Raw genomic sequence first — 71,673 nt, 5'->3', positions numbered from 1 at the left:
TTGTGCAGTGGAATGTCCTTGTGACGTGGCACTGCAGTGGGATGTCCTTATGATGTGGCAGGAGGTGTTTTTGGGATGTCCGCCGGGACATCCGTCCCTATTGTGGATGCTCTTATACTTCTTCCTCTGTCCCATAAAAATATGGATGTTTTTCATTTTGGTATATCTCATTCTATTTTGGAAACTTCTTTCTTTCTAATGAAGCGAGACTCATTATCCACTAACAATACTCTAATTATTCTTTCTGTCTATATTTCTTTTATTTTAACAATTATGCATTAATTCTAGTGTACCTCATCCCAATATTTTTATTTTTATAGAACAGAGGGAGTAAAATGTGAGAATAGAGAAATTCGTATTAAAGACTTTTGATTTAAAAAGAACAAGTGAAATTTGATCAACAAAGCAAGATTTTGGAAATTGAAACTACATGGATTTCAGTCTCATTTATGAGATTGGCTCATTAAAATCAGGAACTTTGGAAGCAATATTCCCTGCAGCTAGTCGGGAATATGCACCACTGCTTTCAAGGCAACTTACAAACGGAGACATGAATTGGAAAGCCTCCCTAGTATTTCAAGTAACTTCCTAGATTGAGCATCAAATAATGTAAATCACAAATTTGTTTGTGGATGGCTTTGTTTTTATTAATTAATTGTCTAATCTGATACGATGTCCATACCCTAGGAAATCTCAATTATTTAGTATCTTTTGATTCACCATATCTTTGTTTTCCTATTCAATAAGTTATGGTAGTAGTATTCTAGTATTATAAATAGGAGATGATGTTATCATTTTAATCATTCAATGAATATATGATTTTGGCCAAGTCCCTTGCATAATACGTTGAATCCTTAATCCCTATACCACCTGCTGCCCGATAGAATCTCACCGCGCACAGCCGGGACGTATATCTGATCTGCAGTCGCTGCCCGATGGGTTGGAACCCGCGCACAGCCACCCAGATTCTTCCTCCACCGACCCTCACGGGTGCTGGATTTATCTCTTCATAGTTGTTCTCCGTTCTACCGAACGTTAGGGATTTAGGTCCTTAACAACTGGTGATTTCATCGTGAGCTCACCCTCCCACCATCTCGAACCGAAGCTACACCGCTGCCCGACGGAAACCATTCCGCGCACAACAACTGCTTTGGTTGCCGAGTCCCGTCTGTCTGCCGGACAACTCTACTTCTACAACGCCCGACGGGAAGGATTCCCGCGTGCCGCATTGAAGTCAGACGATCATCATCCACCACAGCCATGCCTCAATCCATCAACATGTCATACGCATACGCCGACCACCACCATATGTCACGCAGCTACACCGAAGTTGGGCGCCGTGCAAAATACCACCGGGATACGCAACCGCCTCACCAAATGGAGTCGGTCCAGATCCGCCACCCTACCTGTTGGGATCCCCCCGGTAACCGATCACTCCAGGATTTCGATCCCTATGACCCTCCACTGACGCGGCAACTCTCTTGTTGGGAACCACCGCCTCACCGGGCATCGCAGGGGTACTCGGATTATGATCAGCCACCGCCACGTCCACCTAGTTGCTGGGATCCGCCCAGACATCGAACCAATCGCCACTGTCCACTACTGCCCGTGCGTCGTTCTACCTGCGGGGAACAGCCATCCTGTTTGGAACCGGACAAGTCACATCCCTATCAGCCTGATAGAAACCCGTACATGAGCCGCCAGCCCCGGCACCACCATCTGCCATCATACCAACCACCACCCAATCAACCTACCGACCCCCTGGATTGGCAACAGTCGTACCAACCCCACCACAACTACCACCCGCCTGGAGAGCCACAGCAGTTCGACCAATCTCGAGTCACCACACAACGATGCTGCATGCAGCTGCCCAGACCCGATCCGGCTCTGTGCACCTGCCTCAAAAGTCCAGACAATTTAGGGATTCGAGGCAAAAGCGTGGTCTCCCCAATAGTCCCGAACTCATGGTTCGATCACTCGCTCCTGTCCAACAAGCGGCCTTAGACGATTACAACGTGAAATTACGTATTTATAGGTTAGAGCAAGCAGCTTTGCTCGCCCGTTTGAACGTGTGGTTTGCGGAGAACATTCAAGATGAAAATTTAGCCGAAGAGAAAACTGATACTACTCCCACGATAGTTTTCGGTTATGATGTTCCCAATGACATTACCGATGTTCACAATGATGGTGCTTCTCTTGATGTTCCAAACAACGAGTCCCCTAAAGAGTTCGTCAAGAATGAAGAGATTGTCAAGAACGACAACGAGTCACCGCAAGTGCTAGCCGTGGCATATGATTATAAGATTGGTGATCTTGTTGTTCCAACACACAGGGAATTGGAGATAAAGGATGATGTTGGGATTTTGCTTTAGGAGAATATTGTTTGCTATGATGATATCGCTAGTCTAACTAAGAGCCTGGCAAATAGAAAAATTGGAGCAATATATATTAACTCCTAAGTGCTCAAGATCACATATTATGTTCACTGGCATAATTGAATCATGGTGCGGGTCGGGTATACATAATTTGATTCATGATCAGCCGCGACCGTGCACGTTTGATCCAGGAGGGAAACTTCCTATCTTCATTGCTTCGTAGTTTCCACCTTGAGGACAAGGTGGATTTCAACCGTGGGGTAGTTGATACGAACCCCATACCCTAGGAAATCTCAATTATTTAGTATCTTTTGATTCACCATATCTTTTCCATATCTTTGTTTTCTTATTCAATAAGTTATGGTAGTAGTATTCTAGTATTATAAATAGGAGAGGATGTTATCATTTTAATCATTCAATGAATATATGATTTTGGCCAAGTCCCTTGCATAATACGTTGAATCCTTAATCCTACGCCACCTGCTGCCCGACGGAATCTCACCGCGCACAGCCGGGACGTATATCTGATCTGCAGTCGCTGCCCGACGGGTTGGAACCCGCGCACAGCCACCCAGATTCTTCCTCCGCCGACCCTCACGGGCGCCGGATTTATCTCCACTGCCGAGCGAAACTCGCCGCCGGTGCTTGTTAAGGGAAACACCCTTAACAACTGGTGCTTTCATTGAGATCTCAGCGACCAGTTGTTAAGAACCTAAATCCCTAACGTTCGGTAGAACGGAGAACAACTATGAAGAGATAAATCCGGCACCCGTGAGGGTCGGCGGAGGAAGAATCTGGGTGGCTGTGCGCGGGTTCCAACCCGTCGGGCAGCGACTGCAGATCAGATATACGTCCCGGCTGTGCGCAGTGAGATTCCGTCGGGCAGCAGGTGGCGTAGGGATTAAGGATTCAACGTATTATGCAAGGGACTTGGCCAAAATCATATATTCATTGAATGATTAAAATGATAACATCATCTCCTATTTATAATACTAGAATACTACTACCATAACTTATTGAATAAGAAAACAAAGATATGGAAAAGATATGGTGAATCAAAAGATACTAAATAATTGAGATTTCCTAGGATATGGGGATCGTATCATAATCACAGTCGTATATCCAAATACCCTTGACTTCTGAGCCTTTTCCTCTCGATCAACTGTTTGCCTGATCCTTTATTAGTTTGCCTGTTGAAATTTTGAAACCATCTGATGTGGATATCCTATATGTTGAACATGTTACTTCATCCGGTGGGCTTGCATGTGTTGATTATTGTATGATGTACTAGTACTAGTTTTGAGATTATGGTATAAATCTATTTTCTTGATTTATTCATTTACATTACTGAAAACTACTTTCTTCTTACAACATCAACACTTGAAATGGAGAGGAATTTCGATTCCAAGAAATGAACACATTAGTTTGAGACATATATAAGTCATACTCATAATCTTATCACTACAATTTAAACTCAGAACTATTACAACTGGAATTCAATTGTGGAGTGGGATCGAACTCGAGAGAGAGAATTTTTCTAGAACCGCGGATGCCGTTTGAGAGCTGGTTTGCTTTGAGGAATGTGAACCAACCCGACCCGACCCGACCAAAATTCTTCACCTTGATATATTAATATTCTTCTTGTCGAACAAACCACATGCCTCAGCAAATTTCTTCGGAAAGATTCATGCCTTGAAAACACACAAACAGAACTGGAGATTGGAGGGATTCTTACAACTCTATAACAACTGGAGATTCACGGCTTGTTATCAGTTTAAAAATAATACTAGTACTAATAGAGAAAGAAAGAGTTACGAGATGGAAACAGAGCTCCATCAAGAGCGGGCTTGATCTCCATAGCTTCTGCAGAAAACAGTAAATGACTCGTTGAAAATTTCTCAACATTTTATTGTCGTATCAATAGATTATGATTATCTTAGCTAAGATGAGAATTAATAGTTAGTTAAATACACTAACACATAACTTATGTTCACAGAATCCATAATCACTTGTACGTTATCATTGCTTCATATACTTCTTGTTCCACCAAGCAAAATCTAACTATTTCCATGCAAAACCACAAATATACAAAACACTTTTATAAGTAAACAACGATGTAGGACAGCTGACCATTCTCTCCTCGGTGGTACATGCTCAGAAATGTCCATATTCCTAACATGTGATCAAATGCAAATCTAACTTATGACCAACATATCACATAAGACATGCATGGATACAGACTATCTCAATGAGATCATATCCCTACTCTGATACCACCTAAATGTCACACCCCAACCCTTTTGATGTATATACTTATAACAAACAAATAAAAATTAAGTAAAGAAATCACAAATAAATTATATCACCATCCAAATACTATAATTACAAAATCCATCGGCTTATTTACAAATATTCTAAATCTTCACACATAACCATAAACATTAAATATTATCAACAGTTTCATGTTCATATGCATATGCCTTTCTGTTCAATTTATTATTTTGTGACAAATCAAGCTTTGTGTCGGCCCGGGAATTCCATTGTATATGTATATGAACCGAAGGTCCCATTGCCTTTATACATATATATACGACCCGAAGGTCCATTGCCATCAATGGCGGATCCAGGAGTTGAATATCGTGGGGTCGGAAAAAAATTGAGTATAATAGTAAAATAATTAATTTTTAAAAATATTTTTAATTTAAGTATTTATATTTTGGAAATGACATAATGTTATCTATAATATCAAAAATATAGAAATTTATAATTTTTTAAAATAATTCAAATATGTATAATAAGGTTGAAATGTTAAATTATATTATAAAACATTTAGAAAAAAATAAAGAAATATCACTGTATATTAGTATCATTATTCAAGTACGTGTTTAATTTAAATAAATTAATTAGTGGAAATATCAATAAAGTATTTTATATGTAAAATTGATTAAATGGTTAAATTGTTTAAAAGTGAAGTTAGGCCAATATCAATACATTTTTGCTTGATTAATTTGAAATACTATAAATAAAGAAATACAATAAAATTTTAAAGTTTATTTATAAAATTTGAAATACCACTAGATCACTAGAGTAGGAATGTGTCAATTTTTCATGGTGCCGTCTATTTTCTTCTATTTAAATTTATAGGAATAGTAATCCCTCTCTCCTCACCACAACAAGCGCGCATCTCTGAAAACAAATCTGAAAAGGCCTCTCTCCCTCTTTCATTCTCGCCTTCTTGGTCGCCGCCTCCATTGCCGCGATGCCGCTGCCGGATTTCAGACACGGCTGCAACAGCGTAGTTCCTCCTCATCTCTTGCTCACCTCGTCATCAATTCTCTGTGTTAGGTAAAGGGGCGGTGGGACGGACGCCGTAGGGTCGAAGGCAAACTTTCCGGCAGCAGTCCGGGGGCGATGGTGGGGTCGGCCGACCCCACTCGACCCCACCTGGATCCGCCGCTGATTGCCATTGTATAATATGACCCGGAGGTCCCATTGCCATTGTATACCATATATAAGACATGTAAGTCCATTGTCATTGATTTCAGACCCAGGTTAGACTATCACAGATCTTCTTAGTCCAATGATTCAAATAATTCCAATGTATCACATATCAATTATATCAGTCACATATATGTATCATATTCCATCACTAATAATTCTAAATAAGGTAGTAGATAACTATATTAGGTTCACATCATACAATCCAAATATATTCACTTCAATCTAACATATAACAATCAATTACGTTACATATGTAAAATTAAAAGTGTGACACCTTATATACCATACACAATCTAGTTAGGCCATGATCCAGCTTCCTAATTACCACCAGTGATCCTCCAACTAATTCAGCATGTGTCCGTCTCTTCTCTTTCTTCTCTCTCTCTCTATATATATATATATAGAGAGAGAGGTGTGATCAAATACAAACTCTCTAAAATACAAACTATGTCACCGGAGTGTACAAATTCTGTCACCGGAGTGTACAAATTATGTCAACGGACTGTACAAATTCTGTCACCGGGGGTCGATGTCAACGGAATGTACAAATTATGTCACCGGGGGATGTACGGAGTGTACAAATTCTGTCGACGGGGGTGTCCAAATTCTGATTTTTCGATGTCAAAATGTTGACATTAGAAAAATCTCTTATATTAACCGTTGATTAATTGTATTAAGTGAGTATGATTAAAGTTTGTATAGTTTGTATTTTAGAGAGTTTGTATTTTATCACACCCCTATATATATATATATATATTGTATACGTTAAAGAATGAAAGAGGAGTCTAAAACTATTTTCGAATTCTCCTTTTTTATATATATATAAACTCAATAATAATAAAAATATGGGTTTAACAATAATATACTGTATAATAAGTCGAGGATGTTACAATCGGTACCTTATTCTCCAAACCCAAATTTTATAAAATGACATAAAACAGATTAATAATGATCTTCTGTGATTTTGGTCAATATTGTAAACACTGAAATGCAATATACATTTGTGAAGCAGTAGAGGGATTTCACATATTGCATTTTAGTAATAGGAAGATTGCATTTATATTGTTGAGTTTTGCATTATAAACATAAATTGTCTACAATGCAAAATAAACTATATATAAATGCGATTTGTTTATATATATAATGCAAATTCTGTAGTTCATACTTTTCAGGAACGAATGGAGTAGCATGATAATGTGTCAATATATAGATCGATCGAGTAGTTATAAAATGCAAACTCTATATACTGTACAAATTCCAAACTCCTCTAACACATTTTCAACACAATGTCAACACAGTGTAAAATTTCAAGTTTTTTATGTCAACGCAATTTCAATACAATGTCAACAAAATGTCAACACAACATCAACCGTTAACACTTTGTTGATATTTTTATTGTTATTATTTTATCACCTGTTGACATTTTCTAACGGTTCAGATCATAGTTTGGAGTTTGTACAATATTTAGAGTTTGCATTTGATCACATCCCTATATCGATTTTAGAATGCACCATTTGAATTATAACATGATTTTTTTTTATTAATAATCAAGGGGTTTGATTAATAAAAGAAGAATTACCATTTACGTTATAATTTTTGGTTGACTTCTAACCAATCCATAACCTTTTAACTTTAGAGATTTAAATTATAATTCTTTTACCTTTTGTAATTATTCCATACAATTAAAATTTAGTAAAATTTGTTATTTAAATTATAATTTTTGGTTAACCTCTAAACAAATTTGGCATTGTTCTAAATCATAGAGATCGATTTTAGATTATTATTACTATTAGTATTAGAGCATCCACAATAGCGAACGTCCGACGGACGTCCGACCGGCGAGTGGGTCGTCCATCCGGGACGTCCACTATTGGGGCGGACGAGCGCGCGACGGACGAGAGGTCATCCGCGGTCATGCGTGGACGTCCGTCATCTCGTCCGCTATTGTGGTGACTCGACGGACGTCAGCTATTTTCGATTTTTTCCCAAAACTCTATATATACATTTGCACCACTTGTATTAACGAATTTCTCTTCTTTCTCTCTACATTTCTCATTTGATCGCTGGATCCAAAAAATGGCTAGTGGTAGTGGTGGGGATGCTGATGACACAAGGCGGCGAATTAACGAAGAGTTGCGGGCCTATAAATCCGTGGAAATAAATCGCTTGATACAAGAGCACTTGCAGCAACAGCAGCTGGCAGTACCTTGCCCCATCCATCCTCTAGTTGTAGTACCCTGGGACCACGTCGCTGTCCACCAACAGTTGTTTGACGACTACTTCGCTGAGCAGCTGCAGTTTGGGGACAACTTTTTCCAGCGCCGTTTTAGGATGCACCGACCGCTATTTATGAGTATCGTGAACGTTTTAGAGCGTCGATACAAGTGTTTCAGGTTCAGGGAGGATACGAGTGGTAGACCCGGTCACACGCCTATACAGAAGTGCACTGTCGCAATCAGGCAATTGTCCTACGGAAGCGCGACCGACATGTTCGACGAGTACCTCCACATCGACGAGACGACTGCCCGCGGTGTCTGAAGTATTTTTGTCAGGGCGTCATTCACATATTCGGGGATAAGTATCTTCGGAAGCCTACCCTGAAGACTGTTAGGCTCTGATGGATATGCACGGGAATGTTCACGGATTTCCAGGGATGTTGGGCAACATAGATTGTATCCATTGGGAATGAAATAACTGCCCCACCGCCTGGAAAGGGCAGTACACGACCGGCTTCAAAGGCAAGAATCCCACGATGATCCTCGAAGCCATAGCTGATTACTGGCTATAGATTTGGCATGCGTATTTTGGGGCAGCCGGGTTGAACAACGACATCAGCGTCCTCCAGTTGTCGCCCCTTTTCAACGATCAGTGCATGGGCGTTGGTCTGGCCGTCAGTTTCGTCGCCAATGGCAACCAGCACTATATGTGTTACTATTTGGCGGATGGGATATACCCTAGTTGGCCCGTCTTTGTGAAGACGATTAGATGCCCAGCAGATCCAAAGAAGATCTACTTTGCGCAACGTCAGGAGGTGGCGCACAAGGATTGGAGCGGGCATTTGGTGTGCTACAGGCTCGATGGGCGGCAATGAAGGGTCCAACACGGCTGTGGTATCAATACTACATTACTAATGTCATGTACACATGTATTATCATGCACAACATGATTGTCGAAAATAAAGGTCAACTGACTGATTGGGCCAATGAAGATGCTGATGCTGCCGGTCCAAGCCACGACGTGGCCACCGCCAATGTACGAATGGGGATACCTCATGGGGATGCTGATCGGGTCCGTGCATTTGCCGATCTTCGACAACAAGAAGCCCATATTCGACTCTAGAAAGATATAATTGTAGAGTTATGGGCGCGGAAGAGTATACATTGATATTTATAATGTAATTTGTTTAAATCGTTGTATTTTTTTGGATTGTACTATTTTTATTTTTTTATTTAATAAAATTATTATTGCACTTTCTCCGTCCGTATTCGTGTCGAAATTTTAATTCCATAATTGCGTATTTGTAAATTTGTGAATTTTTATTATTGTGTTTGTCCGCCGGGATTTCCTAGTGCTTGTCCACTATTGTGCAGTGGGATGTCCTTATGATGTGGCAGAAGGTGTTTTTGGAATGTCCTTGGGCTTATCCGCCGGATGTCCGCCCCTATTGTGGATGGTCTTATATATACAGAAAAGATATAAGGATCAAAGATATGAAAATCACAACATATCATTAACTTTTAAACTTAATGGGACGATTCTAAAAGTTAAGGTATTTGATACTTTCACAAGTTATGAGATTGGCGTAAAGACAGAAGTCACCAATGAGATTGGAGTAAAGACAGAAGTCACCAAAAATTAATGTGATTCAAATGACCATTTTTCCATAAATTAACCAACCCACTACAATAGAAACCTAAAAGGAAAAGTAAAATTGGCCTGAAAAACGGACTAAGGCTTTGAAACTAGAAAGGTCATAAATGGGCTATCGGGCCAAACACATATTTTTCAGGTGAACTATAAGGAGATTACATTACGTACGACATCCCATAAAATATATATGCTAGTTAATGTTCGGTCTACATGATAAGACCAACTCCAAATATCACACAACAAAGAAACCTTAGATACGAACACAACCCATATAAACTGTAACACACAAATACACGCTAACAGTATAAACTAGAACGAGAACAATGTTTTAAATCCAAAACTCTCGAGTGATAAAGGGCTAGGAGTGAAAATAACGGCAAAGGTACGCTTTATAAATCCATTCTTAATCATATCAACTTTTTGAGTCTTGTTGGAGTAGTAGATGAGATCCTCACTGTTCCACAACATCAATGTCACCATCTTTGAAAATTTTGATAGGAGAAACATAAAGAATTTTAGTCCTATCAAAATCAAAATGAATATTACTCAACTTGTACTCTATGGTCCAAGATTCCTCGACTTGGTATTTCTTCATCATCCAGATGACAATTTCATCGTCCCATGTGTATGAATAACAGAGGCAGTCCCCCAAAGCAGACAACATCCCGATTGGACGGCTACGCCCATCTCATGGTTGGTGAAATGTTGGAGTCGGGTGTTATCCGACTCAGCCAGAGTGCGTTTGCTAGTCCTATTATCCTCGTGAAGAAGAAGGACGCAACCTGGCGCCTCTGTGTTGATTATCGGTCACTAAACGCCATCACCGTGAAGGATAAGTACCCGATACCGGTGATCGAGGAGTTGCTAGATGAGCTGGGCTCGGCGTGTTGGTTTTCGAAACTAGATCTTAGGTCGGGGTACTGGCAGGTTCGGATGGCTCCGGAGGACGTGCATAACATGGCCTTTAAGTCTCACATGGGACACTATGAGTTCCTCGTCATGCCTTTCGGCTTGACAAACGCTCCTGTCACGTTCCAAAATATGATGAACATGGTTTTCTGTGACTATCTTCGTAAGTTTGTGCTGGTGTTTTTCGATGACATCCTTGTTTATAGTAAGAGACGGGATGAGCACGTGACTCATCTGAGGGTGGTGTTGTCCTTAATGAAGGACCATTGCCTTCTGGCTAAGCAATCAAAGTGTTCATTCGGGCGTGCGTCGGTTGATTATCTTGGTCATGTGATATCCGCTGATGGTGTAGCCACCGATGGTGAGAAGGTGAGCGCGGTGAGGAACTGGCCACAGCCAAACTCCATTAAAAACGTCTGAAGCTTCCTGGGGTTAACGGGGTATTATCGGCGTTTCATGCAAGGGTATGGTGTGATATCCCGCCCCTTGGTGGAGGTGACTGGTGGTGCGACCTTTGTGTGGACTGAGTAGGCAGAGCTGGCCTTTGAGAGGCTCAAGGAGGCGATGATCTCAGCTTCGGTGTAGGCTCTACCCGATTTCTCAAAGGATTTTGTGGTGGAAACGGATGCATCGGGGGTGGGAATTGGTGCGGTGCTGATGCAGGAGGGGCACCCAATTGCGTTTATTAGCAAGTCTTATCAGCTAAGCACTGGGGGCTTTCTGTTTATGAGAAGGAGCTACTAGCCATGCTCCTCGCAGTTAAGAAATGGTATCACTATCTACAATGTCGGAAATTCATTATATTAACGGATCATCAAAGTCTACGCTATTTGCTAGAGCAGAAACTGGCCACACCCACGCAACAGGCTTGGATGAGGAAGCTAATGCATTTTGAGTATGAGATCAGGTACAAAAAGGGAACGGACAATACAGTGGCAGATGCCTTGTTTCGAATTCCTGCCGCCACATTGTTAGCATTGACTTCGTTGATCATTCCACTGGAGCTGATCACCAAAATTAAAGCTTCGTGGGCGGTTGATCCTCATATCCAGCTCACTATTCGAAGTAAGGAAGGTAGCTCTGTTTCACACCCCAAGTTTGAGTGGTCTAAAGGAGAATTGCGGCGCAAGGGTCGGTTGGTGGTGGAAAACGACCTTGCTTTAAAGGCTCAGATACTTCTCTCTTTCATGACTCTGCTCTCGGGGCCATTCAGGGGTTTTAGCCATGTACAAATGGGTCTCAGCTTTGCTATATTGACCGAAATTAAGAAAGAATGTCCGGGAGTTTATTTGGTTGTGTGTGGTGTGCCAACGGTATAAGGCCAGTACTTCGGCTCCGGCTGGTCTACTTCAGCCCCTGCCCTTACCAACCGCTATTTTCACTGATCTAACCATGGATTTTGTGGAGGCTTTGCCAACCTCTCAAGGGAAGAATGCAATCCTTGTGGTGGTGGATCGATGGAGCAAATATGCTCATTTCATGGCACTCTGTCATCCGTTCACAGCCAAACAGGTGGTTGACGTGCTCATGAATTCGGTCTTCAAGTTGCACGGGATGCCGGCTCGGATAGTGAGCGACGGGGGCTCTACCTTTATGGACACTTTTTTGGAAGGAATTCTTCGCGCTTCTGGGGGTGGACCTTCTATATTCCACGACGTACCACCCCGAGTTGGATGGGCAGTCCGAGGTGGTCAACCGTTGCTTGTAGAGTTATTTGAGGTGCTCGGTCGGGGAGAGACCTCATTCTTGGTCACAGTGGCTCGGACTTGCTGAGTATTGGTACAACACATCCTTCCACTCTACTATCCGAATGACCCCGTTCGAGGCCTTGTATGGATTTGCCCCACCCTCGCACGTTCCTTATTTACCCGGGGATTCTAACATCGAGGCTGAGGACATCGCGCTCCGAGAGAGTGAGGAGATGATTGCCTTGCTGAAATCCAACCTCTAGAAAGCAGTGGCTCGAATGGAACACCAAGCTAATAAACACAGGGTGGATCGAGAATATGAGATTGGTGACTGGGTGTGGTTAAAGTTACAGAAATATCGTCAGAAATCTATCCATGGGAAGCATCACAAGTTTGAACCGAAGTAGTTTGGTCCATATCAATTGACAGGCAGGGTGGGAAAAGTGGCTTACAAGCTGACCTTACCTCCGACAGCAGCTATCCACAACGTGTTCCATGTGTCCCTTCTCCGACCAGCGACAGCTCCAACTGGACCAGTGCCTGACCTACCCGTTATATCTCACATTAAAGACATTGTACCTCAGGCCATTCTCGATAGGAAGATGGTTAAGAAACACAATCAGGCTGTCACCCAGTGGCTCATCCATTGGAAGGATCATTCGCCGGCGGAGGCTTCTTGAGAGTTTGCTGATGTAGTCAAAGATAGGTTTCCTTGGTTCCTTGAGGACAAGGAACCTTAAAGGGGAGTGTTGTTGCATGCACGGTGCACGTGAGCTAAGATGAGTAGGTGCATGCAACGAGTTAGTTAAGGGAGAATAATCGGATCAGGAGAAGAATAATCAACATGAGTGACATCCGAGCTGGCGTGGGGTGATGTGGTGTGTGGTTGGGTAACGGCATCTGACAACAGAAGGATCGCGTGGCAGAGGCGTTAGAGGATTAGTATTTAAGCATAGGCCACTCTCATTCATTCTCATGTATGCTGTGTGATTGTTCTCAAGCTAGGATCCGAGGATTATCATTCTCTTGTTATTGTGTTCCTTGCGTTTCTCTTATTAATAAATCAGTGTTTCCATTGTGCGAATCGAGTGTGTTGCTTAGTTGTGATCTTAGTTATTCTGCTTGGAGCGCAACATTCTCCATCGCCGCCTTCACTCCATAGCCGTCGTCATGTCTTTCTTGTTTCGTCATTGGCCGTGACGTGGAGAGCTCCGAAGTCTGATCTGTGCTTATTTCTTCCTAACCCCAATTCTTCAATTTGGGAATTTTTTTTTTTGGATTCTGGTTTTGGGTGAGAGACTGAGCCCTAATTCTTCAATTTGGGAATTTTTTGGATTCTGGGTTTGAGTGAGAGACTGAGTAGGCAGAGCTGGCCTTTGAGAGGCTCAAGGAGGCGATGATCTCAGCTTCGGTGTAGGCTCTACCCGATTTCTCAAAGGATTTTGTGGTGGAAACGGATGCATCGGGGGTGGGAATTGGTGCGGTGCTGATGCAGGAGGGGCACCCAATTGCGTTTATTAGCAAGTCTTATCAGCTAAGCACTGGGGGCTTTCTGTTTATGAGAAGGAGCTATTAGCCATGCTCCTCGCAGTTAAGAAATGGTATCACTATCTACAATGTCGGAAATTCATTATATTAACGGATCATCAAAGTCTGCGCTATTTGCTAGAGCAGAAACTGGCCACACCCACGCAACAGGCTTGGATGAGGAAGCTAATGCATTTTGAGTATGAGATCAGGTACAAAAAGGGAACGGACAATACAGTGGCAGATGCCTTGTTTCGAATTCCTGCCGCCACATTGTTAGCATTGACTTCGTTGATCATTCCACTGGAGCTGATCACCAAAATTAAAGCTTCGTGGGCGGTTGATCCTCATATCCAGCTCACTATTCGAAGTAAGGAAGGTAGCTCTGTTTCACACCCCAAGTTTGAGTGGTCTAAAGGAGAATTGCGGCGCAAGGGTCGGTTGGTGGTGGAAAACGACCTTGCTTTAAAGGCTCAGATACTTCTCTCTTTCATGACTCTGCTCTCGGGGCCATTCAGGGGTTTTAGCCATGTACAAATGGGTCTCAACTTTGCTATATTGACCGAAATTAAGAAAGAATGTCCGGGAGTTTATTTGGTTGTGTGTGGTGTGCCAACGGTATAAGGCCAGTACTTCGGCTCCGGCTGGTCTACTTCAGCCCCTGCCCTTACCAACCGTTATTTTCACTGATCTAACCATGGATTTTGTGGAGGCTTTGCCAACCTCTCAAGGGAAGAATGCAATCCTTGTGGTGGTGGATCGATGGAGCAAATATGCTCATTTCATGGCACTCTGTCATCCGTTCACAGCCAAACAGGTGGTTGACGTGCTCATGAATTCGGTCTTCAAGTTGCACGGGATGCCGGCTCGGATAGTGAGCGACGGGGGCTCTACCTTTATGGACACTTTTTTGGAAGGAATTCTTCGCGCTTCTGGGGGTGGACCTTCTATATTCCACGACGTACCACCCCGAGTTGGATGGGCAGTCCGAGGTGGTCAACCGTTGCTTGTAGAGTTATTTGAGGTGCTCGGTCGGGGAGAGACCTCATTCTTGGTCACAGTGGCTCGGACTTGCTGAGTATTGGTACAACACATCCTTCCACTCTACTATCCGAATGACCCCGTTCGAGGCCTTGTATGGATTTGCCCCACCCTCGCACGTTCCTTATTTACCCGGGGATTCTAACATCGAGGCTGAGGACATCGCGCTCCGAGAGAGTGAGGAGATGATTGCCTTGCTGAAATCCAACCTCTAGAAAGCAGTGGCTCGAATGGAACACCAAGCTAATAAACACAGGGTGGATCGAGAATATGAGATTGGTGACTGGGTGTGGTTAAAGTTACAGAAATATCGTCAGAAATCTATCCATGGGAAGCATCACAAGTTTGAACCGAAGTAGTTTGGTCCATATCAATTGACAGGCAGGGTGGGAAAAGTGGCTTACAAGCTGACCTTACCTCCGACAGCAGCTATCCACAACGTGTTCCATGTGTCCCTTCTCCGACCAGCGACAGCTCCAACTGGACCAGTGCCTGACCTACCCGTTATATCTCACATTAAAGACATTGTACCTCAGGCCATTCTCGATAGGAAGATGGTTAAGAAACACAATCAGGCTGTCACCCAGTGGCTCATCCATTGGAAGGATCATTCGCCGGCGGAGGCTTCTTGAGAGTTTGCTGATGTAGTCAAAGATAGGTTTCCTTGGTTCCTTGAGGACAAGGAACCTTAAAGGGGAGTGTTGTTGCATGCACGGTGCACGTGAGCTAAGATGAGTAGGTGCATGCAACGAGTTAGTTAAGGGAGAATAATCGGATCAGGAGAAGAATAATCAACATGAGTGACATCCGAGCTGGCGTGGGGTGATGTGGTGTGTGGTTGGGTAACGGCATCTGACAACAGAAGGATCGCGTGGCAGAGGCGTTAGAGGATTAGTATTTAAGCATAGGCCACTCTCATTCATTCTCATGTATGCTGTGTGATTGTTCTCAAGCTAGGATCCGAGGATTATCATTCTCTTGTTATTGTGTTCCTTGCGTTTCTCTTATTAATAAATCAGTGTTTCCATTGTGCGAATCGAGTGTGTTGCTTAGTTGTGATCTTAGTTATTCTGCTTGGAGCGCAACATTCTCCATCGCCGCCTTCACTCCATAGCCGTCGTCATGTCTTTCTTGTTTCGTCATTGGCCGTGACGTGGAGAGCTCCGAAGTCTGATCTGTGCTTATTTCTTCCTAACCCCAATTCTTCAATTTGGGAATTTTTTTTTTTTGGATTCTGGTTTTGGGTGAGAGACTGAGCCCTAATTCTTCAATTTGGGAATTTTTTGGATTCTGGGTTTGAGTGAGAGACTGAGTAGGCAGAGCTGGCCTTTGAGAGGCTCAAGGAGGCGATGATCTCAGCTTCGGTGTAGGCTCTACCCGATTTCTCAAAGGATTTTGTGGTGGAAACGGATGCATCGGGGGTGGGAATTGGTGCGGTGCTGATGCAGGAGGGGCACCCAATTGCGTTTATTAGCAAGTCTTATCAGCTAAGCACTGGGGGCTTTCTGTTTATGAGAAGGAGCTATTAGCCATGCTCCTCGCAGTTAAGAAATGGTATCACTATCTACAATGTCGGAAATTCATTATATTAACGGATCATCAAAGTCTGCGCTATTTGCTAGAGCAGAAACTGGCCACACCCACGCAACAGGCTTGGATGAGGAAGCTAATGCATTTTGAGTATGAGATCAGGTACAAAAAGGGAACGGACAATACAGTGGCAGATGCCTTGTTTCGAATTCCTGCCGCCACATTGTTAGCATTGACTTCGTTGATCATTCCACTGGAGCTGATCACCAAAATTAAAGCTTCGTGGGCGGTTGATCCTCATATCCAGCTCACTATTCGAAGTAAGGAAGGTAGCTCTGTTTCACACCCCAAGTTTGAGTGGTCTAAAGGAGAATTGCGGCGCAAGGGTCGGTTGGTGGTGGAAAACGACCTTGCTTTAAAGGCTCAGATACTTCTCTCTTTCATGACTCTGCTCTCGGGGCCATTCAGGGGTTTTAGCCATGTACAAATGGGTCTCAACTTTGCTATATTGACCGAAATTAAGAAAGAATGTCCGGGAGTTTATTTGGTTGTGTGTGGTGTGCCAACGGTATAAGGCCAGTACTTCGGCTCCGGCTGGTCTACTTCAGCCCCTGCCCTTACCAACCGTTATTTTCACTGATCTAACCATGGATTTTGTGGAGGCTTTGCCAACCTCTCAAGGGAAGAATGCAATCCTTGTGGTGGTGGATCGATGGAGCAAATATGCTCATTTCATGGCACTCTGTCATCCGTTCACAGCCAAACAGGTGGTTGACGTGCTCATGAATTCGGTCTTCAAGTTGCACGGGATGCCGGCTCGGATAGTGAGCGACGGGGGCTCTACCTTTATGGACACTTTTTTGGAAGGAATTCTTCGCGCTTCTGGGGGTGGACCTTCTATATTCCACGACGTACCACCCCGAGTTGGATGGGCAGTCCGAGGTGGTCAACCGTTGCTTGTAGAGTTATTTGAGGTGCTCGGTCGGGGAGAGACCTCATTCTTGGTCACAGTGGCTCGGACTTGCTGAGTATTGGTACAACACATCCTTCCACTCTACTATCCGAATGACCCCGTTCGAGGCCTTGTATGGATTTGCCCCACCCTCGCACGTTCCTTATTTACCCGGGGATTCTAACATCGAGGCTGAGGACATCGCGCTCCGAGAGAGTGAGGAGATGATTGCCTTGCTGAAATCCAACCTCTAGAAAGCAGTGGCTCGAATGGAACACCAAGCTAATAAACACAGGGTGGATCGAGAATATGAGATTGGTGACTGGGTGTGGTTAAAGTTACAGAAATATCGTCAGAAATCTATCCATGGGAAGCATCACAAGTTTGAACCGAAGTAGTTTGGTCCATATCAATTGACAGGCAGGGTGGGAAAAGTGGCTTACAAGCTGACCTTACCTCCGACAGCAGCTATCCACAACGTGTTCCATGTGTCCCTTCTCCGACCAGCGACAGCTCCAACTGGACCAGTGCCTGACCTACCCGTTATATCTCACATTAAAGACATTGTACCTCAGGCCATTCTCGATAGGAAGATGGTTAAGAAACACAATCAGGCTGTCACCCAGTGGCTCATCCATTGGAAGGATCATTCGCCGGCGGAGGCTTCTTGAGAGTTTGCTGATGTAGTCAAAGATAGGTTTCCTTGGTTCCTTGAGGACAAGGAACCTTAAAGGGGAGTGTTGTTGCATGCACGGTGCACGTGAGCTAAGATGAGTAGGTGCATGCAACGAGTTAGTTAAGGGAGAATAATCGGATCAGGAGAAGAATAATCAACATGAGTGACATCCGAGCTGGCGTGGGGTGATGTGGTGTGTGGTTGGGTAACGGCATCTGACAACAGAAGGATCGCGTGGCAGAGGCGTTAGAGGATTAGTATTTAAGCATAGGCCACTCTCATTCATTCTCATGTATGCTGTGTGATTGTTCTCAAGCTAGGATCCGAGGATTATCATTCTCTTGTTATTGTGTTCCTTGCGTTTCTCTTATTAATAAATCAGTGTTTCCATTGTGCGAATCGAGTGTGTTGCTTAGTTGCGATCTTAGTTATTCTGCTTGGAGCGCAACATTCTCCATCGCCGCCTTCACTCCATAGCCGTCGTCATGTCTTTCTTGTTTCGTCATTGGCCGTGACGTGGAGAGCTCCGAAGTCTGATCTGTGCTTATTTCTTCCTAACCCTAATTCTTCAATTTGGGAATTTTTTTTTTTGGATTCTGGTTTTGGGTGAGAGACTGAGCCCTAATTCTTCAATTTGGGAATTTTTTGGATTCTGGGTTTGAGTGAGAGACTGAGAGCCTATGATGATTTAATTACTAAATTTGAGCCAATTTATTTAACCATAGTTTTCTGGTTTATTATTTGATTGGGCTTTTCTGAATTCTGAATTTTGTTGTTTTGTTCAACATCGTTAGAACTAGAACTATGAATATAATTAATTTTCTGACTTAATTAATGAATCATTTAGACATTTAATTAGCAATTAAATAGAATAATTAGATCATCAGTCACCCTTTTAAATACTACTCCATATTACTACTACGAATTAGACGTCATTGCATAATTAATTATGCTAAAATAATTAACAATTTCAATAATATTAAATATATTCATATTTTGAAAAGGGTATAAATGTCTTTTTACACTATATATGTAATTTTATCTTGACTAAAGTCCCAAAATGGTCCCTAACATTTGACGGTTTTTTTATTTTGGTCCAAAACATTATCTTTTGAATTATTCGGTCTCTCACATTTGAAATCGGACCACATTTAGTCCTAAATTGACGGAATGGTTAAAATGTGACGGAATGTAACAGTCAACACAAATCAATTTTGACCAGATTAAGTTTTATAAAAATTCGATTTTTTTAAAAAAATAAACGCAAATTTGGTTCAAAATAATATAATCCATTTTCCGAGTCTTCTTGCCACTCGAGGGTACAAACTCCGGCCAAGAAGGGTTATGACCGCCATCATTTATCGAATACTTCCATATTGAATCAGTCTCAGATGGCTTTAAAAACTCGACTATCTTATTTTCCATCATATAATCAAGCTCATTCAGACAAACATTCATAGCAGATGGCTCAAAATTCCACAATAACCATAACTAGGCACCTCAGCAGCTTCCTCCGGAGAAAAATCGTAAAACGCCCTCAGCCAATAAGGGTCGGGCTTAGGCTCATCATCATTCAATATCCTCTTCCTCGTCTACCCCTTCTTTCTTTTCTTTCTACTCACATTCCTGCCCTCATCTTCCAATTACTTGTGATTTTTCCCTACCTCTCTCATCCCAGATTTAATCAAGCTCAATACCTTCTTATCTTTCACAGATTGTCCAACACATCCCAATACAACACTAGGATTTACATTACTAAAAATCTCACTTAAATCGCCTCGTATAAACTACAAGTAGCCAGCAAAATTACTCCTGATTGTTATAATAACCGTGTGAGGGTTCCTACCTGGGCGGAAAGCATGGGATTTTGCAGAAAATCGCGGCTCAAAAACAGGTTCCAGAATCATCAACAGCACCTCCTGAACCATAATCTAGGGTTCCAAGTGTCGATTGGAATTTATGTGCAAAAAGAACCCTAATCTATTCGAATGTTGTGAAGAGTTTAGAGAAGGAAGAGTTTGTTCGAAGTGTGGATGAAGGTTGCGTCGCTTCGCATCTCAGTCGAACATTTTTATTTTATTTTTTATTTGCAGGTTTTATATTTTAACTTATTTTGCATTTTTAAGTTTTAGGTTAATTAGGTATTAGCCCTTAATAAAACATAGTTATAAATCTTAATCTGGTCAAAATTGATTTAAATTGCGTTGACCGTCACATTTTAACCATTCCGTCAATTTAGGACTAAATGTGGTCCGATTTCAAATGTGAGGGATCGAATAATTCAAAAGATAATGTTTTTGACCAAAATAAAAAAAATACCAAATGTTAGAGACCATTTTGAGACTTTAGTCTTTTATCTTTAGTCCAAACATATAAAAGAATTACCTCATTTTCTACTCTGTCAGATTGATGATAAATTATCATAAACTAAGTTATCACATCTCAGCTACCAAACACCCCTTACTAATATGATCTGCTAAAAAAATGGCAGCAAAATTTGGCCAGCCAAAACTCTAGCTTTATATATGTATTTAGATATAGATATATAGATCGGGAGCATTAAGGTGACGCCATGTTTAATGTGACAAACACTAATCTTAGCCTTTAGATCTATAAGATGACACCTAGGATTAAATTGATGAAACAGAGTTCGGATTGCAATCTTATGTGTTGGATATTGCAAGCGTGGGTATTTTAGTTAATTCCCAAAAATTTAAATCAAAAACGAATTTGGTAATATGTAAACTGCAAACATTACTTGGTAATACTGCAATATTCGTAGAGTAATACTGCAATCTGGTAAGATAAAAAACTATTACGAATAGTGCAATCGCATAACATTGCAATATTCATAAAGTAACACTGCAATCTGGTAACAGATTGAAAATAAAGAATACCGATTTTGTCCTTCATCGTTTTTTTATGTTTCAGTTTAATTAAAATATGTTGTCACATGACACTTTGAGAATCACATAATCTTTATATCTAACGGCCTAAAATGATGATATGGTGTTACACTAAAAAGGATTATCCTATTAATACATCCCTATATATATCCCAATATAGATATAGACATATAGATTTCTTAGCTAAGTTACATAAAGATATATATGGCACATTATTTCATGCTAGATCTACTTTAATAAAAGGGCTTCATTGTTAAAAGTTCAACGTGTCAGTGGGAGATGAGCTATGTTAAAATTTATGCATGTATAGAAAAATCACGAACTTTTATTTAAATTTGATCAGAACATCCAAAAATTTTTACATAAAAGTAGTCAAATACATAAAGAACAAAGTCACACAACGTATGATACGGTGTATGACTTTGTTCTTCCAAGGATGCAGTAGCTCAGACCTCAAGGAAAAAGAAGCTACCCCTTGAAGATCCCTAGTTCTTCCATTTGAGCACGGAGATCTGAGCTACTGCATCCTTGGGAGGTTCGGACGATATTGGGGCTGTCATTACATATAACGTCAGCAAGCGGGTAGCTCCGATTGGCATGGAGGCTACTAGCGCTGCTGCAGACGCCACTCAATACGACAGACTTGTGGATGCCGCCGAGCAAGCCTTCATAGTCGGTGTCTCCACTTTCCCCAACAAAGACCACCACTTTCGACAAGTCCATACCCCACCGGAGATACAAATACCTGAACAACAAGTTCCCTATAATGATTTACCGCCTCATTTCCCTTACTAGTTGAGAATGAGATTGAGCATGCCTATATTCAAATGTGTGATGCACGAAGGACGTATCATAATGACCGCTTTAGGTTAATATGCTGTCTTTTCATCTCAAAATGAAGATGGGACATTTAGATATTAATCAGTTTTCAACTTTAGGCAAAAGATTACACACCTAGGCTGATATTATTCTGTCTCACAATATTTGGATAAAAAGGCATGACAAGAAAATTTATCGATATTAATGTTTACCTTAGAGCTTGGGAACGAGACGCCAGGACCGGGACTACGTTTATCTTGCTTCCATTTTGACAATAGATAACATTACAGCGTAATGCCTGGATTCTCATCAGCTTTCTCACCTCCCTCACAGGAGGGATCTGCAAAACAAGAAGTTATCAAGTAGCATGATGCTAATCATTGATACATAGGTAAGGCAAGCAGAACAAGCCAATAAAAAAATGCTAAATAAAAACTAATATTTCAAGCTTGAAATGTGATAGGCCTCAATACTCAAAGGATGAAATGTGTGAAGTAATGAGGACTTTACCACTCCAGGTTTCTGAACTTTAAATGAGTAGCAGTAGTCAGCTGAAGTTTCTTCATCTTCAACAACAATGTGTTCTTCCTTCTCTCCTTTTTTATCAGTTATAGAAGCTGCCCAACGTACTAATGTCTTTCTTAAACCCTCACCGCCCCAGCGGTACTCAATATGTGAATGATAATATAAGTCCACAACAAACGGGCTGTCTTCTGAATGAATAGATGAATAGTAAAGATCACCACCACTGTTGCAAATGAACGAGTCAAAGTCAGTAGGTTTCAGTCCTTCGGATTCCAGAAAGGCACGTATTTCTCTAATGTTGAGTGATGTTGCTAATATAAATCCCACTGAGCCTTCGGTCCTTTCTGTCTCTAAGACCTCAAAGATCTTCCTAACTGTTTCAGCAAAACCAGAACTTCCATCAGAGTCCACAGCAATAACAAAAATGTGTTTCCTCCTCCTAAGTGAAGGGAACTTCTGATCTCCTTTTTCAGTAGTAGAACCAGATTTCTGAGCACTCTTTGCCATACCCTTCGACCATGTTTGCATAGCATTTTCTATCTTGCTCCTTTGATCTCCCGAGTCTAAGGAACCATCAATATTTTCTCGGATGTCCTTACTTCCATCAAATGAGAATTTTAAGTTCAACGATATGTCATGTATGTCCCTCAACGAGTCACTTGGTGAATCTGACTCAGAACTTTCATCATCACTGCCGTCATTTTTGTTCTGCAGCCAGCGAGGTTTCCTCGGTTTGCAACTTGCGATTTTGGAGAGATACGTTTTACAATGTTCAGGCCATGAGAAAAGATGAATATTCTTCAATCCATTTGCTCGACATTTAGCCCAGAGATGCTTATCAGCAACCAGCTTCAAAAGAGCATCGGCTATAGCTTGCTGATCATGGGGATCGACAAGGATACTGTTGTCCAGTACCTACAACCAGTAAACGTAACCAATTATATATAATCTCTAAAAGAAAAATTATGTCCCATGAATCCTTATAGAAAGAGTCCTTATAGAAAGAGTACTGTCAGAAGAAAGTAAAATACCCTATCTATGTCAACAGGGCCACCATTTTTTGTTGCAACAATAGGTAAACCATGAGCCGCAGCCTGTTACAGAAATCACATTCGTGACCAACAGAAAATTGTATGTGTCAAGGCTTAAAAAATTGGAATTACAAGGGATACCTCAATCAGTGTAAGCCCAAAAGGTTCGATGAAAGCTGGATTTATGAAAACCCCCTGTCAAATGTAATACGCTTAGGCTTTAACTATAAGTCTATAACAGTGTTTCGTAAAAACCAAATAAAGGACATCAGAAAAGTTGTGTCCGAGGAAACACCAAGGGAATACAAGAAAATAGATAACAATCAAGTTGTAACATAACATTAAGGAGCAGTTTCACAAACATAAGAAAAACAAAACCCCCAAGGTCCTGATTCCTAAACATTATTGAAAGACTGAGATTTCAATTTCCAGTTTTCCATTGTTTTGCATCTTTTGACGACTTTTCATTTTTGTTACCTTTTTTCATATACTGACAAGCATAAATTCCTTCACCCTTTTTGCACGGTTAACCATATAGCTCATGCATGCAAGTCATCGGTGCTCGTCTAATAAAGGGTTTCAAATTCTTACTTCTATCTCTTCCATAAGGTGTAAAGTTTTATTTCATTCTCTTCCCAGTATAACATCATTCCATGGTTTTTAGAGATTGTAGACGAGTCAAGTGCGGAAAGATCCAAAACACATCCGCCCCCTTCTATGAATTCACATTGAAGGGCTGAATTAGTTATTTCAGTATAGAAAAAGTTACACCGACTTTCTCAAATGTGATTGTATAAAATAGCAAGATGTTATGTAGAGAATATTCTGAAATGTAAATTTTTCTTTGGGAAAATATATACTACTCAAGATATCTGCAACATCTCGAACAAAGACATTTCACTCATGAGAGACACTTCCAAGAAACGCAAATCTACTAGGTTGAACTACTTGCTAAGAAGCACAAAAAGGAATTAGAACCTTGTTGCAATTCTAAAAATCAGTTTTAGGACCAGTGGTACTGAAAACACTAAATCTGGAAGCTACTGACTCTAATAAACAATAATGTTTGCTTCGCGTGGGTAATCAGCTCGAAACCAAGAAATGTGAGGGTACCTTGGTCTTTGCTGCTAGACGATAGATGTCAGGAACATCTGACTGCTTGTGGTGTTTAGGATATGCTACTTGCCCATAGAGATCGTACTTATCAATCAGCTTAAGAATTGACAGAAGAACAGAAGCATTTGGGCCTGACATTTCATCAATATTATCACGACTTCCCATTATTAAAGTCTGCAAAGACAGAAAATTAGTAAATGTAAAACAAGAGTGTAGTAATCAGATGAGAAAGCATTCACCAATCCAAGTATTTGTTACTTACAAGATTAGCAAGCTCCCTTAAAGGTCTGCACTCCCCAAATGCTTTCACTAAGGTTGTCAGATTTTTCTTTGGATCTGGCCTGGCGAGTGCAAGAATCATAGGCTTCCTTGGGTTTGAAAAGAAACGCATTATCTGTGTCCCATAGATACAATCCTTCATTAACCGAGTACACTCTTAAACTTTCTCATAGAAACTTAATTATCTACTAGACACTTGACAGAACTTAGAAACAACTATAAGTAAGGAAAGGGGTTAGTTAACATATTTCACATGTAGTTAGCAATAGAATCAGTAGAAAAGGTCTTGCCATATTACTGGTTTAGTCCATGGATTATCTGTCTAACCTCAGTCCAGATTGGTGGATCCGGAGACTTTCCATCTTCGTCTGGTTCAGGTTCAGCATCCATGTCTCCATCATGTGGAATAATGTAATGAAATTCCATTCCAGGTGGGATTACCTGAAATAATATATTCACTAAGTGTAACAGAACCAGTAATAAGATATACCTCCAACTGCGGTGCAGAAAAAGCAGCTTTATATTCATTGACGAAGTTCTGAAAATATAGCAACATATGATGAAGGGGAATAAATCATTAGAAGTTTTCTCAAGCTTAAGGAGAGAGACTGGTTTCTAAAAATTGTCATGACTGAAGCAAAACTAGAGCGTGAAATATTTTCATCAAAATTGAGACATATGATGTAGTTCAGATCAGTAACAGAAAGCAAGATACTTGGTAGCAGCATGTTTAATGATTAAAGCAAGAAAGCAGTTTCTTTTCTTTTTTTTAGAAGTTGGAGGTGGAATCATTTTGAAAGAGGAATGCAAAAACCGCCTCTGGCAGTTTTGTCAGTGAAATCCACATTGAGTTGTGCACAATAAATCTGTGGCAGATCTGAATCAAAGAAAAATCCAGCAAGCAAACACATTTGCAGCTTTATACAACAGCCTATGCAATATGTTCCAAGAAGAAATATGAAAACAAAGCTGCAGAGCTAAGTAATTCTCAGCTTTAATCACTAACATATGAAATTAAAATGATGAAATCTAGTCCACTTCATCTCTGAAATACTAAAATGTACTTACAACCATGCGAGGCATGAACCTTCCATAGCAGTTCACATCACGCTTAATCCTGGCTCGTAACTTGCGCTCTAATATGGGGTCAAAACCATCATATAATCGCCACTGCTCCTCTATCTCCTGTCTGGTGCTAGTAATAACTATTTCAGAGGCATCGAGGGATAACTCTTCAGCCTCTATTCTTCGCATAATTTTATAAGTAGAATTGATCTCATCTCTCGATAGTCGGCCTTGTCTCAGAAGTTGTTCCAGTTTATCACGGCCTAATGAATGTCCCGTAAAAAGCATGGGAACATTCAGGGCACCAGACAAAAGGGCAGCGGAGTCACCTGCATCAGCATAGTGACCATGGATAGCTACAGGCCAAACTGGATGTCCATTTCCAATTTGCTCACCAAGAACTTTTGACATCTGAATAATATGGTTAAGAGCACCATCTACAAATTCAGGGATGTATGGCCATAGTAGCTCTTTTTGTATATATTTATCTTTTGGCCCAAAAGGGACCCGAACTATATAAGCACCACTACTCTCTCCCATCTCATCCATCAAACCCTCAGAATTTCTTGGTGGCAGCATCTCTGTGGGTTCACCGTAACTCCAGTCTACTTCCGGAGATGAAACTTGTCTAGTTAGTAGATCAACGCGATATACACCTGGCATTGAACCTAGAGCTCTTGCCAGTTCAACAACATACTTTACCTGAAAAAAACATTGAAGATGATCATCCTTACCAGACAGAACTTCAACAAATATCAATGAGAACAAGTTCAGCAGGATCAGCCGGTACCTGGCCACCAGTATCAGAATCACGGCCAAGCTCCATGTTTTCACCACGTATCAAACCATGAAGGCTGCAAGAGTCTAGTTGTCAAGAAAGCATGCAACTAAGTACAAAATTGTTTTTTACAATAATTTGAGGAAAGGCATTAGATAATGAAACTTGCATGCCCCAAAATATAGAAAGCTCTCATTCAATAAATTTGCTGACTTGAACTTCACACTGGGTGGTACCAGAATGTACATATGATTGACAATTGAATAGGAGAGCATGGAAGTGGAATAAATTACTCAACGCATAATAACATTTATATTAATTATTCTCATCCCAATAGAAAACATAAACCATACCTAATCAATACAATGTACAACTTTTTCCCCTTCTGTTGACTAGCCCAGGCCTCCATGGTTTCAACTGAACTGATTCTAGGCAGCCGGGCTTTATTGGTTTCACCATGAGATGAAAGGTCACTAACTACATCCCCTTTCTCTCCCTCAGATAGGTCCTCAGACATATCAGCAACTGCTTCTCTCCGACCTCGTTCTCGCTCAAGCCGCCGTTTGTTCCTTCTCTGTGCCTCCTCCCCTTCGAGCTAAAAACAATAATTACTTTTAAGAGGGGTTTTATGCACAACATCAAATTTGGCCTTATAACAGAAGAGTATCTACTAGTGATGAACAGATCCATGCCTATATCTGTTTGGCATGATTATGCCCTATATTTGACTTCAAAGCAAACATGAAAATAACACGCATAACTGCTAAGAACTAATAAACCTAATGGGGAGAAAATTTCCAGAAATCATCAAGTATTGATTATGGAGCATCTAAGAAACTACACTACAATTGAGATAATTCACCACCTCATACTTTAGTCTGATAACTGTTTATAGTAAGTAAAACGCCCGGTTATAAGTTTCAGGATCCAACTACAATAAACAAATATGTAAACACGGATAATTAATGTCCAAGACATATACGTAGTAATCCTGCAAAAGATAGCAGCCATAGCAGTTTGAGTCTATAATATTTCCCTCAGTGATCGCCTATTTCACAGTGAAATTCGGAGACAATAGTGATATGAAGCTACGGTACATGGTCACAAACTCACAATAAGCTTTTGAACAAGAAGCTAAAATAGCAATGTTGAAGCATGCTAACCATGGCACATGAAATAAATAGACAGAATTTTTTCCAATTTATGCCACATGGACACTAGCATTGCAACTAAACTCTGTTCTGATTACCTTCATACTTGCATTATTCTCTTAGTGTACATTATAGCTAATCGTACTTTTATTTCACTATGATATTAAGCAGCAACGAACTAAATAGCTAATAATTTTGAACTAACTAGCTTGCATTACTACAGATTTAGCATCAATTTCATGCTTCCAAACAAAAATTATACAGTGGAAAAAAAACATAATTCATGCTTCCAAACATAAACAGAAAGGGAAAAAAAAGTAAAAAGTGATCACCGTAAATAGCTCCTAATCAACATTAATTCATTATTGAAAAGCAGAAAAAGGAAAGAAAAAAAAGGACCTGCTTTTTCTGGCGAGCCAAATTCCAAATCCGCCAGCACATGTTCTCCAGCCTCGTATTCCTCTCCTGCGGACTCCGCGTCGCCTGCGCCTACAAATCCGCACATTACGCATCAAACGCATATACACATTTGCAGAGTGGGAGAGCAAAATCGCAGTGAGAATTAGTAGTAACATACTCGGAGCCATGTGCGGTGGAAGTCGGTCTCATCGAATCCGGTAATGACCTCCTCGACGAAGTATCTGGTAGGGCTGAACCTCCCCCTCTCCCGCAGCAGAAGGGACGACTTTGCTTCGTCGATGCCGGGGCCAACATCTAGAATCGCTTCCAAGTAGCTGTTTATCCAATCATTTCCCGCCATCGATCTATCACTTCTGCTTTGTTTTCGGAATTGATGAATGATGATGATGATCAGTGTACAGAGAGATGGGGGAGGATGTTTCTGGAGGTGGTGAGTGAGTGAGTGACTGAAATAAATATAAATTGTAGAGAGAGAAAGTGAAAGATTCTGGGAATATTGAAAGAGAGAGAAAGAGAGATGACTCGGCTGTTACGTTTCGTTTTGGGATTATACATTTTCTAAAATAGAGGAAACTAAGTTAGTTTAATTTTATTTTATACTGGTTTTAGTAGTAAAGCATAATTTTATGATTATAAAATAGAGGTATAAGATATTATACGAAAATGCATAGCTATATTTGGAAATAAGAGAAAGCAACGTGGTTTTGTCCAGTGAAAGTGCAGTCATATTGGTCGGCTTTCTAAGGTCGATTGACACATTTCAAAAATAATCAACAGTCATCAACCTCCTTTTTATTTTGGATTTAATTGAGTCGCACTATTTCATTTTCGATTTTTCGAAAGTTATTTAAGTCATTTTTCATGGCATCCTTTCATCTCTTATTTTATTCATTTTTTTATTTAATTTTATTTTTATTTAATTTAGACTAAAGTCTCAATTTGGTCCTTAACATATTGCGTTTTTTATTTTGGTCCAAAACATTATCTTTTGAATTATTCGGTCCCTCACATTTGAAATCGGGTCACATTTGGTCCATTTTGGACGGTTCCGTCAAATTTTTGACAGTTTTAATTACCGGGATACAAATCCGTCACTAACGGGGAGAAACTGATCCGTCACAAATCCGTAACAAATTCGTCACAAAACACACACTCTCTCCCAAAAACCCCTCTCCATTTCTCCTCCCAAAAGAAAAAAGAAAAAATGGAAACCGCCGCATCTCCTACCTCCCTCAAACAAACCCACACTCCCAATTCCTCCCCAAAACCCGCCAAGAAGAGCTTCGTCGCCTCTCTCCGCTCCCCCTCCTTCAAAGAAGACACCTACTTCATCTCCCACCTCAAAAACTCCGAGCGCAAAGCCCTCAAAGAGCTCAAGGACAAGCTCACGGCCTCCCGCGGCGCTGATTCCATGTGGGGCATTCCTCTCCTAGGCAATGCCGACGTCGTCCTCCTCAAATTCCTCCGCGCTAGGGATTTCAGGGTGCAGGACGCCCTCAACATGCCGGTGAAGTGCCTCAACTAGCGGAAGGAGTTCGACGACGACGCCATTTTGGAGGAGGATTTGGGGCTTAAGGAGCTCGGAGGCTCCGTCGCGTATATGGACGGTTTCGACCAGTGCGGGCATCCTGTTTGTTATAATGCCTATGGGGTTTTCAAATATAAGGAGATGCATGAGAAGGTTTTTGGAGATGAGGAGAAATTGAAGAAGTTTTTGAGGTGGAGAGTCCAGATTCTCGAGCGAGAGATTAAGCTTTCCATTTCAAACCAGGCGGCGTGAATTCCATTATTCAAATCACGGATCTTAAAGATATGCCCAAGAGAGAGCTCAGAGCTACTTCAAATCACATTCTCTCTCTATTTCAGGATAATTACCCCGAAATGGTTGCTAGGAATGTGATGGTTGGGCGAGTTTTTGATGGTGATGAATGCTGGTAAATATAGATCACGACACAGAGATTTACGTGGTTCGATTTACTGAGGTAAATCTACGTCCACGGGAAGAAAGGAGGGCAGAGTTGTATTGCTTGATCTGGTTTACAGCTTACAATACAGACTTGCTATCTGATATTTGATCTCTAGAGAACTTGACCTCTGTCTATCTGATCTAAGTTCTATTTATACATTGAACTAAGATCGTGGCTTGCATCACCACTAATGATGGTTGTGGATGTCGTGGAGGTCATGGAGATCCTGCATGGGTCCACTATCTCTTTGTCTGGTCCACTATCCTGCATGAGATCCTGCATGAGTCCACTATCTCTCTGTTTGGTCCACTATCCTGCATGAGTTGACTATCTCCCAGTTCGGTCGAATACTGAGACCGAACTGCTGAACTATTGCCGAGCAGCTTTTGCCGATCTGAGAGTAGAGCTTGATTGGTCGGCTTTTACCGAGCTGTAGGCTGGGGCCGAACTCTTTGGTAATGCCGAACTGATAGCTGTAGGCTGGGGCCGAACTCTTTGGTAATGTTTAGTACGTACCCCATCACTACCCCCCCCGAAAAGCGAAGTGAATCACTTCGGCGAAGCGAGTCACTTCGGCATTCTGATAAATGAAATTTTTATTTCGCTTCTAACACTGCGTATTTACAGCTCGGCGAAAAAATTTCATCGTGCTCGTCCTCGGTCTTATGAAGTAAAGTTCTTTGACCGGACTCGTCCTCGGTCTTATGAAGTAAGCTTCTTTGACCGGACTCGTCTTTGGTCTTATGAAGTAAACTTCTTTGACCGGACTTGGTCCTCGGTCTTATGAAATAAACTTCTTTGACCGGACTCGTCTTTGGTCTTATGAAGTAAACTTCTTTGACCGGACTCGTCTTTGGTCTTATGAAGTAAATTTCTTTGACCGGACTAAGCTTGTGTCCTAATTCGGCGAGTTTTATCGCGTGGATCGGACTTTCCCTTGTCCTAATTCGGCGAGTTTTATCGCGTGGATCGGACTTTCCCTTGTCCTAATTCGGCGAGTTTTATCGCGTGGATCGGACTTTCCCTTTGTTGCAGTTCGTTTCAGACGAACTGCTTGTTTCTTAAGCTGAATTGTGGTCTTGTATCCTCCTTAGAAGCTTGGACTCACAATCGTTGGCTTATATATGTTCTAAGAAGGGGATCAGCCTTTAAAGAACAAGATACCTCAGTAACATTTGTAAGAGACGACACGCACATAGACAGACAAAACGCACATAGACAAACCAAACGCACATAGACAAACCAAACGCACATAGACAAAAAAGGACGAACAAGCACAAAGAAAGCACATACCTCTAGGACCGAACTAGACACAAGACTGACTGACCGGACTGTCTCTTACAAATGGAACTTCTTGAGGTTGGAAATGTGCCATGTTCGGGGTACTTGTTCTCCTGACATGTGAGTCAATTTGTAAGACCCTTTGCCGAGGACTTCTGACACCCGATATGGACCTTCCCATGTGGGTTCGAGTTTGCCCAGCTTTTCTGCTCGGCTTACTTCGTTGTTTCTCAAGACGAGATCTCCCACTTGAAATTGCAGCTTTTTCACCCTTTGGTTATAATACCGGGCTACTTGCTCCTTGTACTTGGCTGCTTTTATGCAGGCCAATTCTCTTCTTTCTTCGGCCAGATCTAGTTCGGCTCTCAGTCCGTCATCATTCATTTCTGAGGAGAAATTTAGAGTTCGGGGACTGGGTACGCCGATCTCAACCGGAATCACGGCTTCAGTGCCGTACACCAGACTGTACGGAGTTTCACCGTTGGAGGCTTTGGGTGTAGTTCGGTAGGACCATAGGACTTGAGGGAGATTTTCTACCCATTGTCCTTTGGCTTGTTCTAACCGAGCTTTTAACCCTTTCACCAAGATACGGTTTGTTACCTCCGTTTGTCCGTTTGCTTGTAGATGGGAGACCGAAGTGAACCGCTGTTGAATATTCAGCTCTTGGCACCAATTCTTGAATGTCTTGTCGGTGAACTGAGTCCCATTATCCGAAATGAGGATGTGGGGTATGCCAAATCGGCACACTATGTTCTTCCAGACGAAATCCAATGCCTTTGAGCTCGTTATCGTAGCTAATGGTTCAGCCTCTACCCACTTTGTAAAGTAATCCACGGCAACGATAAGGAATTTCATTTGCCGAGGAGCTTGTGGTAGTGGCCCTACTATGTCTATGCCCCATTGCATAAAAGGCCAAGGGCTTTGCATAGCGTATAGATCGGTCTGCGGCATCCTTGGGATATTTGCATGAATTTGGCACTTCGTACATGTTTTGACGAGCTGCACTGCTTCTTGTACCAAAGTTGGCCAATAATACCCCCATCTCAGAACTTTTGTAGCTAAAGCTCTAGCTCCGATGTGGCTACCGCAAGATCCTTCATGAACTTCTCTAAGGATGTAGTCCGTCTCTTCTGGCCCTACACATCGCAATAACGGCTGAAGGTAGGACTTTCTGTATAGGACTCCTCCATGAAGTTCGTACCGAAGTGCTCGGCATGTGATTTTCCGAGCTTCTCTCTTATCCTCGGGCACTTGTCCTTGATCTAGATACTGTAAGATCGGCGTCATCCAGTTCGGCGAGCTGGCTACTGAATGTACCTCAGCTTCATCAATGCTTCGGTGCATCAATTCCTCCACCTTTGAACTTGGATATGAGGCTAACTTACTTAAAGTATCTGCTCGGCTGTTTTCCGCTCTGGGAATGCGGATTATCCGAAAATAAGAGAAACTTCGGCTAATGCTTTGCGCTTTGTCCAAGTATTTCCTCATCCTCTCATCACGGGCTTCACTTGTACCCAACATGTGATTCACTATGACTTGTGAATCACAATGGATTTTGAGAGACTTGATAAATAGACTTTGCGCTAGCTGGAGTCCGGCAAGGAGAGCTTCGTATTCGGCTTCGTTATTAGTGGTTGGGAATAAGAACCGAAGTGAATAAGTTACCTCGTGTCCGTCGGGAGCGATAAGTAGAATACCAGCTCCACTTCCCGTTTTATTCGAAGCTCCATCTACGAATCCGCTCCAGCAATCCGGTGGCTCTACTTCGGATTCCAGGGGCTGTGCTAGTTCGGTATTGGCAGAATTTTTCTGTTCGGCAATGACAGGGATTGCTTGATCGAACTTTGCCTCTGCAAGAAAATCTGCCAAGGCTTGTCCCTTGATGGCTTTCCGAGGTAGGTATTCGATTGAGTGTTCTCCCAACTCTATGGCCCATTTGGCGATTCTGCCTGATGCTTCTGGCTTGGTCAAAACTTGCCGAAGTGGAAGATCGGTTAAGACGCATACCTTGTGAGCATAGAAATATGGCCGCAGTCTCCTTGCTGCATTTACTAATGCCAGAGCAATTTTTTCCAGAGGTTGATACCTTGTTTCTGGACCTCTTAATGCTCGGCTTGTAAAGTAGATGGGAAGCTGCTTTAGGCCTTCTTCTCGTACAAGCACCGCGCTAATGGTCTGATCCGATGCCGCTAAGTATAAGAATATCACTTCGGCATCTGTTGGAGCAGAGAGAATAGGAAGCTCGGCTAAATAACTTTTGAGCTCGTCAAAAGCCTTTTTCTGCTCGACTCCCCACTCAAACTTTGGTGCCTTTTTCAACACATTGAAGAATGGCATTTGCTTTTCGGCTGCTTGGGAAAGGAATCTATTCAGTGCGGCTAGACATCCAGTTAGCCTTTGCACATCATGTATGGACTTCGGTATTGCCATGTTCTGAACAACTTGAACTTTTAGCGGATTTGCCCTGAGTCCTTCCTTTGAAACCCAACAACCTAGAAACTTTCCCGAATCTACCAAAAAGGTACATTTTTGGGGGTTGAGTTTGAGGTTGGCTTTTCGGAGCACGTCGAGAGTGGACTTGAGATTGTCTTCGTACTCCGAAGTGCTTCTGCTTTTAACGACTATGTCGTCAACATACACTTCAACCTCTTTTCCGATCAAATGCCGAAAAAGCTTATCTACCATCCTTTGATATGTGGCTCCGGCATTCTTTAAACCGAACGGCATCTTTTTATAAGCAAAGATGCCGAAGTCAGTAATGAAAGCCGTTTTTGGAGCATCATTCTCATCCATTAAGACTTGGTGGTAGCCTTTGTATAAATCAAGAAAACAGAAAATTTCGAAGCCGATCAAAGCTTCTACTTTTTTATCTATGTTCGGAAGGGGATAGCAATCTTTAGGACAGTGCTTGTTTAGATCGGTAAAATCTATGCACATCCGCCATCCTCCTTCTTTTTTCTTGATCATCACAGGATTGGCCACCCAAGAGGGATATTTCACCTCGAATAATACATCCGCTTTCAGTAATTGGCGGACTTCGTCATGGATGACTTGATTTCTTTCTGCCGCAAAGAGTCTTTGCTTCTGTTTTATAGGCCGGACTGAAGGATCAATATTTAACCGATGAGTGATTACCTCAGGGGGCACTCCGGTCATATCCAACGGAGACCATGCAAAGACATCTTTGTACTCCTTGAGGAGCTGGATGGTCTTTTCCCGGAGTAGAGGCGTTCCCGCGAAACCGATCTTGACCGTTCTGGATGGATCATCTTCGTATAACTGAACGATCATTGAGTTCGGCTCTGGTGTGACTTCGGTCATTTCGCTTGCCTCTGACTCCGGCTGCTGTGATTGCTATGCTTGATGATGCCGATCTGATTGCTCGGCACTTTTAAGCGCAATCTGCAGACACTCTTTTGCTCTCTTTTGATCACCTCGGATGACCGCTATCCCCCCTTTAGTGGGGATCTTGATGGTGAGGTGATAAGTAGAGCAAACGGCCCGAACTGCGTTGAGCCAGTCTCTTCCCAGGATGATGTTGTACGGGGACCGAGCTTTTACCACAAAGAATTCGATCATCGTACTGGAGCTTGTAGGCGCTTTTCCCACCGTGATCGGAAGGCTGATAATACCTTCAGGGCGGGTATCCTCCTGGGCGAAACTTTTCAGAGGAAGTGGAGCCGGACCGAGCCGAGCTGGATCCACTTCTAGTTTATCGAAACATTCTTTAAAAAGAATGCTGACTGACGCTCCTGTATCCACAAACACTCTGTGGATCAGTTTGTTTGCCACTCCGGCTTGGATGACAATAGCGTCTTGATGAGGAGAGATGGCTGGGACGGGATCTGCATCTGAAAATGTAATCACTTCGTCCTGCTTCAGTCTTTTATGCGTTGGCTCCTCTCGATTGAAGCCTCTGCGCTCTGACTTCAGGGACGATTTAGTCTTCCCGGCTGGGAGAGCGTCAATAGTCAGGATTACTCCATCATATTGCGGCTCGTCATCGTCTTCGGGATCCTGTTGCCTTTTCGGATCCTGAGGAGCGCAGTTCGCACCTCTCTGTTTCTTGTTCTTTTTCGGCTGCTTGCTTTGGTATTTTTTTAACGTCCCTGCTTTCACAAGAACATCAATACCTGCAGCCAAATGTCGGCACTCCTCGGTATCGTGACCGTGGTCTTGATGGAAGGAGCAATATTGATCCTGAGGTCGACGCGCGGCCGATTTCGTCATCCGCTTTGGTTTTTCGAACATATCGGAATGCAGTTCGAAAATTTCCGCTCTCGACTTGTTCAATGGTACGAACTGAGCGGGCGGCTTCTCAGGATTGAGACGTGGCCCCAATCGGTCTTGCACCGGAGTCCTTTGAAGCCTTTCAAAAGGAGTTCGGCGAGGATGTCCCTGATCGCCAAAAGGAGTTCGGCGAGGATGTCCCTGATCGCTATGATCGGGCTTCCTCCTGTCTCCTCGGGATGAGCTGTCTAAAGACCGTTTGCGACAGTCTGCCTCATCGGCACGGGAGAACTGGTCCGCAATGTCCCACATCTCTTGAGCTGTTTGCGGACTGCATTCCACGAGCTTTCTGTAGAGAGCTCCGGGCAGGATTCCATTTTGGAATGCCGAAATGACAAGTAGATCATTGAGATCATCTACTTGTAGGCATTCCTTGTGGAATCTCGTCATAAAGTCGCTGATCTTTTCGTCGCGACCCTGACGTATAGAAAGCAGCTGAGCCGAAGTGATTCGGGCTTCCGCTTTCTGAAAGAACCTCCTGTGGAAAGCATCCATTAGATCTCGGTAAGATCTAATGCTGCCTTGGGGGAGGCTATCGAACCACCTTCTTGCGTTCCCGATAAGCAGCTCGGGAAACAGCTTGCACATATGGACCTCATTGAGACCCTGGTTCGCCATGTTATACTGATAGCGTCCCAGGAAGTCATGAGGATTCTCTAACCCGTCATAAGTCATCGACGGAGTTCGGTAGTTCTGTGGCAAGGGAGTTCGGGTGATATCGTCCGAGAACGGAGTCTTCAATGCTCCGTACATGGCGAACCCGACATCTCTTCGGTATGGAGGAGATGGAGTTCTCCTGTGATTCCGGTACCGAGGAGGAACAGGAACATGTCGGGGTTGAGGATTCTTCTTCCTGGAAGACACGGCACTACTGCGGTAGTGACTTTCATGTCTGGATGAGGAGGGAGAATCCACTGTTTTCGTCTCTGGCTTTTGGCCTGTTTGCAGGAATGTTAAGAATTCATCCTGCTTCTCGGCCAAAAACAACTTGACAGCCTCGTTCAAATCGGGCTGCTGGGAAGACTCGGTGCGACGACTTCTGGAGTGGCTTGTTCCTTCACCGTGAGGACTGGAGACAGATTTCTCACGAGGCTGCTTTCCAGGCCTACGGGCTGCTGGACTAGCTTCCTCACATTCCTCACGGACGGAAGTATGGGTATTACGCGATCTGGTATGCATTTTTTTTTGGTGGAAGAGGATCAAAAACTCGCTTTTATCACAGTTTTGGTTCTCTGTTTCCCACAGACGGCGCCAGTGATGGTTGGGCGAGTTTTTGATGGTGATGAATGCTGGTAAATATAGATCACGACACAGAGATTTACGTGGTTCGATTTACTGAGGTAAATCTACGTCCACGGGAAGAAAGGAGGGCAGAGTTGTATTGCTTGATCTGGTTTACAGCTTACAATACAGACTTGCTATCTGATATTTGATCTCTAGAGAACTTGACCTCTGTCTATCTGATCTAAGTTCTATTTATACATTGAACTAAGATCGTGGCTTGCATCACCACTAATGATGGTTGTGGATGTCGTGGAGGTCATGGAGATCCTGCATGGGTCCACTATCTCTTTGTCTGGTCCACTATCCTGCATGAGATCCTGCATGAGTCCACTATCTCTCTGTTTGGTCCACTATCCTGCATGAGTTGACTATCTCCCAGTTCGGTCGAATACTGAGACCGAACTGCTGAACTATTGCCGAGCAGCTTTTGCCGATCTGAGAGTAGAGCTTGATTGGTCGGCTTTTACCGAGCTGTAGGCTGGGGCCGAACTCTTTGGTAATGCCGAACTGATAGCTGTAGGCTGGGGCCGAACTCTTTGGTAATGTTTAGTACGTACCCCATCAGAAGGTGATGTGATGATTCATTCATTCTGATTCTTCAAACAAAAAATGCGCTCACCATACACAACATCCCCCCCCCTTTTCTTCTTTTGTAATTGGAGTTCGAATTTGGTGGTGCAGATTTTTATAAACGTGCCGTGGTACTTCAGTTTGCTGTATTCAGTGATCAGTCCGTTTCTGACGCAACGAAGCAAGAGCAAGTTCGTGATATCCAAGGAAGGAAATGCTGCTGAAACTCTTTACAAGTAAGAGTTTTTAATTTGTTTGTTTCTCTCTAGATTAGTGACGGATTAGTGACGGATCAGTTTCTCCCAGTTAGTGACGGATTAGTGACGGATTTGTGACTCGGAAATTAAAACCGTCAAAAATTTGACGGAACCGTCCAAAATGGACCAAATATGATCCGATTTCAAATGTGAGGGACCGAATAATTCAAAAGATAATGTTTTGGACCAAAACCAAATTGGGACTTTAGTCTTTAATTTATTAAACATAATTTTTTTAAATCGCATATTAAAAAAGAAGTGTTTCAAGTAATAAGAACGAAGTGAGTATTGATATTGTGGATAAGTTGTCTTTGGAAGCAAATTACACTTTCATTTACATGGCTTTTGAAAAGTCATAATGTGGATGTGGAACTATATATGTATTGATTTTCATATTCCAACGAGCTAATTTTATTTGTGAAAAATATTGAGTAATTGGTCAGATGTTCATCTTATGAAATTTACTTAGGACTCTTGATCCATTTGCAAGTGATGACTCTTCCGGAAGATGGAACTAATTTCATTTCAAGATTGACTTGTTTCTAGGGCATCTCCAGTGGCAATAGTCCAGCAATAGCCCAGCCACAAACTTCTCCTGCCATATCATCAATAATAAAAATTATCATGTCACATCATCAGGACAAGCAAATAGCCCAGCAATAGCCTAGCCACATCACCCCTAATTATATAAAACAAATAATTGACAATCACACAAAATACGGAATTAAAAGTACGACACAGATAAGAGAAAATTCAATACTATTATTTAAATTAAAAAAATACAATAAAAAAATACATTAATTTTAAAAAAAATTACATTATTTTAAAAAAAACACGACCCCCGCCTCACTCCTCGTCTCCGTCGCCCCCTCGCCACCGTCACCATCGCTGGCGCCTCCGTATCCTCCGGAACCCCCCGGTGCCCCCCCCCCGGATCTCAAATCGTCACGCATGCTCACGAGCATTGCGTGAAGAAAACTCTTCTCCTCGGGGTCCGTCGCCACCCGCCATTCGGCTAACGTCTTGGCCATCTGAGCGTCCTTTTGTTGACGTGCGAAGAATTTGAGATCCTCTGTCTACTGGCCAAGGGGGGATGTCGACTGTACCTCCTGGGACCCCCCCCCCGGCCTCCCATTGCACCCGCCTTTGACCAACCGGGCGAGTGCGGCGAGCAAACGCGAGAGGGGACGGGAACTCCTGTGCATCCTCCAGGAGGTCGTGGGAACCGCCGCTGTAATCACCGGTATAGTTCAGTCGTTGCTTCTTCGGCCAGCCAGCGTCGACACCTGCCCGGAATGTCTCAAAGTCGTTCAGCACCTCGTAGCAGTTCCAATAGGTGAACTCCTTATACAACCCGGGATGGGGGAAGGCTTTCTCCGCTATCCTCCTGCAGTCATCCTCCGTTTGGCCACTGCTCTGCATGCGGAGGGCGTTGGCGTACAAGCCCGAAAATCGGGAGACCCCAGCCCTGATTCGGTCCCACCCCTTCCGGCACTCCTCCCCGGTGCGCGGCCTCCCCTCCGGGCAAAATCTCATGTAGGCTGCAGCAATTTTGGCCCACATGTTGATGATCCTCTGATTGTTCGAAGTCAGAGGATCATCACAGACACTCACCCACGCCTTGGAAAGCGCGACGTTCTCCGCGTCCGTCCACTTCCTCCGCACCGAGGGGTCGTCCTCGACCGGCTGCGACGACTGGTCGACCCTCTTGTCCTTCCCCTTGCCCTTCTTCTTTGCGGGGCCCCGACCCCGCCCTACTCCCCCTGTTTGAACGGGAGTTTCCGGAACACCGAGAAGATCAATCCACTACTCCTCTAAGGAGAAAGTCTCATATTGTGTGAACTGCGGCTCCGTTGGGGTCGTTGTGTGCGAAGATTCAGTCGAAAAATCAAAACTGGGGTGATAGATGTTTCCCCCCCGGCGTCCCCTGCGTCGCCGGTACCCCCCGCGGCGTCCCTTGCGTCGCCGGTACCCCTCCCGGCATCATCTGCATCCCGGGACCCTACCCCGGCATCATCTGCATCCCGGGTGTCCACCCCGGCATACTCCCCCCGAGTGCCATCCCGGGCATCATCTGCTGCCACGGGTACATGTTGTAGTACCCGGGCATCGGACCCCATCCACCTCTCACAGGTACCGGGGGGATTTGAGACCCGCTCGTCACTAAAGTACCTTCGTTGTTGTTCTCCATTTTGCGTTATTGATATTGTACAGAAATAAAGATAGAGAGAGTACTCGTTAAAACAAGTGGTGTGAATGAAAATGACGTGTAAATCGCATATGTATAGTGTTTCGAAAATTTAAAAAAAAAATTAATTCGCTCGCCGGTCCTGAGCCTGCAATGGCGGCGAGCGGACCGGCGAGCGCTCGCGAATCGGCCAGCGCTAGCCGATTTTTTCGCCGAATTGGCGCTCGCCGGTTCCAATGGTTCGGCGAGCGGACCGGCGAGCGCCGGAAATCGGCTAGCTTGCCCGCTCGCCTCCATTGGAGATGCTCTAAGTCAAATAAAAATGCTGAACATGAAAATACTTGAGAGTTTTTCTAAATAAATATGAATAAAACATATGTAGTTCAACTTCCTCGCGGCGCTAATTTTTCGATCACATTTGCTTTCTTATTATTTATAGGATATAGCAATAGCCAATACTTAGCTTCATGATTTATTTAGCTACTCCATCCATCCATTACAGCAATCTTATTCTTATAAACAATACAAATTTTTTTATTCAACTAATAAAATAGAAAAGATACAAAAAAATTGAAATACTATTGTATATAATGAGTCCATTTTATTAATTTGTATAGTAAAATTTACCAAGAATAAAAGATAATTTTTGTGAATGAAACCAATTAAATAAAGAAATACTAGTATGACTATAAACAAAGAAGTGTTATTTATACCTAGAGCTAGAGATTATTTATTGCAAGATATAGTTTCAGTATCGATATGTGTAATAAGTTTATTTATGTATCTAAATTAAGCCTGACAAAATTTTAGTTTTAATTACCTACTTTTATCAGTATATGTTGTCGCGTGAAGCACTTCAAAGTTTAAAGTTTGCTTGCTTTAGAAATTTCTCCAGACTTTACGGCTCACGTTTAAAGGTGTTATAAAATATATTGATACTTCCGTGATTTGATTAGAATACATAGATAGGATTATTCTCGTAATTTTCTTCCATGATTTAATTAGAATAGATGATAGGATTATTCTCGTAATATACTCGATGAAAAATCAGTGGGATTAGAGTGGTACACCCATCTCATTCTCGGCTTATGAGAGTTAAAAAAACCTCCATTAATTTAGTTATTAGAGTTGGAATTCATTTTTACATATATGTCCTACTTTTATTCTTGTACTAACTATTCAATGAAAGAGAATGAGGATAAAACTGTCAATTAAAGCTTTTTTAATTTTAATTATTCATATGAAATATTATATTTTGTTATATTTGCATTGTGCAGTGAACTCGAGTCTACTAAAAGTTGAATGGGATATTTGCATTGTGTTGTGAACTCGAGTCTACCTAAAAGTTGAATGGCTGCAATTCTTCATTTTAAATAATTATTTTTTATGACTATTTAATTATTTATATTCTCTTGACCTTTCCCATCAAAATTATTTGAAGGCAAAAATCAAATTACCATTTTAATATTTTATTTTAATAGTAATAATTTAAAATCTGGATATTTATATTTTAGTTTATAAAATTGACATCTAAAAAATCATAATTTCATTTATATGTGCGGATTGCGACCCTCGACAACAAGTAAATATTTTATTTATTATTTTAATATTATAACTGATTAACAATACTCTTTTTCTTAATGCCACCAAAATTCAAAATAACACCACTTCGATGCTTCATTTTTTTTTAAAAATACTCCGTAAGTCCGTATATATGAAAATTTGAACTCGAATAGAATTAGAAAAACACTCTAACACATGCATTTCCCAATCAAATTCAAGATGATGGTAAAAAATTATCGTGGTATAAGTTGGCAGAATTTTCAAATATCCAATACATAATTGATTAATGAATAGTAGTTGGGTCATATTCAAGTATTCGGCAATTTAACTTATAACCATTTTCCAATTGTTTTCATTTTATATCGGCAAAATCAACTTTAGTAAAATCATTATTCTAGAAAGGCAAAGAGACATAGATCACATGACGACCCAAGATTGGTAGTACCAAAAGTGATGGACACATGCATGAGAGCGACACGTTCCATCCTTTTCCAATTCATTTTCTCTCAATTTAGCCAAGGTGGCACTAATGTGTTCGTCCTAATCTCAACCAATCAATATCTAACATGTGTCGACATTATATATTTGCTAGAAGGAAGCAGTGGCGGATCCAGGATCCGGAAACGGAGGGGGCGGAATATATAGTATTAGCTTGATTTAGTGCGGATATGGCTATTTCTTTTGTTGTTCGGGGCGACGCCGGAGGCAAATGGAGGGGGCGAACATGGTAATTTTACATCCCGATAAGGGAAAAATAGTCGGACGGAGGGGGCGACCGCCCCCTCCTGCCCCCCCCCTAGATCCGCCACTGGAAGGAAGTGAGTGTGAAAATCTGCATCTAAGTTAATGAGAGCTACTTCAAACAAATTATGGTTTAATACTATAATCATAATTGCGGACTGAAATACTATAATACTCCTCCGTCCCAAGATAAGCGACTCACATTTCTTTTTGAGACGTCCCAAGATAAGTGACCAATTTCCTTTTTGATATTCTCTCTCTTACTTTTTCTCTCTACTCTCTTACTTTATTCACTTTCCAATTTACTAATAAAACATCATTTCCTTAAATCCCGTACCGAAAAGTTTTTGCTCTCTTATCTTGGGACGGAGGGAGTATAAACCATGACTGAATATTAATTTTCATTAAAAAGAATAAAAAATTGGTTAATAAATGGAGTATAATAAAAAAAAAATAACATGATTTGATTACGTCCACACGTAAAATTTTGAACCTACACTTATTCATTTGTCATGTCAATCATGTATACGAGAATTTCACGTTACCTTATTGACATCTAAGTGGTAGTACTTTGTTATTTTTATTAAGTATTTTCCTATAATTTCGATTTGATTTATTTTTAATCGAAATATCACAGTTGACTGGTGTATAAGATATGAAAGGGTTATTGGGTCTTTCTTTCCATATTATTGTGATAGATCTTATAAACAGTGGGCTTTTTAATAAATTAGCCCACTTCATTTACATGATTAGACTCTGGCGTTCATAGATTATGATATAAAAAAAAGAAGGTCAGATAAAAAAAACAAATGAAAATACCTTATCATTCAAAAGTCATATATTAATGATTGAACCACCTAAATTTGGCGTACTCGATTATACTTTTACTTCAGCAAAATTCAGTGGTTCAATTCAATGCGGCGAAGTTTATAGGGAGAATTGTCATTTTTTATTAAGTTTATATCATTAATATAGATCATCGTGAAGAGATGAACATGCTGAATTGTTTATCCAATTTGATTTTATATGTATCTATAACTGTGGCGATGTCAAGTTAGAGATTCACTATATAATATTTGGTCGCTTAAATTATAATTAGAGAACTTTATATAATGGCAACATAGAGAATACTAATTGTAGTTGAGATAAGAAGCATATTGGGTCAAAAGTTCAGCAAACAAACCCAAGCCCATTCAAAAGATAAATAATTACAGTTAACTAATAGTACTATGTTTTATTACAACCTCTTTTTTAGTAAATCAACTATCCTAAATGAGCAAATTTAGTCTGTAATATATCATAATATCTTTTTAGGTCCATTAACTATAAGTTAATATCAATTCAACTACTTTTTTGGCTATTTCTAATATTTTCATGATCAAAGTACCCTTAAGGCCTTAAGGGCAATTCAATCTATTTACCTTCTCATTTTCATTAAAGTATATAATTTGAGATAGTTGATGACTTGATGTACTAAAAAAGATGTTGCCCTAATTTTAATTTCAAAATAAAAATATCTTAATGATATTAATATTCTATTACTATTGATTATTTACGTTTAGTTTTACTTATTTATAATATTTTAAATCATTGTACTATATTTAATATTAATAAAATAACTTAGGTATAAATATGTAAGCATTATAGTTATACAATATTTGTATATAAAAGTATTTCAATTTATTAGATGGAATATTAATTTTTCAATCTTAAAGCTATACATAGAAGAATATAATATTTTTACGTGCAATACAAAATTGACAATTAAAAATAAATTAAAATTCATTAACATACACAAAATCTTAAATAATTCAAAGAGCTAAGTTTTATTTTATCTACTCTTATGTAGTAATTGTAGTCTAAAAAAATTAGTTGAAATTATCAATAATCAATTTAGTAAAAAAGACAATGGCATTCTTAGTTGAATATATGATTAATTTAAATCTATGAGTGTTTAATTAAATAAAAAATTAATAGTTGTTATCAATTGTTTAATATCACAATAGCACGTCTTAATATTATCATTAGGCCATTTACAACAATATCATGAAAATTGTTCATAGTTCTCATATCTATTCCCTTGACTATTCGTGAATCATATTTTTTCTACTTTATTAACTTAAACTTTCAGTTTAATAAAATTATGAGATTCATTAAAATAAAATATTTATCTAAATTTTATCTAAATAATTGAGAATGTAACTATATAAAAGTATTAACTAGCACTAGAAAGTAATATCATAATATTCAAATAAGGTACTGTATATATTAATAATAATAATAGTATAAGAAAATATTAAACTTAATCCCAAATAAATTAGAAGAAAGAAGAAAATGGATGAATAAAGAAAGAAAAATAAATTACATACTTTAATGAAAATGAGAGGGTAAATAGATTGAATTACCCTTCATGGCCTTAAGGGTACTTTGATCATGAAAATATTGGAAATAGCCAAAAAGTAATAGAATTGATATTAACTTAGAGTTGATGGACCTCAAAAGATATTATGAAATGTTACAGACTAAATTTGCTCATTTGAGATAGTTGATGTATTAAAAAAGATGTTCCATCTATTAGAAAAGATAAATGGTATATTTGAAATACTCCACAAAGTAATGGTTAAGATAAAATATATGAATCCACAATATAATGGAATATTAGAAAAAGTGAGTGGAGATTGTGACTAAAAAAGTTGATGGAATATGAGTTCCACGTACTAAAAGAGGAATAAAATAAATGGTTTTATAAATCGTGGACTAATCAAAATGACAAAATGATTCTTTAAATTGTGGACGGAGAGAGTATCATAAACACTTTCCTCGATGAAGGAACGAGAAAGATGTAGTTCATAAGTTGGAATCGCACGGAGCCATCAACAGTGAAGCAAAGATGGAATCGCACGGAGCCGGTCTTCAAATTTGAAAAGAACGAGAAAATTTTATTATGATGATTTATAATTGGATAAAATAAATACTATAGTTCATAAGTTTAAATAAAATAGTTAGGCGACATTTAATCATTAAAATGGAAGTAAAAAAATAATTAAAATTTAATAATCAATGTAATGTTAAATGTGCTCTAATTTGATGTAGTCGTAATTATTTATGAAATTAACCTATATTACTATTTTGTAACTGGCATCGAAAACTAAAACTTTGAGGTAATCCGCAACGCGGTCTCTTATCCGTCTCTTAACTGTCTTATCTTTTAACTATTTATGGGTCTCACTGTACTTTTCACTACATCTCTTAACTAAGAGACAGCACCTGCAATCCTTCATCTCTTATCCGTCTCTTAGAGCATAAATAACGCGGCTGGCCGGCAGCAATTCGCGAGTCCCGGCCCGCCCCGCGTGTTAGACGGAGGCAAGCCGCGGCTTAGGCCGGTCCCGGGGCCGCATTCCCGGCCTGGAGCCCGTCCCGCGGCCCGGCCTGGGACGGCGTTAATCGCGCGCCGTGCCGCACCGGCCAGTCCCGGCCCAGCGTTACACGGGTCTCGGGCCGGGCCGCAACGCCAATATATATATATATATATATATATATATATATATATATATATATATATATATATAGGGTTTTGATCTATGCAAAACTAGATTTAAATACAGAAACGTAGAACAATATCATAATTAGGGCACTTTTAGGTCATAATGAGGTAATTTTTAGGTCATAATGAGGTAATTTTTAGGTCATGCTAACAAAGCATGACCTAAAACGATCTTAGCATGACATTAAACCTAAATATTATAATATGACATAAAATTGCTTAATTATGACATTCCGTGTTTTTGGTTAATTATTGACCATTAGATCATCTAATCCTAGGGCCAAGATTTGGTCTGCATTTCTGAATTTAAACACATACTTATTTTGATCATCTCCCTATATATATATATATATATATATATATATATATTTATTTATTTATTTTGTGTCTATAAATACGAGCATTCCATTTGTACATCAATCTTACATGCATTCCATTTCAATCTCTATTATACACTTTGAATCGGCATCAATGGATTGGTTCAACAGCAATGAACGTGAGATGGAGGAGTTCGTTAACTCGAACAATTGGTACATACCGGGGTCGCAACCATCGCAGCCGACGCCTAGTCCGGGAGTCGGTAGCAACGTCGACATAACCTCGCCGGTCAACACGAAAGAGTTCGAATTCAGTGAGATGGAGCTCGCTCAAGAGCGGGGCAAGGAGAAGGTCGGCGAGGAGGATGGGCCGAAGAAGTACACTCCGCATGAGACAATGTGGCTTGCGAGGAACTACATCGACGTGGCCGAGGATCCTATCATCGGCAACCAGCAGACTGACAAGGCTTTCTGGGAGCGGATTGCTCAGAAGTATAACGCTGGCCGTCCTAAAGGGTCGATCGAGCGTAGCTACGTGAAGCTGCGCAAGCATTGGGGCCGGGTCCAGGCAGATATGAGCAAGTGGAACGGAAAGTGGGCCAACGTAGTTCGGATGTGGCCGAGCGGGCACAGCAAGGCGGACCTCGTCGAGAAGGCGAAGGATGCGTTCTTCACTGACAGGAAGAAGGCCTTCAAGTACTACGAGGTTTGGAAGCTTGTCGAGAAGAGCCCGAAGTTCACCAGCGGTGCCGAGCCGGCGGCAACTGGGGCGGCGAAGAGAACCAAAGTTTCCGCCTCCGGAAACTACTCTTCGAGCGAATGAGGTCTGGCAATCGACCTCAACGTGACGGACGACGACGTCTTCGTCTCCTCTCCTAGCATTCAGAGCCGCCCGATGGGAACAAAGGCGACCAAGAGGAAAGCAAAGGGGGGGCAACTGCGAGCAACTCCGCTATGGCGCCGACCAATCCGTCTCTGGATAAGATGTCCGACACTTTGGCGGAGATGAATATTACATGGCGGATGAGCCAGCTAACGGAGTTGACATCGAGGGATACATCGAAGATGTCGGACGAGGAGCTCGAGTTGCACCGTGAGATGATCGCCTACCTCGCGCCCAAATGAAGAAGTAGTAGTCGTGGCCCAGGTTTCTTGTATTTTAAATTTGCTTCGTCTAGTAATGTAATGTTAATTTCTAATGAACAATGCATTTTCCCGGTTTTAATTGTTCAACGAATTGCGTTTACGAGTTAAATATGTTGAAGTTGTGAATAGTGTCATTTATTAGTTGCGGCCCGGGTTGCGGCCTGCAGGGTTAGAGGCTTTTGGGGCCGGGCCGCAACTGTAGAGGAATGATAACGTGGAGGGGACTTGGGGCCGGAACTGGGGACGGGGTTATTCATGCTCTTAACCATCTCATCCCTTAACTATTCATTCAATTTCATTTTTTATTTTTATTTCCAACAAATTCAATTAATAAAAACACACTTCATTAAATAAAATAAAATTACAACTTAAAATTCTAAAAAAATTTAAAAAAACATAATTAAAAATCCTAAAAAATGAAAATTACATAATTCAATTTCTTCCGCTCACTCTCTCTAAATTCAAAATCTTAAAGCTTAAAGAAGTAGAAGAAAGATCATGTGCATTTACCGGTTGCCAAATTTTGCCCAAATGTGCTCCATTAGATCATCTTGGAGTTGAGCGTGGGCGGTAGAATCACATGTCTTTGCCCGAATAGACAACCGATCTTGCGGTAGAATCACGTGTCCTTGCCCGAATAGACAAGCGATTCATCCATTATTCGACGTATTTGCTCAAATGGATCCATGAATAGATTAAATTTGGGAGAAGAATAAAAGAGATGATTTGAGATGAAAATTGGAGCGGAAAGAGAGATGATTTGAGAAGAATAAATGTGTGTTTGTGTGTGTGAAAGAGGAGTATTTATAGAATAAAAAAAGAATTTTTTTAAATGACCGTTGAACGGTCATATTATAGCTTTTTTTTAAAAAAATTTATTAAATTTAATTTTTTTTAAAATAATTTATTGCGTCAGCGTGACGAAGCCCACTCGTGGGCAGGTGAGTGGGCGTCACGCATGGCGAGACGACTCGCCATCCGTCTCGGTGGTACAAGCGTCTCGGCGGGATGGTGACGAGACGGTACGCTGCAACGCGCCCAGGTCCGTCTCGTCTCGGAGGGACGAGATAAGAGACAACCACGAGATTGAAATAAAATTTGTGACGAGTCAATTTATAAGGCCACCCGCAACGCGTCCCTCGGGTGGCTCGTATCTCGTCCCGGTCTCGCCGAGACGCCCGTCCCACCGAGACGGATCGCGGGCTGTCTCGCCACGCGCTCCGGCGCCATGCGTGATGCCCACTCGCCGGCCCGCGAGTGGGCTTCGTCACGCTGACGCAATAAATCATTTTTTTAAAATTCGAATTTAATAATAAAAAAATCGAAAACAGTAATATTACCATTTTTTTACCGTTTTCCTTTTTTTATTTTTTTTTTATATTTTTACTCTATAAATACTCCTATTTCATCCCCATTTCACACACAAATACACATCTATTCTTCCCAAATCATCTTCATTTCCTCTCCAATTTTCATCTAACCTCTCCAATTGTCATCACAAAATGTACGGCGATGGCAACTATGGCGGTGGCGACTCCGGCGGGTTTGACATCAACGAGTTTGGCGACTAGGGGGCATGTACAATGTCTTGGGTGGTTCCGGTTCGTCGACGCCGGGCACCCAGGGCTCGTCGATGCCGGTGGGGTACCAACCACTCCATTTTGATGTTGATCCATACGCTCATCCCTCCGCCCCGAGGAGTTCGCAGGGATTATCTCAAATTCGGGACGATTATCCGGATGAACCCACTCCGGAAGGAGGACGAGGCGGTGGAAGCTCTAGGGCGGTGGAGGAAGAGGCGGTGGATGAAGAGGCGGAGGCGATCGAGGAGGAGGAGGATGTAGGCCGGCATCCGTACAGCCACAAGGACACAATGGCTGTGTACAACGCTTGGATCAGCGACTCGTACGATCCCGTCGTCGGGAATCAACAAACCCGGAAGTGCTTCTGGGAAAAGGTCACCGAGGCCTACAATGAGATTAAGCCGAAGGGGTCCCGCCGCCACACATTGAAGATGCTCCGCGCTCACTTTGACCGAGTCGACCGAGAGGTCAAAAAATTATGCGGCATCTACAAGAACGAAGCGGCTCATTACCAAAGCGGAGCCACGGGAGCCGACATTTTGAGATCGGCTTTGCGAGTCTATTTCGAAGACACCGACAAAGAATTCAGACATGTCGATGTTTGGGAGGCCGTCAAAGAAGAGGAAAGGTGGGCCGGCGGTGTTCGGTCCAGCTCGGGCTCGACCTCAAAGCGCACAAAGCACACGGCGGGTGGCCAATACTCGTCTAGTGGGGGCAGTTCGGGCAGCGCCGCACAAGAGGTTGCCTCGCAGGAGGTTGAGGGCACGACAGACGATGCCGGGGGGTCCTCCCGTGGGCGTCGTCGGCCGCAAAGGACCAAGGCGGCGAAGGCGGCTAGAGGGAGGAGGGGCCAAGGCGAATCAAGTCAGGCGGGCTCGGGCTCGGTCTCAGGCTCGAACACCCTATTGTCCATGTACTTGACCGCCACGATGGCGGACACTTCCAGCATGGAGCCTCCACAATATCAAGCTCATCTTGCCGGAATTGAGTATATGGCAAGATAAATTGGTATTCCGGCTCTAGGTAGCTTGAGTGCACCGCCACGGCCTTCGGGGGATGATTCGCCGACGGAGTAGTTTTTTTCAATTTCTATAAAATTTATTTTAAATTATGTAATTTTTGTTTTTTTAGGATTTTAATTATGTGTTTTTTTTTGAATTTTAAGTTGTATTTTTATTTTATGTTCTAATTTTATTTTATTTAATGAAATGTGTTTTTATTAATTTAATTTGTTGGAAATAAAAATAAAAAATAAAATTGAATGAATAGTAAGTTAAGAGATGGTTAAAAGACGAATAAGAGACGAAGGGTTGCAAGTTCTGTCTCTTAATTAAGAGATGGAGTGAAAAGTACAGTAGAGCCCATGAATAATTAAAGGATGAGACGGATAAAAAACCGCGTTGCAGAGGGCCCGATTAGCTATTTTTGCGAGAGATTTTTAACATGCATAAAATGAAAATGGCATCAAAATTGAGCTAATACACCATTAATTAGCTGGCAACGACTATACATTGACCAAGAACTCCACCATCGAGTCGAGAAATTTGGATGTGTACACGGCATCAATCAAGCTTTGAATTTTCAAGAGCAAAATAAGAAAATAAAAATAATGTCCACGCAAATTGGAGCCCACCAATTTCCCGGGATCCATCCGCCTTCGGCCGGTCTGTGTAAACTCCCATCAACATTATCACTTCAATCATCATTAGATATATTCAAACTGGCCATAGAGTGATGTACGTTTGTGTACACGCGTATATATGTATATAAAATTACCCATCGCATCTCTGCTACCAGCCGCCTTTTATTCAGGTTTGATCCTTTGACTTCAATAAATGGTTTCCCTATTTAGTACTAGTTCAGAATGTTTGTTATCACTCTTGGAATTTGAAGTGAAATAGTATGTGTTTCCGATAAAGTTGCAGTCTTTATTGGGTGATTTTATGTGGGCTGTGCAAGTTATGTGTAATTAAAGAGGAAAAAGTTGTTGGTGGTTGGCATATTGAATCGGGAAAGCGTAGTTTCTGTTTGATTGGATTTCTTTGGTTTCAAAGGTTTGTGCTCTGATTCGGGTCTGGTTTTATTTGTGGGTTTGACTAATATTAAGTTTTGGTGGAGTCTTGATTGGTGGTTTTGGGTATCATCTGTTGTGTGAGTGAAATTCTGTATAGTTTGATGGTTTCTATCCAGTATTTGGATTTTGAAACTATTGCTATGATTCTAGTTGATTGGTTATGGTTTCTATTTAGTTGAACTTTATATTAGTATTATACTGGTACATGAAAATTGTGAAGGAATAAGCATATGCAATCTTGACCCGTGCTTATTTGTCTGGTTTATTGGTTTCTGCAGCAGTTTGATGCATCGGGCTGATTGTGCCTGCTTCAGCAAAGGATTTTGTGAACCTTGAATGGAGATTCAGTTTTAATTTTGCAACTGAACTTATGGCTCCATCTGTTTCGACTACTTCCCTAGCTAAGCTGTAGCTAGGCTTGCGTGTTGCTGTGGACATTCATTGTTTAGAGAATTCTGGTTTGCCCTACCAAAGGAAATGAAACTAGTTTTGCTAACATTGTGCTTGCTCGTGGGATCTACGTCAACAGCTGCCTCTGGGTCGCTGGAGCATGAAACGGGTTGTGGAAAGTACCATATTACTAACTCAGATGATCCTAGTAGCCAACTCTTTTATATTGACGGAAAATTGGTAGAGAGGTATTTATTTTGTAAGGCTATACACGAGTATCGTGAGAGACAATGCTTTGTTCAGGAAAATGTCAGAGATAAGTACTGCCAGTCATTAGGTACCATCAAACTTATCTATATCATATTTGCGGCTTTTCATTATAAAAGAGGTTTATGTGTCAATAACCAAGATTTTATTTTTATACTAGTAATACTTTTTTGATCATGTATCTTGCAGAGAAACCGCGTTTGCTCTCTGGTAGAAAATCCCTCCACACTGTTGCTAGAGATGGATATAGTGAAATTGGTACTGATAAAACGACTTTGGGTAGGGAGGAGAAGTATGATAATCCTATATTGAAACCAAAAATGCTAGCCATGGCAGTGCCGGCTTTCTTTCTTCTGTGTTGTACTTTGATCTGTCCGTGTTTTCAAGCAAGGAAAAAGGATACTGATCATACTGTTCTCTCCAAGGAACCAAATTCAAGTGAGTTACATTACCAACTCTGTTCCGATGTTTGCAATTTTATTTATTGTTTTTTGGTTTCTTTTGGACGTGGGTTGTTGCCAGTTTCATTTTCTTTTTATAAGCATGGGTCGGAACTAAGTTTGGTTGAACTTGAACCTTAAGCTATCTTTTCAGAATAATTGAGTTTGGTGGATTCCCTTCATCATGCACTTTCATAACAAATTTACTAAAGACAAATCTTGTATGGTTTTCTACTTTTCTACCACGTCTCTATCAGAGAGTATCATAGTGGAAGCACACTTAACCACCCACGGATTCGTACATAAACAATCAGTGCATCTACAATTTTCGACATGCGAACTCTGGTGAAACTTTTTCCACGTCTAATTTCTGAGTATTGAGCTGTTGCAAACCCTTGCATAGGGTAGAAACTGGAAGATTATATCCCATACCTTTCTCTTTTGCATTAACTGTGCCTTTCTACCAGAATGGTATTCAATACTTCTGTTCTCAGCTTTTCTTTTCGTTGGAGTTTAATTTGCACAACTATTTACACACCTTGTTTTACATTAATCCCTAACTTTTGATGTCCTTAATTTGATGGACCCATAATTTATGTTTATTTGACTTGTTTGTCTATATTTGGATGATTACTTTTGTCATCTATCTTACGCAAAATTGCTCTAGATTTTGTATATATATCACACTGGCACAACTTGCATCTGTTCATATCTAAATTGCAAGGATTTGCTTATACTGACATTGGCACTATTCTTGCAGCTGATTCAGTTTCATCTTTAGAAATGAATCCTATACTTGAAAAGTTTGTTGGAAGCCCACAAAGAGTGCCGCCGAGTCCCTTGAGAGTTCCCCCAAGTCCTTCAAGATTTTCAATGTCACCGAAACTCAATAGGCTTGGATCTGTTCATATGAATATGCACCAAGTTATGAAGGCAACCCAAAATTTTTCTTCTTCATTACAAATAGGTGAAGGAGGGTATGGGAGAGTGTACAAGGGTGAACTACCAGATGGCCAGGTTGTTGCTATCAAACGAGCAAGAAAGGTATCAGATCAATTTCTTTGCATTAAATGTGCAGTTCATGCTACCTTAGCTTTGTGTTTACTGATAACTACACGTGGCTCTAATTGTTAGTGAAATTTCTTAAATTGATTGCTGTGTTCACATTGGATTGAAGCATTGAACTACAAAAATTAAGAAAGAAGTCTTTCTGCATGTACATAAACAGATAACGCATTTTTGTGATTCTGCTAACTTCTATGATAAGAATTTTGACTCTCTTTCTTGCCTAAGATTATGCAAGAGATATTATAAGCTCCCGTTTTTACGAACTGTCAAGTTAAACTTAGAACTTATGAGATCGGGAATTGTTTTAGAACTCATGAGATGGTAAATCTTATTTTGAACTAATGCGATTGGATAAAATCAAGTGGAGTTTTGTTAGTTGATAATTGAAATGAGCTCTGAATTACTCCAAAGAGGCCACCGTGTATTTGCTGAACTCTAAAATGAATGAAATGTAGGAAACATAGCCCTATAAATAAGAAAAACTTCTCTAGGACCCTATACTCACGGGCTTGACTCAATAATATAACCTAACAACTTAATAAACGACTCAATAAATGGTAAAGAAATACTAGTATCTAATTAATACGACTATTCTACTGCATCCCTTTCATGAGCAAATGTTAGTAATCATAAATTTCCCTGTTATGAGCCCATGTTATGCACTGATGCTTGTTTTGGTCAATATATTTAGTTTTGTTGTGGGAATGAACGCAGGAACATTTTGATGCCCTGAGGACTGAGTTCCGAAGTGAAGTCGAACTTCTGGCTAAAATTGAGCATCGCAACCTAGTAAAGCTCCTAGGTTATCTTGAAAAAGGAAACGAACGTCTGATCATCACAGAGTATGTTCCTAACGGTACCCTTAGGGAATATTTAGATGGTAAAGCCTCTAGACTTGGGAAAGTACCAATTATTTTCTTAGGTGATGATAAATACATAATATTTAGCCAATGTTTCTATTAGGGAACAAGGGAAAGATATTGGATTTCAATCAGCGTCTCGAGATTGCCATCGATGTTGCTCATGGCTTAACGTATCTCCATCTATATGCCGGTAACATCTCAAATTCTACGGACTAGATTTAGCAGCTTCGCTGAGTTCATATGATTTATATGTAGCTCTGATTCATTAGTTGCTGCTGCTAAACAGTTCGCAGTAGTTTGCGCTTGCTTCAGTATCTAGTTGATTTGATTTTGTGGAGGTTTCGATGTCTGATGATGCTAGCAATTTTGCAGAGAAGCAGATAATCCACAGGGATGTTAAGTCTTCGAACATTCTGCTGACAGAGAGCTTGAGAGCCAAAGTCGCAGATTTTGGATTTGCTAAGCTGGGTGACGACGCGGACAAAACTCACGTATCAACCAAAGTAAAGGGGACAGTGGGTTACCTTGATCCCGAATATATGAAGACATATCAACTCACAACAAAGAGCGATGTGTACTCGTTCGGGATACTGCTTATAGAGATATTAACCGGGCGTAGACCCGTGGACCTCAAGAGAGTGGCGGATGAGAGGGTAACAGTGAAATGGGTGAGTTTGTGTTTCTGAGAATTGGCACTAGTCTGTTCTTTTCTTCTTCTGCAGAACACTTATTGGGATGCAGAGCATGACAAGGTTGGTGATGCAGGTTTTTCGCAAGTACAACGAAGGGAGATTTTGGGAGATGGTGGATCCTCTGATGCATGAGAAGATAGATAAGGAGATCTTGGGGAAGATGTTCGGTTTGGCGATACATTGTGTGGCGCCTACGAGAGCAGACCGGCCGGATATGAAAGCGGTGGGAGAGCAGTTGTGGGGGATTAGAATAGACTACTTCAAGAGTGAGAGGAGAGAGTGAACTTAAGATGTGGTGGATGCTTTTCTTATACTTGCTCAACCACTATTATTATTATTTCTCATACCGATTTGTATTCGTATTTGCCCTTATAAACTGCTCTCTCCCTCCATATTTCATTACTTTGTTGGTCTGTTAGATGAAAATTGAAAGCCTTGCACAAGGGAATGCAGTCCAGGGGTGTGATCACCCCACCCCAATTCATATACTACCATCGACTCACGCGTCCATCTATATATCCTGCTCCGAGTGAGATTTCAGATTTGGTAATGAATATATTAATTATTTAAAATAGATTATTAATTATTTTCATAAAGACAAAGTTAGTAACTGATTATATAGAATATAAATCGTATCTAGATTTTTTTATAACTAGGTTGATAGAAACTAGGTACTAAAAATTGTCTCATTTTGCCATTTTTGAATAATATAAAAATAGTCTATTTTCTAAAAATGGAAAGTTTCTTTTCCATACTTTCTCACTTTTCTCCTCTACCCACTTTTTCTCTCGTTCTCTCTTATTTTACTAAGTTCTCATTAAAACCTGCGTTGTCCATAAATGAGACTATTTTTTAGACTCAGGGAGTACAATAATTTCATATTTTCTAGGGCAAACATCTTTGGATCCCTATTCACATACGCAGCTAAATTTTAGCGTTAAAAGGATTTTATTGAAACACAAACTACAGATACAAGGACATAGTTGTGGAATGGATTGATAAATCAACTGCATCAAGTTGTTTGTTACTTGATCAAGCTAGAAATGTTTGTTACTTGATCAAGCTGGAATGGTTCAGCAACCGCTGGATCATGTTCATCGTGATAGATTGAATCACAGGCGTTCGATTAGATTCGACCGTTAGATTTGTTAGGTTTAAATAGTTTGTTGAAGTTAGTTGTGATGTAATTTCATTAATTCAGTTTGAGAGCTTGAATAAACTTCCTCACAAGATTTCTCTACTCATCTTCTTCGATCAAACACACACACACACACCGACGCACAGTTCTCAAATTCTTCACAAATCGCAACAATTGGCGTCGTCCGTGGGAATCCAATTTGAAAATTAAGTTGAATCTTGTGAAGAGGAATCGAATCTGCAACAGAAATGGCATCAAGGTTTGAGGCGGAGAAATTTACCGGCAAGAACGATTTCGCACTTTGGAAAATGAAGATGCGAGCAATGCTTACTCAACAAGGTCTTGCATCTGCTCTGACGGCCAAAGAAAAGGAGGCAGAGGATGCGGATCTTGATGAGAAAGTGGTTCAATAACATGCGGAGATTGAAGCAAAGGCCTATAGCACGATTGTTCTTTGTCTTGGAGATAAAGTTCTGCGGGAGATCGCGAGAGAGAAAACGGTTGCAGGTATAATGGCTAAACTAGAAGACTTGTATCTTACTAAATCGCTTGCAAACAGATTGATTATGAAGCAGCGATTGTATTCATATAAGTTCTTGGAGGGAAATGGGGTGTTAGAGCAGTTGGAGGATTTTAATAAGGCAATCGATGATCTGGAGAATATAGATGTGTCGATTGGTGATGAAGATAAGGCGATTCTGTTATTGAACGCACTCCCATCAAATTATGACCAACTTTGTGATGCTATATTGTATGGGCGTGAGAGGACTGTGACGTTTCTTGAAGTGCAGGCTGCCTTTAGATCAAAGGAGCTGCAAAGTGTTGAAATGAAGTCAGGAAATTCGGTCCATGAAAGCTTGAATGTGAAGAAATTCAAGGGCAATAAGCCATACAAGAAATATAGTGATGCTCCCAAGTTTACTCCGAATGAACAAAAGGAAACAAGATCTTGCTATTGGTGCAAGAAACCAGGCCACCTCAAGAAGGATTGCTATGCTTGGAAGAAGAAGCAGCAAGAAGGTGGGGGGAAGGTTGTGAACTCAATCAAGGAAGTTGATGAGTGTGAGCTTCCAGTGGCCCTAAATGTTACAGACAAAGAGAATGGTTCTTGGATTATGGACTCAGGTTGTAGCTTCCATATGAGTCATAATTTGTCCTGGTTTGTGGAGTTGAAGGAGACCTCAGGATCTGTCATTCTGGGAAACAATCAAGTGTGTTCAATCAAGGGAATTGGCACGATCAGGCTGAAAGTTGAAAATGGCTGCAGCATCTTGCTCAATTCAGTAAGATACATCCCAGAAATAAAAAGGAATTTGATATCTTTGGGATCTCTTGAAAATAGGGGTTGCAAGTTTGTGTCTGAGGCCGGTGTCATGACTATTAGCAAGTCAGGAAAGCTCTTGATGAAAGCAGAAAGAATGGGCAGTTTATATTACATGACAACTGTTTTTCAAAAGAATTGTACAAAGGAAGCATAGGTTCTTGTCACTGAGAATATGATGACATGTCACTCTAGACTTGGCCATCCAGCCATGGGAACTGTGAAAGAGCTGGTCAAAAGAGGACTTGTGCATTGTGATGAAACTGATGATGATGACTCAATGCAATGTGAAGATTGTATACTGGGGAAAGCCAAGAAGCTGAGTTATCCAAAGGCCATCCACACATCCACACATCCACAAAACCTCTTGATTATGCTCACAATGATTTATGGGGCCCTGCTCAAGTAAAATCCATTGGAGGTGGAAGATATTACATGAGCATTATTGATGATTTCTCTAGAAAAATGTTGATATTCATATTGAAGGAGAAATCAGAGGCTTTCGTAAAATTCAGAGAGTGGTGTGTTGAGGTGGAGGCAAAAAAGGGCACAACCTTGGGCTGCTTAAGAACAGATAATGGCCTAGAGTACTTATCAAAACAGTTTGATGTTTTTTGCAAGTCTAGAGGAATTAAAAGACATAGGACAGTGCCATTGAATCCACTACAAAATGGTGTGGCAGAGAGAGCAAACCGCACTATTTTCGAAAGAACAAGATGTATGTTGATTGCTGCAGGTTTGGAGAAACGTTTCTGGGCAGAGGCAGCATCAACAACTGTTGTGTTAATGAATAAATGCCCTACAACAAGCTTGAATGGGGATAGACCAGATAGCAGATGGTATGGCAGACAGTGCAACTATCAACCAGGCATGAAAGGTTACAGGCTCTGGTGCATTGAGCCTGGAAATGGAAAGATAGTTGTCTCTAGAGATGTTGTTTTCTGGGAACTGATATGCCTCTTAAGAAGAAATCAGATCCAGCCATAACTGATGATGCTGAGAGGGTGACTACTCCTGAGATCACTGAAGTTGAGGTGGAGCACCTGGGAGCTCAAAAGATTGTGGAAAATGACGAGGCTGATGCAGGCAGCAGCTCACAGTCACCTTAGCAAGTCCAGCAGCCAAACTCTAATGTTGAAGGCAGTTGGAAGTTAGCCCGAGATAGGATGAGGAGAAATGTCAGACCATCAAGCAAGTATTCTGATGCTGAGTACTTATTTTTCTGTCTAATAGCTGCAGAAGAAGTGGAATATTCTGAACCTAGCACCTATGAGGAAGCAGCTAACAGCAAAGATTGGGAGAAGTGGTTGTGCCAATGGGGCAACACTATAAATTGACAATAGAACAGGAGCCAAAGACATAGGCTGAGATGAAAGAAATGCAGAAGATACCTTATGCAAATATCATTGGTAGCATAATGTATGTCATGATATGCACACGGCTAGATATAGCACAAGCCATATCAGTAACTAGCAGGTACATGACTAACTATGGGAAGGAACATTGGTCTGCATTGAAGTGGCTAATGAGGTACTTAAAGGGAGCTACTTGATGTGTAATTTTCGAGTTCAAATATTAATGGTACAGTTCACACAAGTTTAATAAATTGACTCTAATATTACAACGAATCTGCAAGAATACAAAGCCGATTGTAGTACTTCGAGTGTCGATCCACAGGGAGGCGTAGGCTATTTAATTCGAGATTGATAAGATTAAAAAAAACAAATTGAACACTAAAGAATGAAAATAGAGAAACTCAAGAGATAAAGAACATCGCTCCTAATATGCTCCAGATGTGAATTAACTTAACGGACCAATTAACCTATGGATTAAAGATTAATCTAATGAAAGTTGTAAAAATCTCGTTCATTCTACTCACACTGAACATGTTCATGGATGCTTGAATTTAACCTTGCTGAACACTAAGATCAAATTCGTACTCGTCGGTTTATCACTCCTACAGACGCATAGTAAGCTCTAATCCAACTTCTACGTTCCAACGTACATGATTCATTTACAAAATCAATTAAACATTCCTACAGAAGCATAGTAAATATCCAACAATTATTGTAACGACATGTAAATTAACTTATCCAATATTCATACGTTGAACACGATACGAATCTTAAACTCTTTATCTACGTTTCCACATTTTAACCAAGTTAAAGAGACATTGGCTAAAAGACAAGATTGAATCATAAATCAGGCCGGAATTATAATTCAATGTAAAAAGCACCGTAGAAAATATCATATATTAATCCATAGAATCCAAAAGTAATTCACATCTTTCACAAATTAGGAGCAACGTAAGAGCTTAGCCTAAACACATGGTAATAATAACAATTAAAACCGTAGGAAGCATGCTCTTGTTGAGTGGAATGGAGATATGGAGACGGATTGTCGGAATGTTGGTCGGAATTTCTTCCTTCTCTTCTTCCTCCTCTCTTTATCCCCTTCCCTCTCTCTTTCTCCACCTCCCAGTCGTCTCCCCCCTTTTTTTCTTCTGTCACCCCCTTTTTCTTGGGAAAGGAAACTGCCGCACTTAACTGCAATATTGCAGTTATAATTGATCCACCCGGCCGGGTGGATTATTGGGCATAAAATTCACCCGGTCGGGTGACCAATTTTGAGGACTTGCTGGAATTTCCGTGTTCTAAACATCATACCCGGCCGGGAATTTTATTAGGCATAAAATACACCCGGCCGGGTGCCTCATTTTGAGAGCTTTCTGGAATCACGTCGCAAACTGGGCAGTCTGTCATATTGGGCAGTCTTGCACAACTTTTTCACCATCCGAGCTTCATTCATACACCATAAAACATACTTTTGCAAGCATCAAACTATATAAATCATGTAAAGTTAGGGGAATAAAAATGTACAATTTGATTCGCATCACTACTGATTTTGGGATCATGTTTGATGGTGATGGTGAATGTAAGGGAGATGCTCTGGTGGGATGGAGTGACTCTGATTTTGCTGGAAACTTGGATACAAGAAGGTCCCAATCAGGCTACCTATTCACTTTATATGGCTCAATCATTAGCTGGAAGAGAAGTCTACAGTCAGTAGTTGCATTGTCTACTACTGAAGCTGAGTTTATGGCATTAACATCAGTAGTAAAGGAGAGCTCATGGCTCAGGGGCATGTTGAAAGATTTTGGTGTGCTCCAAGAATCAGTGAGTATAGGCTGTGACGGTAATAGTGTTTTATGTTTGGCAAAACATCAAGTATATCATGAACGGAGTAAGCACATTGTTGTGCGTTTACATTTCATTCGGGAAAGGATAGAAGAAGAAGAGATAAAGGTCTTCAAGGTTGACACATCTGAAAATCCAGCCGATATGCTAACCAAGCCTCTACCGTAGGCAAAACTGGAGTTGTGTATGAAGCTAGTGAAGCTTGGAAGAGTTGATTGATTAGCAGTTGAATCATCAAGGTGGAGTTTGTGGAATGGATTGATAAATCAACTGCATCAAGTTGTTTGTTACTTGATCAAGCTAGAAATGTTTGTTACTTGATCAAGCTGGAATGGTTCAGCAACCGCTGGATCATGTTCATCGTGATAGATTGAATCACAGGCGTTCGATTAGATTCGGCCGTTAGATTTGTTAGGTTTAAATAGTTTGTTGGAGTTAGTTGTGATGTAATTTCATTAATTCAGTTTGAGAGCTTGAATAAACTTCCTCACAAGATTTCTCTACTCATCTTCTCCGATCAAACACACACACCGACACACACAGTTCTCAAATTCTTCACAAATCGCAACAATAGTAAAATAAAAGTTGATCTGGCCATATGTGAACGAGGTAATTTTCATAGTGGGCAATATGAATTTCAATATATAAAATAAGTAAAATATGATAAAGATTAAAGAAAAAAGACAAAGATTGTTAATTGATAGTACCGAACTATTAAATAGGGAATACAAATCAGAAGTAGAAAAACGATATATAAATATGGTGGACCATGTTAAAAAATGGTAGGGCAAATTGTCATATTGTATTTAATTTTGATATTTCTTTCGATTGTCTCATACTAGACGTGCTATATGTTTGGATTTATTGATGTGATTGGGTGCTGAAATTTAAAGATGCGACTAACTAGAGTAGTATTTTTCTATCACACCATATATAATTTCTTCGAAATCTAAGATTGTGATAATTAAGAAAAATATCAAAAAAAAATTCAATAATCGGTCCTTTTTTAATTTGTGGAATTGACTAAATATTATTACGATGATTTGCCAAAAACGTAAGAGACTAACTTTTGTCAAGAAAATGTAAAAAAAAATTATTGGTTGGACGGGGCGAATATATTTATTAGAAAATGGAATAATTTTATTTTTCTAACCATTTCTCGTAGTGATGAGGTGGCGGCTCCTTAATGGCTAATGTTCACAATTATTGTATGTGGTCAACTCAAGTGTCGGCAAATGCAATAGGCTTTTGTTCAAACTTCAATGCATAGAAAGTCTAAAAATAAAAAAAAGGAAGCATCTAATACTGTGCAGTCGACATAGTTTTAACTTCACTTTTTAGGGGCTTCAAGTTTACTTAATATTTTTATCTATATGTAGTAATTTTATACTCCTACATTGCATGTCAAATAAAAAAAGATTTTATTTGAATCTTTTTGTAGGTTTTTTTTTTCTTGAATCATATATATAGCCTTTGAAATAAAAGTGGTATAGCTTTCTAATCACACATATAAATAAAAGAAATTGAATGTGACCCGAACTTGACTTGGAATTAACAAAATACATTAACCAGTATTTTAGGTTCTTAATTTTAGTAGTAACTTTAAACACAGAATGCTCATTAAAGTAAGATAGCTATAACTTTTAAAATTATTCACCCCAAGTAGTTCTAGCATACCTATTGTAATTGCTGATACATTTACAACTTTCAACAATAATAAAATCTCTGAAAATTTAAAATGTGAGAATTACCCTATAAATTTGAAGTTTGATGAGCTTAAACATAGCAATAGATAAGTCTATATAGTAGTATAAATGTGAACTAATGCATATGACTATATAATGTTTGTGGGGTCACAGCTGCTAATAAATGATTTGGCCATATTTTTGGCTGTTTGCTTATTGTTTGGCCGACCTTTTTGCATTGATTGCAACGGAGGAATTAGAATCGGTAAACCTACTGTACTAATCAGAGATCAAAAACTCTAATCCGCCATTAATCAGCGATCAGAATCAAGTCCACATCCACAACTCTCACTTCCATTTGTCGCAAACAAAAAAGTGAACAGCGACAACGAAGATAGCGGCAGCTGCTTCGGATTTGGAAATCAGAAGCCGCAGAGCTACTTTATTTTTTTTTTGACATGTCGTTCGTAGCTGGTTTGGTGATCGGATTGGTCGTCGGCTTAGCGCTCATCGTTGCTTTCGTCCGCTCCGAAAATGCCCGATCCAAGCACCGCTCCGACCTCGTAACTTCATTTTTCACTTCTACACCTTCAAATGTGATTTGTGCATATGCTTTCATTTATTTATTCTTAATTTTTCAATAAACTGAATAAACTTAGGCTGCTACGGTTACGTCGTTTGCGAGAATGACGGTGGAGGATTCGAGGAAGTTGTTGTCGCCGGAGTACTATCCTTCCTGGGTGGTGTTTTCGCAGCGCCAGAAGGTTTGCTTCGTGTTTTGCTTGTTCGATTCGTATCGATGCGGATTCGTTGAGGCTGATGTTTTTTTTTAAATTGAAACTCAGTTGACTTGGCTTAATGTTCAGCTCGAGAAGATCTGGCCATACGTGAATGAGGTGCGAATTTTTCGCTGCAATTTGACTATTTGAGTGTTTGTAATTTTATTTAATTCCTGTTTTGTAATTATTGAGGATGAGTTGAGTTTTCGTTCGATGCTGCATTGTGTTAATGTTTGGATTGTATGGCGGTTTCAAGGCTGCGTCGGAGCTGATAAAGGCTAATGTGGAGCCAGTCCTCGAGCAATATAGGCCAGTTATATTAGCTTCTTTGACCTTTTCCAAGTTCACGCTTGGAACTGTGGCCCCGCAGTTCACAGGTGTGATTGTGCATTTCCCTTTCTTGATATCAACTTTGTCTGGTCTTATTCGTGATCTTTTTTGCCCTACCACAAAGTGGGCAGTTAAGGAGTTATTGTTGAAGGTTGGAAAAAAGAAAATGAAATGTCACAAATTAGGATATTCAAAGAAAGCAGTTCCAATATTTACCTATGAATTTTGTCACTCTTCACTTCTGCTCTAGAAACAAGTAAATAGATTCGTATAAGCTGGTATGTTGAGTCAGCAGCTTCATGTGGTTTATTGGAAGCCTGTTTACTCAACAATGCAGCTGTCTTGTTTGGTTATTATTGAAGTTCGCTGTTGACTTTATTGCACCTGCAACTCATTGGTGAGAGTATTTGATGATGCCATTTTTTTCTCGCTGTAACAGAGCATATACTATTACCCTAGGGAGTAAGTTGATGGAACATGACTCAGAACTGAATTTTGAGAAAAATAAGTTCATGGACTTTTGATTTGTATAAATCTGCTGCCATATAGTGCATGCAAAAAGGTAGTATTGGTGGATGCGAAACGCTGCCCTTTAATTTCTAATAATGAAATGTTGACTTAAATATGACCTAGCAACACCGTAGTCTGTACAATTAGAGCTCAATACACAGGCCACACTTTGGTGGTTTATAAACTTAGAATTGAAGTTCTTTTCTAATGATCTATGCATGTGGCAATGTCTCCAAATAATGATCATGATACTTCATCTCGTTTTCTCTGCTCAAGCTGAAAGATTTGAAGTGCTGTCATTTGGCTTGTTTTTGCAAATTGCAATGAGACACTTACTAGTTATGATGCTTCAGGAGTTTCAATAATTGAAGATGGAAGTGAAGGAATCACTATGGAGTTAGAAATGCAATGGGATGGAAACCCCAATATAGTACTTGATATCAAGACTTATCTTGGTGTTGGTCTTCCTGTGCAGGTATCAACTATTCTGTGTCTTTCAAAATTTCTTTGTACATTGTTGTTGGAATAAGCCCAACAGGGTGATTTGAAGACCAAATCATTAGGATTTGCCGAATCTGAAGTGCATGTAGTTACAAATACTGTGGTATCAGAATTCAACTTTCAACCAACAGTTGCTTTTTGGTGTGCAATCTGTGTGTGTAATCTTGGTGTCTTACTTACCATAGATTTTTGGTTCCAATAAGCATTTCTCATACCTTGTCTGACCTTTCTATCGGTGATAGCATATATAAAAACTCTTCAACTGGAAGCCTGATATATCTGCGCGGTATGTCATGTTGAATCTGATAACAAATTCTTCAATCTAAGATTCTAAATGTACAAAAGGAACCAAGATTTTTTTTCCTTTTCTATGTAGGTCTGTAATAATATTATTGGTGAACTGCTTTGGTGCTCAATTAGAAAATCATTCCTTGTCATTAGGGATGATACATAGATTATATGGATAGTCAGTTCATGAACTTAGTCAGCAATTTTTGCTGTATCTGGTTATATCTTCATGCTAAATTCATCAGCTACCATTTTATTATATTATCCCATCAGAGTCAGCTTGCACTTAACAACTTAGCGTGGGTGCGTGTTTGCATGTAAAAGAATGTTTGCATATAGAATCAGTCATGAACATAGGAGGGTCTAGTGTATTCATTCATAACCTCATTCAACTTGTATGTTGCATCATGAATGAGTATAAAATACCCAATACATTTCCATTTGGTCACTTACTTGCGCCTTTTATAATTTGATGTACTGTCATTTCACCATTTTATGTTCAACTATTAATCTACTAGGTATTATTTTGATTGAAACTGCAGAGTCTTGATTATTTAATAATTATTTCTTTGTTTAGGTGAAAAATATTGGGTTCACTGGTGTCTTCAGGTTGATTTTCAGACCATTAGTGGATGAGATTCCTTGCTTTGGAGCTGTTTGCTTTTCATTACGTCACAAGGTACAGTATTTTTCCATCCAGTCTTCTGGTTCTTATGTAAAATTTTGGAATTATTATTATCCTGAAAATAGCACGGTGTATCAATACTTTCTCCATGGTGACACCTTAGTGGTCATGTTAATAATAACTTAAGTTTTTGTAGCATGCACTAGTGCAAAATCAACTAGATATTATGTTGCACATTTATATTTAGGGGGATTTGTTGATTATTAATGAATTGAAAGCATCTCAATGAAATCCTTTTTTTGACTTTTAGAAAAAGCTGGATTTCACACTCAAAGTTGTGGGAGGAGACATATCAACAATACCTGGCCTTTCTGATGCCATTGAGGTCAGTATACCTTGTCTTAATTTCACATGACTGTTTCTGGGTCTGCATTAATTGGGGTGAGGATGTTTTTAATAAAATATAACTATATAAGGCATTCATTGGCAAGATTTTGAACTTTTTTTTAATTAATTATTTCTTGGCTCGGTTCAGGATATAAGAACTGCATGTAGGGAAAACTAACATTAACAGAATATGTAAAAGATTTGGTACGATTACTTATGTGGAAATTTAGGAAGGCCGAAGTTGAGAACTTTTCATATGAATTGCCAAATCTCAAATTACTCCTTGGATCTATAGGATGACAACTTAATTTTTAAATTTTTTTTTCTAATTGAAATGCCATAGACCTTCAGTCTTCACCCACTATTATTATTCTTTCACTGTTGTTTCTCTTTATTTTTTCCAATTCAATAATCTGCATGTGTAGCTTGTCAATGATGTGGTTAATCAGTACATTCTCATTTTTTATGCATGTAAAATTCTGGATACTGTATTAATTTTTGGGCCATACAAAATAAATGCAGCAAATGGTTTTTAGATTATTCTTTTGCATATACTTAGATGCCAAAATGTTGAATATGTTGTACAGACTCTTTGTGTTATAAACAACAAAAGAAAGTGACTCTAGTGGATATGCAGTTACAATTATTATCATTTAATAGCTATAGCTGATGGTCAAAAGTCTGGTCTTTTTTACTGCCTGATTCTGCTTGATGATTTACTGAACTAGCACCTTCTAAAATTAGACATCAACCTTATTAGTTCTCTCACACCATCCTCCTTTTGATTTATTTATTGAATTTCATGAATATCTTTTTCACATGGATGATTGAGGAATATTTCTTATACAGAGTACAATAAGAGATGCTGTAGAAGATTCTATTACATGGCCAGTTCGAAAAGTAATCCCTATAATACCTGGAGATTACAGGTAAGTCACATACTCATTAACTTATTATTTTCCTTTTATTTTCTCAATAACCATGGTAACTAAAATTGTCCAATATGAGAATAAAGGTCTTGAAAGAGAGAACTGGAAATAAAGCAAGAGTTTATTCTGCACCAGTGCCATTAGTGATTAGAACCTGCCTCATATCAATTTTAGTAGTCCATATATGGATATCTTTCAAATCAAGCGAATTGCTTTTACACATTAAGAGGCATAGTGAGACAAATATATATGACAACTTAAAGTAGATACTAGGTAATTTTAGTAGGCCCATATTTGAAGTTCTTTCAGTTCAGTTGGTTTGCATTTTATTTTCAAGAACTGCAAAGACAAGGGGATGAGATTCTAATGTTGTCGTAATGCATTATCTAGCTAGCAGTTCAACACCCTTTACTATGAAAGTTTGTTTTCCTGCATTAGTCACTTATTCTCATCAACAAGCTTTAGAGGCCATTACGTCCTTTTGGGGAAACCGAAGTAGTGAACCTCTCTTTAAAAGAAGAGGTTTCAGGATTATTCCTCACTACTCTCCCCTCTCCCGACTCAAATAAAATAATATATAAATAAATAAATCAGAGGCATTACTATTTGGGTAAAGGTTACTGGTAATATGAAGTTTAGTAGCTCTTAGGAATTACTCCCTTCGTCCCGAAGTAGATGTCTCACTTTCCTTTTTATTTGTCCCACAAAAGATATCATTTTTCCACTTTTGGAGTAGCTTTTGTTGAAATTCAAATTCTTGTTCCTCAGCGACCTTGAACTGAAGCCTGTTGGGAAGTTGGAGGTGAAGCTCGTGCAGGCAAAGGAGTTAACAAATAAAGACATTATAGGGAAATCTGACCCTTACGCTGTTTTATATGTCCGGCCTTTGCGTGATAAAATGAAGAAAAGCAGGACTATTGTAAGACTATTAATCTGCTTAGGTTATATAGTTCATGAGATTTTCATCACTCCAGAGCATAGAGTTTTAGTTTCATTCATTTTTTACTTTTTCCGCAGAACAACCAGTTGAGTCCAGTCTGGAATGAACATTTTGAGTTTGTAATTGAAGATCTTGCAACTCAGCATTTGACCGTAAAAATCTATGATGACGAAGGGCTTCAGGCAGCTGAACTAATTGGAGCCGCTCAAGTTCAGCTTTCTGAGCTTCAGCCTGGCAAGGTGAAGGATGTGTGGCTCAAACTGGTGAAAGATTTGGAGATTCAAAGAGACACTAAAAATAGGGGCGAGGTAATAGATTAACCATATTTTTCACCTATTTTTTCCAGAGTTCTTTTTCTATTCACAAAATTGGCAGATTTATCTGTTTAGAATAAGTGAGTGTAGACAACATGGGGGAAATGAGAAGGGACAACTTGAATGTATAAGTTACATGCTAACTTTGTTAATCAAAGAGGCATTTTATGGCAAAACTTGATTGTTGGTTTGATTCTTTTTACTTACAATGAAATCGGACTGATGATTATAAAAGCTGCCCTTGTACCAGATAAGAGAGTGATCATGGAGAAGATTATGAAGATGGGATTGAGATTGACTAGGGGGGAATTAAGGGAATTTATTAATCAGACAATGAGGATGACTAATTAACTATATTCACCTCAATGATGATGAGCAAACTTTTAACTGGATGTGCTTTACTGATCATATTATTCAGTAAATAAGTATCTGTCTCACACTTGTTTCTGCTAGGCCTTAGCTCTTGCTGTGCATATTGTATTAAAATTTTGTTTATCCATCAACTTTTGTGCGCCTCACTTCGAAAAGGTGCACGCCAGCATCTCACCCCTAGTGTAAAGTTCTCAAGTGTCGTTTTCTCTGTTCTAGGTGCACTTGGAGGTTTTGTATTGCCCTAATGGCATGCAGAGTGGGTTAATCAATCCCTTTGCCCAAAAATACTCTATGACTTCACTGGAGAAGGTATTCAAAAATGGAGCAGATGGCGGAAGTAATATGAATGGAAATGGTGGTGAAGGAAACAATGGAAGGGATGTCATCATAAGAGGGGTACTCTCTGTCACGATCATTTCAGCCGAAGACTTGGCACCAGCTGACCTCATGGGGAAGGCTGACCCTTATGTAGTTCTCACTATGAAGAAAACTGAATCGAAAAATAAAACCAGGGTATGTTCTTTAATTGAGCTTTTTTACCCAAAAACATAGTCAAGCATATATTTTTCCTTGTCTCTCTCCTCGTTGCCTTTTCTGTGTTTTATAGTACCATATCTTTGATTAGATATTCATGGCTATCCTGATTGTCAATATGTTCCGTGTCAATTATTCTAATCAGCGCAGTACCTTTTTGCTTCTAGGTTGTGAATGAATGTCTGAATCCTGTCTGGAATCAGACTTTTGATTTTGTTGTCGAGGATGGACTACACGATATGCTCACTCTCGAACTGTGGGACCACGATACATTTGGGAAGGTACCTTCTTTCCTACACTATTATTTGATGTGTTATACCAGTAAATCATAGATAAGTATGAAAATACTGGTGTTGCCAATACACATGCATGAATTCACCTGATAATCTGCTTGATTATTGTTTGGCGGAGATTGTATAACTGTGAAAGATTAGTTTCCACAGTGCTCAAGCCTAAACAAGAATCTGTTTATACATTTGAGTTAATGACTGAGACCTGACTATTTGAGGAAAAAAAGTTTGTTTGATAATCATAAAATATGGCCTCAGTTCAAAATATCCATAATGCCGTTAGGAATTTCCGAGTTTGTGGTCTTAGTATGTTTGGTTTTAATTACAGGATTACATGGGAAGATGCATCTTAACATTGACGAGGGTTCTAATGGAGGGCGAATACAAAGATTGCTTCCCTCTCGACGGAGCTAAGTCAGGAAAGCTCAATGTCAATCTCAAGTGGACTCCGCAACCCATATACCGAATGTAGCATCTTCCACATCCAAGCAAGCACTAGATAGGACGTGCCCATCTATATACATGTATACACAGAGAGAGAAAGGCATAGTCATATTCTTCCCAAATACATCAACCAATAATCGTCTAGTGATGTGATTTTAGAAGTGATTTTTGTGTGTAAAATGTCTTTCTGTTGTATATACAAAGATTCAAGCAATGGTACAAAATTTGGGGTTGGACACCGGAAGGATATCATTCCTAAGGAAGCATATATTGCAATAACGTGATTTAGAATTGCAATATTTTAAAAATGTCAAGGAAAACTTCGCAGGCATTATATTGAAAGGTACTATTTAATAAATTACAAATGATGGTTATCTTATTTGCGAAGCACGTGTATAGCAATTCTTCTTCTTGGCTGACCAGAAATAATAACACGCATTTACATAGAATATCTCTCCAGTTTTCTTCTTCTTCTATGGCCGTCTCCCCTGCATCAACATCAAATTCAAAATTCTCTTCCATTGCTATATAAGAATCCACACTAATTTAACATAGATGCAATTAGAGGGCAAAAATCGGTTGAAGGACTGATATATTGAAAACTGGGAATATTAGGCCCTTCGTTATATGATAGAATGAAATGAGAGTGGAATGGAATGGAGATAGGAATAAAATTCATTTTATTCCATCGTAGCAAACAAATGAATAGAATGGACGTAGGAATCACATTCTATTGCATCATACCAAGAAGGGCCTTAGTGATTGAGTAATAGATGGAGCAAACCATAAACTGCAGTAGAGTATGAAGCGAGTAGTGTGCACTAACCAGTACTGGTTGTGTAGCACGAATTCGTCTGTTGGCACTCTCTTCCCATCGTCATTCCGATTCCAATGGTAAAAGGCGTGAGTTCTGTTCTTTATCTCTAACGTAGAGTGCCCATAACTTGCTTCTCGAAAAGCAGAATAATCTGGTTGGGGATCTCTAAATCTGCAATAGACCACCAAGTTTGCTGTTTATGTCAAGTAAATATATCAGGGAAAATATATCAAAAATCAAAATTCACCTATTAGCAAGACCCTCCTGGTTTCCTCCATCCCCGACGGTTATGTAAACTGGGGCTGACTTATCAGATGACGGAGACGATGAAACATTTGATTGTATGCTTGAGATACGGTACTGAAATTAAATGATGAGTGGTCAGGGCCTCAGCGGAAAGCTAGTGTTTATAAAAGCGGGAAGTTGTGTGACGTGGCATACCGATCTCTCATAGGCATGCACATGGCCAGCAAATATAACATCAACTTTATAGTGACAAAACCAGCTCTCAAACACCACTTTCATGCTTTCCGCCTCCAAGAAATGAGCCTGATTGCTGTTGTAAATAGGGGCATGCATCAGAACAATAAGCCAGGGAGTCTTCTCCCGGTCAACTTTTTTCAGCTCTTGTTCAAGCCATTTCCATTGTGGAGTATATTTCACTGTCATGATTTTGAGGAATACGCAAATTACATAATGAAGGTATGGATGGTGCAGACAAAAGCTATACAGAGAAGACATGTACTAATTAACCTATGCAAGAGCTCTACTTGTGCATAATGGTGAAAAGCATCTCATGTTTTCGGTGTGGAACTAGGAATATAAAAAATTAAATCCGGGACTGGAATTACTTATGAGTTATGGCTTCCAACAATGTGAGATTTCCATGGTCATAAGCACAGATCAAATAGTTGGAGCCATCTTCTAGTTTGTTTCTACCAATGTACATTATATGGAAGTATCAGGCAACATATGGCTACCTAGAAGCCTATGAAAACAAATAGGCTTTATTTAGGAGCCTTAGAGTTATTGAAGAAAACCACGAGGTATCATTTATAAGGCTCCAAAGACTAAGTCTGAGAATTCAGTAGTTTTTTTTTCAAAAAAGAGGATTAATAATGGTTCCCCATTTACCCCTGAACCTGCAAACACTGTAGGAGAACAAAATAGGGATTTTCATGTTATCACTTATTCCCTCCGTCCCATAAGAATATGCACTCTTTCCTTTTTAGTCCGTCCCATAAGAATATACACTTTCTAATTTTGGAAAGTCTTTTCTCTCTAAAGAGGTGGGACCCATTCTCCACTAACAATACTTTAATTACTTTTTCTCTCTACCTCTCTCTTACTTTACCAATTTTGCATTAAAACCCGTGATGAACCCAAGGTGCATATTCTTTGGGGACGGAGGGAGTATAATGCAAGAGATATTCATCATTTTTTAAAATCGAACTGAAATTAATGAATTGTATCTTTGTACTGCATGCGCAAGTTATGATGTGAAGTTCTTACAGCATTCTCAGCTTCTCGCCGACCACCAAAACAAGAATACTAAACCTGGCAAACAAATTACCAAATGGAGAGT

General features: G+C 40.3%; 4 protein-coding genes and 1 pseudogene across 9 annotated transcripts in view; 3 read left to right on the top strand and 2 right to left on the bottom strand.

Annotated features, from left to right (window-relative positions):
* Positions 1-21,280: 21,280 nt before the first annotated feature.
* On the bottom strand, positions 21,281-28,692 carry LOC121748656 (probable sucrose-phosphate synthase 1). Of its 2 annotated transcripts, XM_042143137.1 has the most exons (13): positions 28,317-28,692; positions 28,139-28,228; positions 26,942-27,183; positions 26,601-26,664; positions 25,814-26,512; positions 25,073-25,186; positions 24,729-24,860; positions 24,464-24,640; positions 23,492-23,545; positions 23,351-23,413; positions 22,305-23,234; positions 22,007-22,134; positions 21,281-21,720 (listed from the first exon to the last, which is right to left on the bottom strand). In XM_042143137.1, the coding sequence occupies exons 1-13, from the start codon at positions 28,497-28,499 to the stop codon at positions 21,444-21,446; spliced, it is 3,153 nt and encodes a 1,050-aa protein (XP_041999071.1). In that variant the 5' UTR covers positions 28,500-28,692; the 3' UTR covers positions 21,281-21,443. The 2 variants fall into 2 exon arrangements, with proteins under 2 accessions (XP_041999071.1, XP_041999072.1); XM_042143138.1 differs by lacking the exons at positions 28,139-28,228; positions 28,317-28,692 and having other exon boundaries at positions 26,601-26,674; positions 26,942-27,082.
* Positions 28,693-29,336: 644 nt separating this feature from the next.
* Positions 29,337-37,791, top strand: LOC121749267 (annotated as a pseudogene).
* A 12,642-nt stretch (positions 37,792-50,433) lies between these two features.
* LOC121748674 (calmodulin-binding receptor-like cytoplasmic kinase 3) lies at positions 50,434-55,063 on the top strand. 3 transcript variants are annotated; one of them, XM_042143160.1, is made up of 8 exons: positions 50,434-50,705; positions 51,249-51,694; positions 51,814-52,062; positions 52,825-53,108; positions 53,847-54,012; positions 54,096-54,185; positions 54,368-54,663; positions 54,761-55,063. In XM_042143160.1, the coding sequence occupies exons 2-8, from the start codon at positions 51,445-51,447 to the stop codon at positions 54,968-54,970; spliced, it is 1,545 nt and encodes a 514-aa protein (XP_041999094.1). In that variant the 5' UTR covers positions 50,434-50,705; positions 51,249-51,444; the 3' UTR covers positions 54,971-55,063. The 3 variants fall into 3 exon arrangements, with proteins under 3 accessions (XP_041999094.1, XP_041999092.1, XP_041999093.1); XM_042143158.1 differs by having other exon boundaries at positions 51,246-51,694; XM_042143159.1 differs by lacking the exon at positions 50,434-50,705 and adding an exon at positions 50,712-50,947 and having other exon boundaries at positions 51,246-51,694.
* A 7,175-nt stretch (positions 55,064-62,238) lies between these two features.
* On the top strand, positions 62,239-69,555 carry LOC121748671 (synaptotagmin-5-like). The gene is made up of 13 exons (XM_042143154.1): positions 62,239-62,591; positions 62,688-62,792; positions 62,874-62,924; positions 63,064-63,184; positions 64,001-64,122; positions 65,014-65,115; positions 65,372-65,446; positions 66,298-66,377; positions 67,146-67,296; positions 67,395-67,625; positions 68,220-68,516; positions 68,705-68,818; positions 69,156-69,555. Exons 1-13 carry the CDS (start codon positions 62,487-62,489, stop codon positions 69,297-69,299), a joined length of 1,698 nt encoding a protein of 565 aa, XP_041999088.1. The 5' UTR covers positions 62,239-62,486; the 3' UTR covers positions 69,300-69,555.
* Positions 69,517-71,673, bottom strand: part of LOC121748676 (bifunctional purple acid phosphatase 26-like) — a 4,993-nt gene continuing 2,836 nt past the window's right edge. For all 3 annotated transcript variants that reach the window (XM_042143162.1, XM_042143163.1, XM_042143161.1), the window contains exons 6-10: positions 71,662-71,673; positions 70,530-70,750; positions 70,336-70,448; positions 70,098-70,259; positions 69,517-69,759 (exon numbers count right to left, since the gene is read on the bottom strand). The exon at positions 71,662-71,673 is cut by the window's right edge and continues 127 nt beyond it. In XM_042143162.1, coding sequence (XP_041999096.1) covers positions 69,711-69,759; positions 70,098-70,259; positions 70,336-70,448; positions 70,530-70,750; positions 71,662-71,673 — 557 coding nt within the window. In that variant the 3' untranslated portion in view covers positions 69,517-69,710. The remainder of the gene's footprint in view (positions 69,760-70,097; positions 70,260-70,335; positions 70,449-70,529; positions 70,751-71,661) is intronic.

The sequence above is a fragment of the Salvia splendens genome, chromosome 9 (assembly GCF_004379255.2).
Source record: "Salvia splendens isolate huo1 chromosome 9, SspV2, whole genome shotgun sequence".
Classification (NCBI taxonomy): domain Eukaryota; kingdom Viridiplantae; phylum Streptophyta; class Magnoliopsida; order Lamiales; family Lamiaceae; genus Salvia; species Salvia splendens.
The sequence above is the reverse complement of the archived record's forward strand: the minus strand, read 5'-3'. Positions and strand labels throughout refer to the sequence as shown.

Excerpts from the sequence above, each read along its gene's own strand:
- LOC121748656 (XM_042143137.1), bottom strand. The coding sequence starts at position 28,499 with ATGGCGGGAAATGATTGGATAAACAGCTACTTGGAAGCGATTCTAGAT. Across the intron at positions 24,641-24,728 it reads TAAGGGAGCTTGCTAATCTT|ACTTTAATAATGGGAAGTCG; the intron begins GTAAGTAACAAA and ends CTGTCTTTGCAG. Across the intron at positions 23,235-23,350 it reads GCCCTGTTGACATAGATAGG|GTACTGGACAACAGTATCCT; the intron begins GTATTTTACTTT and ends TACTGGTTGTAG.
- LOC121748674 (XM_042143160.1), top strand. The coding sequence starts at position 51,445 with ATGAAACTAGTTTTGCTAACATTGTGCTTGCTCGTGGGATCTACGTCA. Across the intron at positions 53,109-53,846 it reads CTATCAAACGAGCAAGAAAG|GAACATTTTGATGCCCTGAG; the intron begins GTATCAGATCAA and ends GAATGAACGCAG. Across the intron at positions 54,186-54,367 it reads GTATCTCCATCTATATGCCG|AGAAGCAGATAATCCACAGG; the intron begins GTAACATCTCAA and ends GCAATTTTGCAG.
- LOC121748671 (XM_042143154.1), top strand. The coding sequence starts at position 62,487 with ATGTCGTTCGTAGCTGGTTTGGTGATCGGATTGGTCGTCGGCTTAGCG. Across the intron at positions 63,185-64,000 it reads TGTGGCCCCGCAGTTCACAG|GAGTTTCAATAATTGAAGAT; the intron begins GTGTGATTGTGC and ends ATGATGCTTCAG. Across the intron at positions 66,378-67,145 it reads ATAATACCTGGAGATTACAG|CGACCTTGAACTGAAGCCTG; the intron begins GTAAGTCACATA and ends CTTGTTCCTCAG.